At 41.6% G+C, this 72,089-nt stretch overlaps 1 protein-coding gene across 1 annotated transcript; it reads right to left on the reverse strand.

Annotated features, from left to right (window-relative positions):
* Positions 1-8,085: 8,085 nt before the first annotated feature.
* On the reverse strand, positions 8,086-35,798 carry LOC138371086 (uro-adherence factor A-like). Its single transcript, XM_069335748.1, has 7 exons — positions 35,598-35,798; positions 24,889-25,028; positions 13,309-13,408; positions 11,133-11,311; positions 10,252-10,665; positions 9,254-9,409; positions 8,086-8,791 (listed from the first exon to the last, which is right to left on the reverse strand). The coding sequence occupies exons 1-7, from the start codon at positions 35,796-35,798 to the stop codon at positions 8,086-8,088; spliced, it is 1,896 nt and encodes a 631-aa protein (XP_069191849.1).
* Positions 35,799-72,089: the final 36,291 nt, after the last annotated feature.

Below are 72,089 nucleotides of genomic sequence, written 5' to 3' on the forward strand. Positions count from 1 at the left end.
GTATTTCACTGTACCAACAAACACTAGTGTACTGAATCTACATACAATAATATATTTGTATGAACCTACATACAAATATTCTAGATCTGGCCTTTACGAACAATGAACACATTATCAGAGACATTACGATAACAGATACCACATACTCAGATCACAAGCTCATTGAAGTGCAAACGACCATCAATACTCAGCATAGACCTAAAACGTTGATAAAGCGAGAAGGGCTATTCAGTAAATTCAATTTTAATAATAAAAGGATAGACTGGGAGATAATAAACAGGGAACTTACAAACATTCCATGGGGAACTGTTCTAAGTAATACAAGTCCTACAGAAGGAATAGAAAAACTGACTTCAGAAGCGTATCAAGTCTGTCTGAAACATGTTCCTTTGAGGAAAGTCAGAAAGAGATCTAACGTAGAAAGAGAACGCAGACGACACTATAAACGCAGGAAAAAAATAACGGAACTGCTTATGCAGACACGAATTTCCCGTCAAAGAAGGAATAATTTAAATAGGGAGATTGAAGAAATCGAGCGGAAATTGAAACACTCATATGAAACTGAAGAAAGGCAGTTAGAACAGAAAGCAATTCAGGAAATAAAGAAAAATTCAAAATATTTCTTCTCATATGCGAAATCAAAAGCAAAAACCACTGCCAGTATTGGACCTATTCGTACAAGTGAAGGTTCATACACGGAGGATGACAAAGAAATTAGTGAAATCCTAAAAAAGCAGTATGAGGACATGTTTAGCACTCCAATAAACAACATGAAGGTGGAAGATCCAGACAATTTCTTTATGCAGGGTATTCAAACCCCTGTAAATATAACTGATATAAACACGAGCGCACTAAATTTTGAAAGAGAAATTGAAAACATGCCCATGCACTCGGCCCCAGGTCCAGACTCATGGAATTCAATATTTATAAAGAAATGCAAAGTGCCGGTAGCACAGGCACTCAGTATAGTGTGGAGGAAGAGCTTGGACACGGGGGAGATACCAGATGCGCATAAAGTAGCAGACATAGCCCCTCTACACAAGGGAGGGAGCAAAGCATTGGCAAAAAATTATAGACCAGTTGCACTAACATCGCACATCATAAAAGTATTTGAGAGAGTGATTAGGAGTCAGGTCACTAATTTCATGGAGACCAATGACCTTCACAACCCAGGCCAACATGGATTTCGAGCGGGAAGATCGTGCCTCTCACAGCTACTTGAGCACTGCGACAAAGTCACTGAGGCATTAGAAGAAAAACAGAATGCTGATGTGATATACACGGACTTCGCAAAGGCTTTCGATAAATGTGACCATGGCGTGATAGCACACAAAATGAAGTCAATGGGAATAACCGGTAAAGTAGGACGCTGGATACTCAGTTTTCTGTCAAACAGGACTCAGCGAGTAACGGTCAACCATATAAAATCTAGTCCAAGTGCAGTTAAAAGCTTTGTACCTCAGGGTACAGTCCTTGCACCGCTGCTTTTCCTTATTCTCATATCAGATATAGACAAAAATACAAGTCACAGCTTCGTATCATCCTTTGCAGATGACACAAAAATCAATATGAAAATTACCTCGGCTGAGGATATTAAAAAACTTCAAGCTGATATTAATAAAGTTTTCGACTGGGCATCAGAAAATAACATGATGTTTAACAGTGATAAATTCCAGGTACTCAGGTACGGTAAAAATGAGGACCTTAAACATAATACAGAGTACAAAACACAATCAAATGTACCCATAGTAGGAAAACAGCATGTAAAGGATTTGGGAATAATAATGTCTGACGACCTAACGTTTAAGGAGCATAACCAAGCAAATATTGCGACAGCCAGAAAAATGATAGGATGGATTACGAGAACTTTCAAATCCAGGGATCCCATCACAATGGTTGTACTCTTCAAGTCACTTGTGTTGTCCCGTCTTGAGTACTGCTCAGTACTCACATCCCCCTTCAGAGCAGGAGAGATTGCTGAAATAGAGGGAATACAGAGAACATATACGGCACGCATAGACGCAATACAGCACCTAAATTATTGGGATCGTCTCAAAGCCCTCCAAATGTACTCACTAGAAAGAAGACGAGAGAGATATCAAATAATATACACCTGGAGGATACTGGAGGGACAAGTACCAAATCTACACAGTAAAATAACAACGTACTGGAGTGAACGATATGGAAGAAAATGTAGAATAGAACCAGTGAAGAGCAGAGGTGCCATAGGCACAATCAGAGAACACTGTATAAACATCAGAGGTCCGCGGTTGTTCAACGTCCTCCCAGCAAGCATAAGAAATATTGCCGGAACAACCGTGGACATTTTCAAGAGGAAACTATATTTATTCCTCCAAGGAGTGCCGGACCAACCGGGCTGTGGTGGGTATGTGGGCCTGCGAGCCGCTCCAAGCAACAGCCTGGTGGACCAAACTCTCACAAGTCAAGCCTGGCCTCGGGCCGGGCTTGGGGAGTAGAAGAACTCCCAGAACCCCATCAACCAGGTATCAACCAGGTTAAGGGGAGAACGTGAAGTAGCTGGTCGAGTCTGGAAAACAGGATTTTTATGAGCATAATGATTAGTTTTAGCATTAATATGATTAATTGGTTCTCTAAAAGCACTGTAGTAAGTAATTCATGCTCATCAGCTAGCTTGGCTAGTTTTATAAGATCAGTGGTTTGTTTATTTTCAGCCATAAACAAAGCTAATTTCTCTGGTAGACATCCCAATACTTCCTCAGTTACTATGAGGTCTCTCAAAGTCTAAAACTCTGTAATATTAAGTGCTTTAATCCATCTGTCAAAGTGATTTAATTTTACCCTTACAAAGTCAGAAATAGTCTGGTCATGTGCTCTTTTTAAGCTTCTGAATTTTATTCTATGTGCCACTGGGATCTGCTCGTAGGCATTTAAAATACTTTGTTGAACAAATTTAAAATCGAAAGAATTCTCAGCAGGCAAAGATGCAAATACCTCTTGAGCTTTACCCTTAAATTGTCCTTGTAAAATGCTAACCCATTGATCCACAGGCCAGTTCATGCTGACTGCTAATTTCTTAAAATGCAAGAAAAATATTTCTGAATCTTCTTCATTAAACTTAGGTAATTCTGCATGTTTACTGTACTTGGAAGAACTATTTGTACTCTCTGGATTATTACTAGTGTTACCTAGCCCTGCTGTAATTCTCTGCTGTTCCAACCTGTTATTATTTTTAGCCAGACTCTGCTGAATTTCTAATTGTTTAGTTTGTTGCTCTGCTAGTTGTAACTGAGCCTCCAACGTCTGTTGCTTTTGCTCCAACTCAAGTTGTTTTTGCTGGTTCTGCAACTCCAACCTTTGCTTGTCTGCTTCCAGCCTAGCCATTTCTAACTTAGTCTCCAACTCCAACTTTAAGATTGCCACCTTGTCACTTGACTCTTCTTCTAACTCACCTAAACACTCTTCGTCAAGTCTCTCCGCCTCCACCAAGTGTGTGACAATAACTCTTAACACTTGAGCTTTCAACATTTTACTGGAAACTGCTAGGTTCAATTCATCAGTGTTGGGGTTTCACCTCTCTATTCTTCTCTACCCTACTCTGGGGTGAGCAATAGTTATGCTCTAGGTCACTCACCGTAGCCCTGCGGGTCTTCACTCGATCCTCACGGCGCCACTGCAGGCCAGGAGAGTCTCCCAGTCAATCTCAACGGCCTCTTATTGAGAAGGAGTGGGAACACGACTCGTTCACTAGACTGTCATGTGCCCTCCCCAACAATCGGGCTCTACGGTAAATCACAAGGTCGCCAACTGGTGTTTTAGGTGGCCAGTAACACCATCAGTGGACTGGTGGAATTAGTGGTAGCCTTGGCAAGGTCACACTCAATAGATCAGGAATTAGGCAGGTACTTATTGTTATCACTCTATGCTTTCAGTATAATATAGCCACAAGATCAATGGAGGAGATGATAAAAACACAAAGATAGTTTTGTATTTTACTTAAAAATGTATGAAAGATGTCACAAGGCCGAACAATAACAAATATATCAACTGATCCTGACGCGGCCGGTAATTCCCACGGTTAGTATGCGACCACTAAGTGGCAACACCTGCCCTCCTTGTCATATGTCAAGAACAGCTGATCGCCTGGCCCCCGCGCGCGAAAGCTTTTGCTTGTTTCCTAGATTCACGCGCGCTGTTTCTTTAAATTCTCCAATATTACTATAAACTGGCACACTCGTTATTGGCACAATAGCTCATATCACTTAGTTACACTATACTCAGGCTCAAACAGTCGTTTCTACAATCAATGCTATAATGATTCACTGTAATGGATTTCACTGCCCTTCATTCAATAACATATTATAAAGTATTAACACTGGAGTTTTCAGTACTTTCTCTCGTGGGCGATAACGCAATAATTCACTGTACTCACAAATGACTAATCACTGCATGAACATAGCATATATAATGTAGATACATCAAATATCAATACATGGAAAATAAACAGTTTCTGGGCACACAGCCTAACTTCCAAATACTGGCATAATATTATATATAATTTACCACTATATGTTCATATCAAAATCTATAGAAAGATATACACAACACAGTAAATTTATCACTTGTTCCTGGTGCCTGTACACACCAATAATCAACATGAATATTACAAGTACTCTTGATAGTACTGTCTAGCACACTGGTGCTTTACCGTGACGTGGGTGAGACTTGCTCACGACATATAAAATCCTCAGGCTAGATAATATAGCTAACTAAAGGGGAATGGGGAGGGAACTAGAACCACCTACTTCACCCTATCCTCCGATGAGAGTCGAGATGTAGCTCCTGGTCCTCGTGTCGGGAACGCCCCCACACACACGTCGTCGTGTCCTACCAGAGCCTCTCGTCGTCCCACCGTTTAGCGCGTCGTCTCCGTGCCCTCTTCACTGTAGGTCCGTCCTCCTTTTTGACTTCTTGAAGGGTTGGAGTCGGTCTCCTGGCCGTCGTCTTCTCCCAGCAACGGCTGCCGCCTACGTCTCAGCTACAGCCGTCCGGATTCCCCAAATAGTCCTCTATTCCTCAGCTACCCAGTGGCTCTGTCAGCCACTACGCTGTCACGAACTGGTGAACTGCCACAGACGTCACATACGTCACTGCACGGCTTCACGGCTTCTTGCACAGTACCTGACTGGAGCACTTGTTGCTCAAATAACCGTCAATTCCCTCTTCTGATTCAACACATGAACTAGGGCTCAGAGTACTGGCGGACTTCAAGTGACGCGTAAATCCACGGGAGCGGGAAACAACTGTCCAACTGACAGGACCAACCGTCGCACGTCCGACCTCTATGACGTGTCGTGTCTGACTGCTGGCGCCAGAGTGGTGCGCGGCCTGGACCCCCTTCCTTCGTGACATCACTTTCGCCACGGGAGGTTTTCATTGGTTCCCGGTGCCACATTGCTGTCGGTGACCAATCCGGTGCCACTGACGTCACACGGTTTTAGCGGGAAATCAGGGAGGCAAGCGCCATCTTGGCTCCCTAAAGGGCCTATACCACAGGCCAAAATATTACTATTTTACAAATTTCTCGGCTCTCCGAGAACACTTCACTCTCTCCCATATATCAAATTGTAGCCTGCAACGTAGAGAACGCTTGGGAAAAGTAGACATGACTCTTACTGCAGGCGTGGGAGAATTATAAAGGGGGGGGGGGGAACACCGTCACATCAGCCAGAACCAACAAACCAGACTTCTTTAAGTCTTTAATTTTTCTAAAATTTAGCTGTTCCACCAGCACAGCAACCTGATCCTCCATGGTTGGCTCAATTATCACAACTTAACACTTGAAACAACACTGAAAATTATGTTTGGCCCCTGGCACAAGCTGAACACTTACCTCAAATCGTGAAGCGTTGAGAAGTTTTCACAGCAGCTCAGATCGACATTGAAATGCACACAGGCTTAATTAGGTGTCACTAGATAATCACAGAGTACCTAGGAAGGCAATTGTTATTAATAATTAGCACTGTCAATTGTACATACATTACAGGGAATTAATCTTTCATCTCCCGGACAGTGGCCCTCATTTGTTACAACCCTTGAGATTTAGTACGGTTCTTTTCCCGCAGTGATTAATATATATTATATCGGCCTTGCCAACATGTGTCTATGGGTAGAGAAACAACACTGCATAAATTGAGAAAACAATGTATGTACGCTAAGGGTGACAAACATAACAATTAAATGATAAATATAATAGCCAGAAATATTCTTTAAGCATGCAATAATATAAATAAAAATTCTTATTGAGCAATGAGCAATATCACCAGCACATGAATTACTAAAAGGAATAATACACAATCATCTACCCATAGAATTAATCGAGTATTTAGATAAAATAATAGTAACCACTGACTAAACTTAAAACATGTCTCCTCTCGACCAAAGCTGCCACGCCTCTGACCAAGCGTTGGTTCCCAGGGCAGGCGTCCTACCACAATATCAACGAAATATCCACATAAACTATTATGGAAATTCTACTAACAAAATGTAGTACTAATATTCAAATAATTATTAATCTTAATAGTATATAATAATATTACATTACTCAATATAATTTACTGGCAAACAATAATAAGAATTAATCAAGGTTGAACTATAACCACTCGCTTGACATCAAGTTCCCACACTGGCCACATCTAAATATGGTTCTTCCCCCACACGGAAGAAACCAACATGAAAATACTTGCACAAAAAAGCCTCATACAATATAATGCAACTCAGGCACACTACAGCATGCTACACTAATTAACATACCATATTCTATCATCATACAACTGGATACTATATTAATTATAGAACAAGACAATAAAGTATATAAGCATCAAGAGTAATGTTAGAATCCTAGTAAGATTCGTAACAGGGGGGTAGAAAAAAGAATAGCCACGGAAGCGACCAAGACGAGCACTAAGCATCAGCTCCTGGAGACAGACACAAAGGGGCGAAAACTGTGAAATTAGAAGTTGGAGGTCAAGGAAATTGGCGTAATATCCACGGATATTCCATTGAAGAATAGACATCGGCAAAAAGAGAAAGGATAGCAATAGAGAGCAAAGAAGAAACAAAGGTGAAAAAGAAACAGAGCACGTTAAAGAAGCACAGGGTCAGCGAAATCAGGGTTAGGGGCATGGGTAAACTGAGTAAATAAGGAGGGAAAGGAGCGGGAGGACAGACCAGAGGTGGACGAGCAGGGTCTGGAGGAGAAGGGGCAGAAAGAGGAGAGCGCACCTCAGCAAGGGGGCTCCACCACCGAAGCGGGAGGGGAAGGAACGATTGAATCAGAGATAGAGGGCAAAGAAGAAAGCAAAGCCTTCTTACCTACCGGGGAGGAGGAAGGAGAGGAACCAGGTTTCCGCTTCTGACTCAAAGAGACAGGTGTCCCAGCAGCAATGTACTGGGCAACAGACTCCAGCGTCTCAATTGGAGAAGAAGAGAGAGAGCAAATAACATGACCACCAGGAGAGCGATGGACATCGGCCCGCACAGTCAGGCGGCGTGGAGAGCCATGAGACGGAGGAGAATTTCAACAGGGAAGTCCTACTACATCGTCCATTCTCCCACACTGGTGCTAAGACCCCATTCCCCTTATCACCCTATCTTGGACACCCAACCATCCACTTAGGGCGACCCCTCCAGCAGGTTGTCCGATTGCTCACAAGGCCCCTACATGGTGCCCTTCAGCATGTACACCACTCAAAGAGGGGGCAGGAGAGGGGGCAAAGGCAACCCACACCGGTCCCAGGGAGGTGTATGTGAGCCCTCACAACGGCAAGGAGGCACCACGGAGGGGGAATTTCACTGGTAGCGATTCTTGCATTGGCTGCGTCTCTTGCACTGGCTGTGAGTCTTGCACTGGCTGCGAGTCTTATACTGGTTGAGAGTGTTGCACTGGATGTGAGTCACAGACTTGTTGCGAAAATTTCACTGGCTGTGGATCTTGCACTAGCTGCAAGTCTTGCACTGTCTTGAAATTTTCCACTAACTGTGAGTCTTGCTCTAGCTGCAAGGCTTGCACTAGTTATGAGTCTTCCACTGGCTGTGAGTTTTCCACTAGCTGCAATTCTTGCAATGACTGCGAGTCCGGCACGTGCAGTGAGTCTTGCACTGGCTGCGAGTCTTGAACTTGCTTTGAGTCATGCACTGGCTGCGAGTCTTAGACTGGCTGGGAGTCTTGCACTGGCTGCGAATCTTGCACTGGCTGTGAGTGTTGTACTGGCTGCGAGTCAGGCACTGGCTGTGAGTGTTGTACTGGCTGCGAGTCATGCACTGGCTGCGAGTCTTACACTGCCTGTGAGTCTTGCACTGGCTGTGAGTGTTGTACTGGCTGCGAGTCAGGCACTGGCTGCAAGTCTTACACTGACTGCGAGTCTTGCACTGGCTGTGAGTGTTGTACTGGCTGCGAGTCATGCACTGGCTGCGAGTCTTACACTGCCTGTGAGTCTTGCACTGGCTGTGAGTGTTGTACTGGCTGTGAGTGTTGTACTGGCTGCGAGTCATGCACTGGCTGCGAGTCTTACACTGCCTGTGAGTCTTGCACTGGCTGTGAGTGTTGTACTGGCTGTGAGTGTTGTACTGGCTGCGAATCATGCACTGGCTGCGAGTCTTACACTGCCTGTGAGTCTTGCACTGGCTGTGAGTGTTGTACTGGCTGTGAGTGTTGTACTGGCTGCGAGTCATGCACTGGCTGCGAGTCTTACACTGCCTGTGAGTCTTGCACTGGCTGTGAGTGTTGTACTGGCTGCGAGTCAAGCACTGGCTGCGAGTTTTGCACAGGATGAAAGTTTTGTGTTAGCTATGAGTCTCCTACTTGCTACGAGTGTTTCATTGGCTGGAAGACTTGTATTGGACGTGAGTTTTGCTCTTGCTTCGATTATTGCACGTGCTGGGAATCTTACACTGGCTACGAGTCTTGCACTGGCTGCGAATCTTGGGCTGGATGTGGGTGTTTCACTGGCAGTAAATGTTTCACTGGCTGTGAATGTTTCACTGGCTGTGAGTTTCACTGTCTGTGAGTGTTTCACTGTTTGTGAATGTTTCACTGGCTGTGAGTGTTTCACTGACTGTGAGTGTTTCAGTGTCTGTGAATATTTCACTGGCTGTGAGGGTTTCACTGTCTGTGAGTGTTTCACTTGTTGCGAGTGTTTCACTGGCTTCAAGACTTTCACTGGTATCGAATATTGCACCGCCTGCATGTGTTAAATTGACTGCACATATTCACTGACTGCATGTGCTGGAGTCTTGCATTGGCTGTGAGTTTTGTTCTTGCAGTGAATCTTGCACTGGCTGTAAGTCTTTGATTGGCTGCATGTGTTGCACTGGTTCTAAGTCTTCAACTTGCTGAAAGTGTTTCACTGGATGCAAGTCTGTACACTGGCTAGAAGTAGTGCACTATCTGTGAGTCTTAAACTGGCAGTGAGTCTTGGATTTGCAGTGAATCTTTCACTAGCTGCGAGTGTTGTACTAACTGCACGTTTTGCACTGCCTGCGAGTCTTGCACTGTTTGCGAGTCTGGCACTAACTGTGAGTCTTTCATTGGCTGCGTGTCTTGTACTGGCTGTGAGTCTTACACTGTCTGAGTCTTTAACTGGGTGTAGGTCTTGCCATATCTGCAAGTTTTCCACTAACTGTGAGTTTTGCATTAGTTGCGAATCATGGACTGCCTGCAAGACTTGCACTGGCCGTGAGTCTTGCACTGGCTGCGAGTCTTGCACTTAATGTGAGTTTTGCACTATGTGTATGTGTGTTGCACTGGCAGTGAATATTGCACTGGCTGAGAGTTTTCCACTTGCCGCTAATCTTGCAATCGGTGCGAGTCTAACACTGACTTCGAGCTTTGCACTACCTCAGAATCTTTCACTATCTCTGAGTCTTTCTTTAGCAGCGATTCATATAATAACTTCAAGTCTTACACTAACTGCAAGTATTTCACTGGCAGTGAGTCTTACGCTGGTTGTGTGTCTTGTTGTGGCTGCAGCTCTTACACTGGTTTTGTGTCTCGCACTGGCTCCAGTCTTGCACTGGTTGTGTATCTTGTACTGCTTGGGTGTCATGCAGTGGCTACGAGTCTTGCACTGGTTGTGTCTTGCACTGGTCGTGTGTCTTGCACTGTCTACGAGTCTTGCACTGGCTGCAAGTCTTGCACTGGTTGTGTGTCTTTCACTGGTTGTGTCGTGTTGTGGCTGCATGTCTTGCACTTGCTGCGAGTCTTACACTTACTGCATTTCTTTCACTGGTATCGTATCTTGCACTGGCTGTGTGTGTTGCACTGGCTGTGAGTGTTGCATTGGCTGCGAGTCTTGCACTGGCTGCGTGTGTTGCACTGGCTGTGAGTGTTGCATTGACTGCGAGTCTTGCACTGGCTGTGAGACTTTCACTTTCTGCGAGTCTTCCATCAGATGCTGGTGTTTTACTGGCTCTGAGTCTTCTACTTGCTGCAAGTGCTTCACTGGTTTCCGAATCTTGCACTGGCTGCATGTGTTGCACTGATATCGTGTAATGAACTGTCTGCGAGTGTTGCATTGGCTGTGAGTGTTACAGTGGCTGAGAGTCTTGGACTGGCTGTGAGTCTTGGACTGGCTGCGAGTCTTGGACTGGCTGCGAGTCTTGCACTGGCTACGGATCTTCCACTTGCTACGAGTAATTCACTGGCTGCAAGTCGTGCACTGGCTGAAGGTTTTGCCCTATCTGCGAGTCTTCCATTGGCGGTGAGCTTTGCACCGGCTGCGAGTCTTGCAAGGGCTGTGAGTCTTGCACTGGCTGTGAGTCTTTCACTGTCTGCGACTCTTGCATTGGTTGACAGTGTTGCACTGGATATGTCTTTCACTTGCTACGAGAGTTTCATTATCTGAGAGTCTTCCACTGGCTGTGAATCTTGCACTTGTTGCAAGTCTTGGACTAGCTGCGAGTCTTGCTCTGGTTGTGTGTCTTGCAATTGCTGCGAGTCTTGCACCGGCTGCATGTCTTGCACAGGCTTTGTGTCTTGCACTGGCAGTGAGTCTGGCACTGGCTGAGACTGTTACACTTGATGTGAGTCTTTTACTTGCGGCGAGAGTTTCACTGGCTGCAAGGCTTGTACTATCTGCTAGTTTTCCACTAACTGTGAATCTTGCACTCGTTGCGAGTTTTGCACTGGCTGCAAGACGTGCACTAGCTGTGTGTCTTGCACTGGCTGTGAGTCTTGCTCTAGCTGCGAGTCTTGCATTGGCCTCGAATCCACTACTTGCAGTGAGTCTTGCACTGGTTGAAAGTCTTGAACTAGCTTTGAGTCTTGCACTGGCTGTGAATTTTAGACTGAATAATTAGTCTTGTAATAGCCTAAACTGCTGCAAAGCAACACCAGGAGAGAAATAACAGTGATGGAACAGGAAATGAAATTGAGGACATACATATTCATTACAAACGACAAGGAAGTGTGTGAGGAACTCAATAAGAAATAAAATCTTCAGAGTAGAGCAACGAGAAATCCCAGAGATAGGAGAAGGAATATATAACCAGACACCACTAGAGGAGTTTATGATTACTAGTTGGAAGGTGAAGAAGCATCTGCTTGATATGTGACAAAAGTTCAAATTCAAATTCAAAATTCAAATGTTTATTCAGTTAAAATATAGGTCCGGATGGAATCTCACCATGGATACTAAAGGAAGGAGCAGAAGCTCTGTGCCTTCCACTCTCCATGGTGTACAACAAATCACTGGCAACAAGTGAACTATCACAATTTGGAAAACGGCCAATGTAGTCCCAATATACAAGAAGGGTGATAGACACAAGACACTGAATTACAGGCCAGTGTCCCTAACTTGCATTCCATGCAAGATGATGGAGAAAATTGTGCGAAAAAACAAGTGGAACACCTGGAGCAAATGAACTTTGTAACACTACACCAGCATGGGTTCAGGGATGGCAAATTATGCCTCACAGGATTAATTGAATTCTATGACCAGGCAACACAAATCAGGCAAGATAGAGAGGGCTTGGCAGACTGCATATTTGTGGATTCCTTGAAAGCCTTTGACACTACCTCATAAAACACTAGTGCACAAGCTGGAGATGCAGACGGCAGTGAAAGGGAAGGTACTCCACTGGTAAGGGAGTACCTAAGCAACAAAAGACAGCAAGTCACTGTGAGAGGGGGGGGGGAAGGTCTCAGAGTAGCGAGGCGTCACCAGTGGAGTCCCACAAGGATCAGTCCTTGGACCTATACTGTTTATGATATATGTAAATGATCTCCCAGGGGAAATAGACTCGTTCCTTTCAATGTTTGCTGATGATGCAAAAAAATGAGGAGGATTAAGACAGAAGACAGTATAAGGCTAGAAATGGCTGCTAAATGGCTGCATCACCTTGCATTTACTCATGTAAATGTAAGGTGATGAAACTCAGCGGAGGAAATAAAGGGCCAGACACTGGATACCGAATGGGAGAGGACGTCCTTCACGAAACAGACAGAGAGAAAGATTTAGGAGTTTATATAAAGCAAAAATCTGTTTCCTGAAGTGACCATCAAAAGAATAACATCGACGGCGTATGCGAGGCTGGCTAACATCAGAACTGACTTCAGAAACATGTGTAAGGAATTCTTCAGAGCCTTTATACCACATATGAAAGACCAATCTGGAGTATATGGCCCCACCATCGAGCCAATACCTTGTCAACCACATGACGGAGCTGGAAAAAGTTCAGAGGTATGCCACTAGGCTGGTCCCAGAACTAAGAGGCATGAATTACGAGGAAAGGCTGCATGAAATGCACCTCACGACATTGGACGACAGAAAAGTAAGGGGAGACATGTTTAATACCTACACAATTTTCAAAGGAATTGACAAGGTAGATAAAGATAAACTATTTAACACGGGAGATACGCGAACAAGGGGACACTGGTGGACACTGAGTACTCAAATGAGCCACAGGGACGTTAGAAAATTTTTTTCCCTCTGTCCCTTTGTCCTTTTGTCCCTCTGTCTCCAGAGTGACAAAGAGCCAAAGCTCAACCCCTCTCAAGCACAACTAGGTGAGTACACACACACAGGTCAAGCAGGATGGTAAGACAACAGAACAAAGTTGGAGGAGAGGAACAAGACGAGCCATACATGGAGATGATTGCTCATGCATGGAAGGAAATCCGGGGGAAATTGACAGACATGAGGGAAAGTATAAGTAAGCTGCAGATAGAACTAAGTGCAGTGCAAGAGAAGATAAAAAAAAAACTAAAAACAGGCCCTCCTGAGACTCTGGCCCAGGTAAACAATCTCCAGGTAACAGGGGATGTAGCACCTTTGCTGAAAAGCTGAAGAGCCTCGATGCCATGTCCACAGTCAAGGAAGTTGTAATGAAAGCAGTAACTTCACAGGAGGCAGCTAGATGCACGAGACAGCTAATGGAAAGGAAAAAAGCTGTAGTAATTGTAGGTATTAAAAAGGTTCCAAGCAGGAAGAATGGAGGACTAAGGACAAAGCTGCTGTGTCAGGGATACTAAAGGAGATAGGAATGGAAGGGGGGCTGAACGAGACACAGAACAGTTTTTTCCAGATTGGCCAGGTACAACAGAGACAAAAAGCGATTGATCAAAGTAGTATTAAGGAACGAGGCCATCAAAGAGGATATCCTAGTAAAGATGAGCAAACTGAAAAATGCAAGGAATTACAGAGAGGTATACCTTCATAGGAACATGACCAGGGATGAGATAATTAGGCCAGCAGATGCAAGGAAAAGGCGCAGAGAGGGGGAAGAGAGCCAGTGATCAGCCTCCATCCCAGCACTCTCAGAAGGGAGTGGGGAACCCCAATCTAGGAACCCCAAAGGGGACTGCAACACCCTAACCCCCCCAAGCCCCCCCCCCATCCCACCTCCAGCACATATCCTTCCTTGCCCTACACAATGCCCACTATATTGCCCAAATCCTTCCTCCCGCCTTATTGCGAGTATCCCCTGCCTTCCCATCCCCTGGTTTTCTTCCTACCCCAAGCAGGCCCAGGCAAGACCTAAACCCTCCATTCTCCTACTCTTACCCCTCCAAACTCCTGTCAACATCACCACAGGAGGGCGTGCCCTCACCCCAAGCAATCACTGCCCCCCAACCCCAAGCACTCCCTGCCCCTCTATCCCAAGAAGATATAAATCTTGTCCATGTCTGCTTGGGGCAGGAAGCAAACATGGACAAGACCAAAAGCCTCCATCCCTCACCCCACCTTCCCCTGAATCCCTGGCAACTACCTCACAGGAGGATGAGCCTACCTAAGTAGCAATGCCCATTGAACAACTTCCTACACTTGTGGGGAGGGAGGGTGAAAATGGATATTTAGGAAAGTAACTTAAAGGTAATGTACTCAAACATCGATGGGATTACCAATAAAGCAAGTAAACAGGCAGAAAGGGCGCAAGAAGAAGAAAGCCCAGATGTAATAGGACTCGGAAACAAAATTGTCAGGAGTCATAACAGATGCAGTGTTTCCAAAGGACACACATATATAATAAGAAAAGAGAGGGAAGGGAGAGTAGGTGGAAGAGTGGCCCTGCTGATAAGGATGGACTGGAGATGTAATGAGATGGAAATTTCGGGCTGTGATGGGTTCAAAGATTACATAACAGGAACTATGCCAATGGGTGGACCTAAGATAATAGTTGCTGTCATTTACAACCCTCTCCTAAATGACAGAAGATCCAGACAGAAGTTTGATAGGAACAACAACGCAACCAATAATATAATAGGGAGAGCAGCTTCAGTTGCCTGCAGGAATGGCTCCAGACTCTTAATCATGATGATTTCATCCATGGAAAGATAGACTGGGAAAATGGGGACTCACATGGAGGTGCAGATACATGGAGAGCTAAACTCTTGGAAGTGGCAACGAGAAACTTTCTGAGCTAGCACGCCAGGGAACCCACAAGAATGAATGGTAATGACGAACGAGCTTAACTCGAACTGATATTCACCTTGAATGAATCAGATATAAGGGAAGTCACATTTGAGGTCCCCATACGAATGAGTGACCACAGCATTTGAGTATTTGGTGGAGGTAGGGATAGCCTATCCAAGGATGGGATCGGAAGGAAAATGACTAAATTACTAGAGAAGAAAATACGACGATATGAGGAACTTTCTAAGGAGAATACCATGAGAAACAGAACTCAGAGAGAAGTAAGTAAGTAATTATCAAAAGAAGGCACCCAAGAAGGCTATGTAGCACCATCAAATGTGTGGAATAATCAGATGGCGCTAAATATCATCGAGGATGCCAATACGAGAACAGAAACGCATAAGGCAAACGATATCAAAAGTATCTGATTCACCAAGAATTCTATCGAGAGAAAACAAGACACACGCTTGTCCTGGAAGTAAGGACATTCAACAGGGATATACACTACTGTAAGAGGGACAATGCAATTTGGACAATAAGGAGCAGGGCACCGCTCCATTAAGTGACCGTGAGTTAAGTGTGTATGGCCAATATGCAACCCGACAGAGCCGTTTCCCATCGCCAGTTACGGTGGTAGGAGGACGACCATGAGGACACACTACTCCTCAGAGTGCATGAGTTAGTTTTTTAAACTTTGTTCAATGTCAACAAATCTTTTTTGACTAGTTTTGATCTATTTATGCTATATGAAAAGGGCTGAAGTTGTTCCAAGCTTCAGTTCTGCAGCTTAAATAGAAAGGAGATTTTTTTTTTCAACGAATATTACATATTTTCAGTAAGCTACTATAACAACACGTTTCAGATATTATCATTCTATGACACTTTTCTGACACATTAGCATATAATAAAGCATCTGTTGCCGCGGATTTTCTAAAATACGTTTAGTTTTACTAATACATATATTCAAAATTCCCCACCAAAATATATGCAAATATATCATGTTTATTGCTATTATAAAATCAATACATGAACTTAGGAAAAAACGCTGACATCAGATTTTAGAGACATAAACCTTTACATATAAGGTGTAAGTTTCATGTAAATTGAATAAAAATGGCAGAGTAGCAACTCCGTTTATGTTACTTGAAAAATAAATCCTTAAAAATTAAAGTCTAAGGTGCTGACATCTGTGGCTGAGGTTGACATCACTAATTTCCTCCAAAATTGGCATCCTTACAGATAGGCTTACGTGCTGTCAGGTGAATAGGTTTCATGCAAATCGTCTGATAAACAAATAATTAAAAGAAAAAAATAACTTATTTTTTTGGATAAAACTAATTATTATTATTTTTTAATATGTGCTACTGTGAAAGCTGAGAGTCATAGACATGATTTCAGCTGACACTTTTGTTTGATGTAAATTTTTGAACATTTTGGAACATTTTTGGCACAAAATTCAATATTTTTTTCTCCCTTCCTATTTATTCTACGATGATGAGACTTGGACCAGATAAACCCTTTTATATACAACTCATCAAAAAAGTTTGATAAGTCCTTACACATTAGGGGGTTTATATTAAATTTATATATATGCAGCCAATCAAACTACAGTATTGAACTACATATATTAATATATAAAATTGGGGGTGCCTTATCTTATTGTACAGCTTAGTCCACCAAGTATAACTAGATGTAGACACCAAATTATCCTCATGAGAGGCTGGCTTCCATCACCCAAGTAACTGATGTACCAAGATTAATTCTTGCTTCCTCTTCTTGTTCCAGTCAAAGGGCACTAGCTGTAAAGCCGGAACCTCAATATATGACAGCTATATCAGATGAAACACTGTATATTTTATAAGATAAGGACCAAGACTTAATTACCTGTATTTAGAGGCTTTTTCTCGTGCTAACCGGTTCGCCCTTTATCTACCTAACATTAACTGGCCAGAAATGATTAGATAAACGGGTTTCGGTAAGACACTTCCCTTGTTTATGTTGGCAGCGTGTTGATGATGGAAGAACACTAATTTGACCTCCATAACACTTCGTCCAAGAGAATTACAGGAGCTGAATTTGCTCCCCAGCGTCTCTGGTCATAACAATGGCTGACCCCTCTCACTACTGCTCTGACGCTCCTGGCTCACTTTGTCCAGATGTCAGTAAGTGAAATTAGGGGTCACATTTACTCTATTTTGATTCTGATAATTAAGTTAACTCAAATGAGATGTTTTTATGATGGAAAAACTCCAAAGACTAATGTATTTAAGAATAATTCACAACAGAATAGTTTGGTGAATTTATAGTACTATGTGGCAATGACATCCCGTTTTCTATTGACGGAAAATTCCACTTCAAGCTACATTTTCTATGGGTTAACTTGTGTATACAACAGCAGCAATATTATCTGCCAATTGTATGTAATATTAATAATTGGTGTCGGGTTTTCCGACATAATTCCCCCGGGGGCTGCTCACGGGTTGCAGTCCTATTTAGAACAGACAAATACCGACACTCCTCCTTCGAATTATTAGATTAATTTGATGTTAGTAGTTAGTAATCACACATTTGTGTGTCTGTTCATACAGGACGGATGTCCCATACTCGAGTTGTAGGGATTAGAAGTCTAATGCGATTTCATTTCCCCTGTTAACTCTTGAAAGGCTAAAATTATAGCCTAAATACATATTATTTAACCCAGAAGACTGAATGTGATCAAGTACTACAGTCATGTATGATTCAGGGACTGCAGTGACATTAGATATAACTTGAAGCTTGTTCAGGTAACTTGTCATTGATATAAAAACACTGAGGCCCATGGAATTCATCTTGATTAAATAATAAATGTATCAAAATCAGTCGTCAGATTTATTGGGGTTTAATTTAGTAAATTCATTCAGAGGATTGAATAGTCCATCATAAAAGTTAAGTATGGTTCTGAGACTGCAGTGGGTTCAGTGACATTGGTCGCAGTGACTTGTAGCTGTTTAGGCTACTGTTGACTGATTTGCCTCCGAGGCCTCATGAACTCAGGTCTTCAGCTTTTAAATGATGATATTAACATCAACCTCTGTTGCTAAAGTCGACTGTAATCTCCTTAGTATAATGCTACTGGAGAAATATAATCAGCGGACAAATTTAGATTTCTACTGGTATTGTTTATCTGCAGGCATAGGCCTCCTCAGGCTTAATACTGGGCCTGAGAGTAATTTGCCTCCTGCAGAATTTAACATGGTTATGCCCTGATATTTAGCAGGGCTACCAATGAATCGATGGTAGTAGGTACCTACAAGGATACCGAAGTCGGTGAGGTGATCAGACTTAATATTATCTGACAATTTTATTCCTCTATTTCTCAGGAATTTGGCTGTTGCTCTCAGACCTTGTACTTGTAGGTCTGCTGGTATTTTATCCACCACAATGGCTTGTACTTGACAGACGTACCTGCCTAAACATACTGATGGTTGTACCACCGGGTAGACTTGAGGTTCTGTATCTGATAGAAACCCTGAGATGTTGATTGTCGTCTGGGCTACAGGCTTTAATTGTAGTTCATCTGCCAACCTTTTAGTGATATATGTTCTCTGCGATCCTTGGTCAAACAACCCACGGGTATGAACCTTGGCCCTCTTATTCTGGATGGTAATTTGGGCAGTAGGCAAAGTCGTATTACCATTGGACTTTGCCGATTTGACACTAATTGTTTGTTGCACCTTGCAGTACTGTACTGTGGTGGGAATGCTATCTTCCACTTTGGGGTTTGGAGACGTTGTTTTCGTATCTCCACACAATGCTGCATGGTGCTGACCCTTGTTACACCTATTACAGGTGTGTAATTGGGTATCACAGTCGTTAATGTTATGTTTTCTGAGGCACCTCGTGCAATGTTGCAAATCTTTAAGTCGCTCAACACGGACATCATTATTAGGAAAATTAGAGCAGTGGTACACTGAATGTTTCTCATGGCAGAACAAACATGTTCCATAGCTTCCAGTACCCCTTTGCTGTCACGGTCTTGGGTGACACAGTAACTATAGGCTTGGAGGGTCCCACTGCATATATGCTGTGGGATATCTGGGGCTTGACTCAATTATTTAATTACTTACTTATTTTATATAATAACGAAGGACCACCCACTTTTGAGAAAAAAGGGAAACTAATAAAAAGTGATCATTAGAAACACAAGGAAGAACCAGTGTCTATGGATAAATATTAGAAAGAATAATCACTTAAATAAATAATGGACTGTATGATTAATTAACTAAAGTCAGAGCCTCAAACACCTACATTGGGGGGGGGGGGTATTGCTAGAACTTCATATACGTCTAGGAACTAGTGTGGTTCGTCACCAGTTCATTGTTGAGTAAAGAATATTATGACCAAAAATATTATAGAATCAATAGGTAAATTCAAATAGAGAATATTAATGATTGTTAGAATTAAAGAGCAATCATCTAAGTAAACACATCAATTTCCAGAACTCATATGGTAAATATTCGATATGATAATATTATGGATATGTATAATAAAATGGAATAATTAAATGTGTACAAAAAGTCTTAGCTTTAAGACGATTTCTATGACATCGTTCGTGCTGCGTCCTCGTGATCTCAGGATCTCCACATAGAAGCCATTAGAGGTGAATAACACGAATGTAGTTAACGACTCGTTGACTCCTCACATACGAGCTGTAATTTAAAGGATATTACGTAGCATTGAACTAGGCTACTTAAATCTCAAAATTTATGAAAAGAGAGAATGAATATTAATGCGGTGCTAACGTTGGATTTGTTGTCGTCCCACTATGTAACGACAGTCTACCCACGAAATATACAATCTCTAATGATGCATCAAGAAAGAAAATATACTTAGCATGAGCGCAGTAAATGCTGAAGTCTGCCGATATCGTGTCTCAGTCTCAAACTTCCACAATGTTGTACACGTGATTGAGAGTTTGGCTTGATTCTCGACGCGTTATTGTTTGACCGAGCACGTGGAAGAATAATTATTCGTTATTAGTTGGGTATCAGTGTAATTCTTGCTGATAACTCTCCAACGCCACGTGTCTCAGACTCTGACGCCACGACTTTCCTCTGTCCAAGTACGCACGCTGGCTGCTCAATCCACAACACAATGGCGTCTCCTCCTTCCTTCCAACCCGCGTCTCGCATTCACCACAGAAATTATTAATCACGAATACTACTATTTCGCGCAATGGTGGTTGAAATACTTTAAAAAGGATTGGGTTGTGATTCTAGGGATTTAAATATTATCGCATTCTCATCTTAGGGTGTTAAACGAGAAATGGAGAAGATTTTAGTTTACTCCATGGCATTCACGCGTGACAGAAAAACTATTACTTGATAACAATTGCAACTAAAAACTCTCGATTTAGAATTATTTGGGAGTTATGTTATCCATAAATAATTATCATACGGAATACTGATGATTTTAGACAACCACATTCAATTCTCTAGCACATTGGTAATAAATGTGTTTAACTAGACATTATCTGACGCAATATTGCGGCTCTATTTCATAAGAATTCTACCATTAATACGCAGATATAATGGTTAGTTTATGTTAACATTACTGTTAGTAAATTTAGTGACTACTGTAATTAGTATATAATAATAATGATTTATTATAATACAATAGTAGTGTATTAGTGTTGGAAATTTTCAACATAACTCCGGGGGGAGATTTCTCGGGTCGCAGTGCAATGTTGAGTACTGACATACCTATCCTGAAGTTAGTATTAATGTTAGTATGTTAGTACACACGTAACGGATGTCCCGTAATTGTCAAGGACATACAAGAAATTAAAGTCTTGCAAAGGAAATCATGTTGAATGAAACATGGTATTGTGAATCATATAAAGTTAATGACTAATAAAGCCTACAATATACTCTGTGACTAGTGTCGCTATGACATGTAACGTTTATGTTATTAAGTCTTAAACTTTTGCAAACTCTTAGATACTCTAGATGAAATAATGTTATAGTTGATAGCCTATACAAACATATTAAGGATTAAACATTGAAATATTAAATGATTAAGTTATCGGTAATCAGGAACCCTCTAAAGCTTACAATAAACTCAACAACTAGGGTCACAGTGACATGTAATGGTGTATTACGTAGTAGTTGAATTATAGGCAAACTCAGAAAAAATTCCTAAGAACTGATAACATTATTGTATAAATTGTATTCTACATTATTATACAGTAAAGTATTATTGGTTCATTCAAGATCAAGGCGACTATGACACTACAGTAAGGTCACTGTCTTGGGTCGCTGTGACTTGTAACTATTGAGTTACTAGACAATAACATCACGCAGCATCATGATCACCCCAAAATCAAATGAGGAAATTTGATTTAATATGTACTGCCGTGCAGTAGTCATTCTGACTGATGATATAACTAATTTGCTAACTAGCTAAAATAGTGTAATAGAGAACTGAAAAGGTTTATTCATTAAAATCAAGGAAGGCTCTGAGTCGACAGTGAGATTAGTAGCCTAGTCATTCTGAATTATGAGCTAATTGAATGGCAGCTCATAGGCTTGACACTGTAAACTCATTAATACATCCTCAACTTTTAAATTAAAATTGAGTTTATTAAATCAGTCTCTATAAGTATAGTCAACTGTAATTAATTGTGAGTACAGACTAGGCTAGTACTCAGTTGACACTAACTAAAGTCCCTAAACCTACCTAAATAAATGGTTTAAATTTCTAACCTACCTAAGTAGAGGACTAAGCTAAATGTGATAACTCACTAATTCTTAATGGAGTTACTCTAGCTAAATTGTGAGCAATAATGTACTCGAATTAACATTGGGAGCTGTATGGAGCTCGTGAACAGGTTGAGCTATATTGAGCTCATTAACAGTTAACAGAGTGAGCTATATTGAGGTCGTTAACAGTTAACAGGGCGAGCTATATTGAGCTCGTTAACATGGTGAGCTATATTAAGCTCGTTAACAGAGTTAACAGGGTGAGCTATATTGAGCTCGTTAACATGGGGAGCTATATTGAGCTCATTAAGCATGTTAACAGGGTGAGTTATATTGAACTCGAATTAACGAGGTGGAGCACTGTATCGTTCAATTATCATGGCGAGCAATATTGAGCTCGTATTCACATGGGGAACAATAAAGCACTCAATTATTACGTTAATTCAAAGGTGAGCTATATTGAGCTCATTAAGCATGTTAATTAACAATGCTGATGTGTAATGATAATGCATTAAACAAAGGGAAACCTAAGGTTGCTGGAAATTAAATTACTGCTACGATTAATCCTATTCAAAGATAATTTATAACATTTTCCCAACCTAAACGTTTCACGGGTTATTAGTTCTCTGTAGACTCACTTACGTATTGGTAAGTTTGCAAGTTTGTTCATGCTGCGCTCCTACAATAATTAAGCAGAAACGAAAGAAAAACAACTCAAACAAAAATTGATGCAAGTAATTTCACTAACTCTTAGTGCAGAAAACATTGTATTAATAAGGTTTTCTTGGCAAACCTTAAGCGCAGGTATTTGGACCTTGGTCCCAGTGAATTTATAATTATAGAAGTTGCTTGATGACTTCATAGTATTGCTAAATTCAGGAAATGCTAGATGCATTGAGTGCTAGATTCTCTAGCCTAACATTATTGATTACCTAGGGAGTGCTAGATTCTCTAGCCTAACATTATAATTTACCTAGGGAGACTGAGTGTGGTCAATTATTACTTGTCGAGAATAATTCTAGGTCTGCAGTGGATTCAATGGCTTGGTCACTGTGACTTGTACTTGTTTAGGTACGGACCACTGGTTTTCCACTGAGAGCTATGAAACATCTCGGCGAATGCTAATTGTACTACATTCAATCTGGGTTTATTACTCAGCTGTGTTTCTCATTTTAGCTTGCTGCTGGAGAATTGATTTACTGCTGACTAATTTGTTATTGTTGGCAGGCTTAGGCTTGTTCACATTCAGAACTTTACCAGTAAGTAAGTAGCCACCTGCAGATTGGAGCATATTCATGCCCAATCGTTTAACATGTCCAGTTATGAACTGGTAATAGTAGTCTGCTCCTACTAGTACATATACATTGTTAAGGCGGTCAGACGTTAACTTGTTGTCAGCCAAATTAATTTCACGTTCCTGCAGGAAGTGGGCTGTGTACCCCAGACCCTTAATATTTAGGTCAAAAGGTATTTGATCTACAACAATGGCTTGGACAGCCTTGACATGACTACCTAGTCGTACAAGCGGTTGAACTACTGAGTATTTATGAGTTCCTCGGTTTATCATGAACCCTGACAAGTTTAATTTTACCTGTCTGATTGGTTGTAAATTGAGTGTCTCTGCCGCTTTCTGAGTTATGAAAGTTCTCTGGGAACCTTGATCAAATAGTCCACGAGTGGTGATCTTGGCTCCTCTGTTCTTTACTTGAAGTTGGGCAGTGGGCAAAGTAGCATCCACTTGAGATGCTTGTGAAATTACGCTGTACACATCTCGCACCTTACAGCACTGTACTGGTGTAGATTCTCTACCTCCTATTCTAGGATTGACATAATTTGTCCTAACTAATTTGCAGAGTGCAGCATGATGCTTGCCCCTTCTACACCTATTGCAGGTGTTCAGTGGGGTGTCACAGCTATTAACATTATGTGATTTGAGACACCTGGTACATTTGTGTAACTGTTTGAGTCGTCTGACTCTTGTGTCTCTATTAGGGTAATTAGTACATTTGTACAGAGAATGTTTTTGATTGCAAAACAAGCACATTCCCCATCCTACAGCTCGTTTAGGGGTTACCGGTTTAGGTAAAACAGTAACTGCAGGTTGAGATGGTTTTGCTGCTTGCATTTGCTTGTTATTTATTCTCTTGTGAGCACTTGGTGTACTCTGGGGAGCCATTACTGGGCTCTTGGGAGTGCTCTTTGGACTATTAGGTCTCTTAGGAGCACCTGTGGAGTTATTGGGAGTGCTCTTTGGACTATTAGGTCTCTTAGGAGCACCTGTGGGGCTCTTGGGCCTTACTGATGAATCAGTGTTTAACTTATTGTTATTACATCGATTATTAGTACCCTTATTACCTGGTGACAGTGTCACTTTAGGAGTTCCAGGTAAGGAAACTGATGTGGGTACAGTTTCGGTGCATTCAGAAGAGGCATTTAGTGCCTGATTTGCTGAATGATTGCTTATATTGCGCAAACCTGTAAATATATCTTGCATTGACAGGGCATTACCATTCTGGTATACATATAAGTTATTGAGTGTGTCACCAGACAATTTTCTTTGGATGATAATTTAAGTCATCCACTCAGCAGTTGGGTGATCCACCTCTTTACTGAAGGAATTTAACAGTGACTCAAGCTGAAAACTAAAGGCTTGTAAAGAGTCAACTGATTGTTCTGGTGGAGATAAATCTAGTAATTGATGTACAAGGTTTATAACAGTCTTCTCATTGTTAGCACTTACTTTAGAAGGCTGGTGTGAGTAATTGTGACCATTACTTGTGTGGCTTCAGGCTTCTTGCTTAGCCTCAGCTTTAATTACAGCTTCGGCTGCTGCTGCAGCTTTAGCTTTATCATTTTCTGGTTCAGATTCACTGATTATTGCAGCTTCACTAAGAGTTTCATCTACAGCTTCACTTGTTTCTTTGGGATCCTATGAGGAGCTAGTTAATTCAGTAGCCTCATGCATTGACTTTATAGAATCCAGAGAACATTGAGAAGAGCTGTCTGAAAATTGATCAGACTCTGTAAATAAATTATTACGTGAAGTAGTATTAGATGAGATGTTAGAAAATGAAGGTTGAACTTCAGTTGTTGATCCTGTGTAGTGATCAGTATCGATTAGAGGATTCTCCTCATCTTGAGGTAGCTCATGTATTTCATCTGAGCTGGGTGCTTGCTCGGGTGTAGGTCTACTACAAAAATGTTCTATCCACTCATGAACATTTTGTGTCGCAAGCACTTTGTTATATTGATCTAACTTGTCTTGAATGATATTTTCATAGTTGGCAAGATCAGATTCTATCAGACGCAATTCGTCTGGGTCAGTATTACTGCTAAGGAGTATGTTCCTATAAGACTCGATTATATCCTTCACCTGGACATATTTTTGGCTAGCCACCTATGTGGAAAGGTTTAGCTCGAAGAAGTCAACTGAGTTGGTTCCTAAGCAGTTGTCACATTTGTCAAGTAGTTTTGATAGGTGATTTTGAAGACCTCTCAGGCCAATACAGATTCTCGTTAACTGTGCAGGAGTAGCCATTCTGGCTGTAAGTTTGAGCCTTATAGGGCTTATATAGTTACTTGTACAGCTATGGCACTTCCTCCTTTATGTAGAGCAGGTATAATTATTGACAGCCTGATATTTTCTTGAGGCTGATTGTAATTTACCTCACTTAGAGGTTAGCTACTATTATAGATTGTGGGTTGGTTGGTGTTGTCGTGTTGATCCTTCTCTACGGACAACCCAACCCACAACTCGGTAGAGTGCTTATACCTCACTAGGAGATCACCCTTGGCGCTTCTGGCTCTTGGAGAGGGGCTCAACGTCACACGTTTAGGGGATGCGGCTCCAACACTTAGCCTCGTTGTCACATGCACACACCCACTCGAGCCGCTGTGACTCCCCACTCTCTCCTTAGGTAATATGATCTCCTCAATCCCCCTTTGACTTATTAGTATTACCTTCTACCCTGTCCACAGCAGTGGTTCTTGGTTCTTTCTCTCTCTCTCTCCTTCTGTACTATTTCATGTGAAGCCTCACTAGGACAAGGTCAAATACCAGCAAATTGGAATACATTTACTGGACAGAGCACATACACAATACATATACACATATAATAATAATGAATCCTATACTCTATACCATTACAATCAGGGTGCACTCCCACACCATCAGAACTCTATTATCAGTTTACCATGTGGTATCCTATCTTCTGATTCACCACCTGATACTATCAACCTCCTCAAGTAGGTCAAGTCTACATACACTGTTGCACTATCAGCAAGAGAATATATATATATAAATATATATATATATATATATATATTTATATATATATATATTATATATATATATATATATATATATATATATATATATATATATATATATATATATATATATATATATATAAACTTGTACAAGGAAAATCAGCATGTGAATGCAATAACATATATCAGTATAAATGTTCCTTGATACACAGCAATGATCAATCGATCACCCTATCAGTCCTAGAACACATACATCTGTAGGTAATCCAGCCTACGACTGTAACTCTAAACTTCAGTATAAAACATTCCTTGACATAAGGATACAAACAATCACTCACCTCTCACTGCGTCTTGCACGCTAATGACAACCAAACACTATCAACTCCTTACAAGTAATCCACCAGAACTTCCCTTCCACCTCTGGAAGTTCACTACAATGATATCTTTAGGTTGTTCCGGGCTTCACTACCAGGATCCTCTGCAGCTCCTCCAGGCTGCTACCATGAAGTTTCTTTGAGCAACTACGGTGCTTCACCCTTCTGCTAGGGTCCTCCACAGCTCTCCTGGCTGCTACACCATGAAGTTTCCTCGAGCAACTATGGTGCTTCACCACCTCTACAGAAGCACGTGACACTCCTCTTCACTGCTTCTCCTCACAGCTCGAGATCCTCTGTTCCACTACCTTGGAGTCTCATCAACTACTTCATCTGTGCTGGCTTTGAAGTTCTCAGCAACTTCTTCCCCAAAGACAAACCTGCAACCCATCGACACTCCAATAAAAATGTTTCCCCCTCAACACATAAACAAAAATAATCACACAATATGTTTGCCTCAAACCTCTATCTGTCCTCTGCATACAGTGAGAGTGGACTCCCCCGTTTTGGGCGGGTCCATACTCCACCTCGCCCGGCGGGCCTCCTCACTCAGGGAGGGTCCTTCACTGTCAGGAGCTGGCTTCCTCAGTTGCCTGCCAGCGCTCAGAGGGGACGGACGTCGCTCCGTGTTCCTCCCTCTCCACTCTCTTATTTTAGACCTTCTGCCTTATTAAAACATGTCTAACTTATCAATAAACATTGCTACTGTCGCTGGGCACACGACCAACTACAAGCAATCACTATGAACTGGCGTATATCGTGCTTACCACAGATTTTCTGGTCGAGGGCGCTCCTCCCTCTGACGAAGCTTGGTCAGGGCGCTTCCATGGACTCACAATAATGCCTCTGGGCGGTTTAATACTCTCCTCTTTGTCGACCAGGACTTGAGACCACAACGTTCCCAGCTCGATTCTACAGCTGGCACGTCTACACACTTCTCTTCTCTTCGATATATCACTAGGGGTTCCCTTCTGACGGGAGCTCAACGAAGCGCGGCTTTTGCCCTGCGATGTCTGGCCTCAAGTGAGGTCAAAGCCCCTCCAGAAGTGAGACTCACGCCTCCAGCAAAATGTCCACATCTCCTAACCAGTCATTTATCTGTTTTCTTCTTCACTGCCCATAATCTCGAATTGTTATATATATCCAAGCAATTATTTTACATATGTGTTATCACCTCTATATTTCTTAGACCTTCTGGTTAGGTCAGGCCAGGCTTGATGAATAACTCTCAAGGAGGGAGACTCGTTTCTCCTGCAGGCTGAGATCATAACACTACCTACCTAATAATAAGCAACTAAGATTTGAGTGGTACCTTGGTCTCACTACAGGTGTTCCTTAGCTTAGCTCTTCAAAATCAGCCTTGGATGGGTACTGATGATACTGAACTTACAGTAACACTCAAAGATGTACATGGAAATATGCAATAAAATATAATTACACAATAAATGGTTAATCCCACCCATTCGGGTCAGCACTACATAAATTAATAATGCACCAGCACTGTCTAACAGTACTAGTTAGGTAATAATCCTACCTATTAATGCAGCTAATGGTGTAGACTGAATTTGTACTAAATCTTAGTACCGTGTCAGTCTGAAATATCCTACCTCTGTTGGGTTGGCATAATAACTACAATAAATGTGGTGCAATAATGTGCAAATAGTGCTATGTTTTTGGCTTTTGTAATTTTATATAATATATACACTGGTAGAAATTATGTGTATAAGAAATTAAATGAACACAAGAGAATTCATTGTGTTTGGCAAGTATTCTACTGCCGTAAATAATATTTAACTCCTGAATGTACTTCCTAATTGTGGAATAAAATGTTATTTATTTATTTATTTATTTATTTATATATATACAAGAAGGTACATTGGGTTTGTGAGAATACATTGGATAGTACAGTATTTACATTCTTGTAAAGCCACTAGTACGCGCAACGTTTCGGGCAGGTCCTTAATCTAGCAGATAATTTTAAGTAGGTAATTTCAATCAGAATTGATAAATGATAAAGATACATTACAAGAGAAAAATGAGATGAGAGAGATAAGTAAGTATATTAAAGCACATTGTTATATTAAAGCTCTGATTGATTACATTGACAACTTGATTAGTAATTTAAACAAGATTAATAGACACCATACAGCAGATTGACAGCACATATAAGACAGCAATGATCACAATGGTAAAGATGTTCAGAATGTGTACATAAAGATTGGGAGACTGGGTAGCAAAAGATACAGATAAACAAGATTTATAAACACCATACAACAATTGGCAGCACATATAAGAAAACAGCAATGATCACAATGGTAAAGATGTTCAAATTGGGAACATAAAGGTTGGGAGAATGGGTAGCAATAGATACAGTGCAATTTTAAGGCAAAAAGTGAAAAACTATGAAGATGAAATTAGGTACTTTTTAGTATTGAATTTGAATGATGTAAAAGTTGGACAGCTTTTCAATTCAGTAGGGAGTGAGTTCCATAAACTGGGTCCCTTTATTTGCATAGAGTGTTTACACAGATTAAGTTTAACTCTGGGGATATTAAAGAGATATTTCTTTCTGGTGTGGTGATAATGGGTCCTATTACATCTGTCCAGGAAGAGTTTCAGACAAGGATTTGCATTTAAGAACAGGGTTTTGTAAATGTAGTTGACACAAGAGAATTTGTGGAGTGAGATTATGTTTAGCATGTTTAGGGAGTTAAACAAGGGGGCTGTGTGTTGTCTGAAAGCAGAATTTGATATTATTCAGATAGCAGATTTTTGCTGGGTGATGATGGACTTGAGGTGGTTTGCAGTGGTTGAACCCCATGCACAGATACCATAGTTGAGATAGGGATAGATTAGTGCATAATATAGAGAGATGAGAGCAGAGTTAAGAACATAATAATAACATAGTTATCAGGGTTAGTAATGATTATTTAGTATGGGATCAGCAATTTGTATTAGTATACTGGATCCTAAAAAGCTAATGAATCCACTGACTTGAGTGAATCAGTGATTATGGATTGAATTTAGGCTATAATGGACAGTCTGCTGACAGCCGTATATTGAAATATTTGTATAGCCCAAATAGTTAACACATAATTGGTGTTAGTGAGGAATTATTATAGAAGTTATGAGCTGTTGCTCCTGGTAACCTGAAGATTCTCACCTCAGTATGAGGCATAGGTCTAAGTGTTGTGGGTAATTGACTGTGTCCCACGAGTACTACTTTATACATGAGGTATAAGTAGCAAATGAATTGGTGTGAATTAGGCTAACCTATGTGGTACACTGCTGGTAGACACAATTAATAAATATGGTTAGTCTAGACTACTTCACACGGTGATTAGTTATTACTAATTAGTATGTATATATCTATATCCGGTTCGATAAGGACCTTAATGTGGGATATCTGGTACTTGACTCAATTATTTAATTACTTACTTATTTTATATAATAACGAAGGACCACCTACTTTTGAGAAAACAGGGAAACTAATAAAAAGTGATCATTAGAAACACAAGGAAGAACCAGTGTCTATGGATAAATATTAGAAAGAATAATCACTTAAATAAATAATGCACTGTATGATTAAATAACTAAAGTCAGAGCCTCAAACACCTACATTGGGGGGGGGGGGGTATTGCTAGAACTTCATATACGTCTAGGAACTAGTGTGGTTCGTCACCAGTTCATTGTTGAGTAAAGAATATTATGACCAAAAATATTATAGAATCAATAGGTAAATTCAAATAGAGAATATTAATGATTGTTAGAATTAAAGAGCAATCATCTCAGTAAACACATCAATTTCCAAAACTCATATGGTAAATATTCGATATGATAATACTATGGATATGTATAATAAAATGGAATAATTAAATGTGTACAAAAAGTCTTAGCTTTAAGACGATTTCTATGACATCGTTCGTGCTGCGTCCTTGTGATCTCAGGATCTCCACATAGAAGCCATTAGAGGTGAATAACACGAATGTAGTTAACGACTCGTTGACTCCTCACATACGAGCTGTAATTTAAAGGATATTACGTAGCATTGAACTAGGCTACTTAAATCTCAAAATTTATGAAAAGAGAGAATGAATATTAATGCGGTGCTAACTTTGGATTTGTTGTCGTCCTGAGGTCGGACGTTCCTGAGGTCTCTCCGCTCCTGGCTGGTGTTTACGTTGGGTGATTGCTAGTTTACCCTGCTGGTGGTGGTTTGCCACTGACAGGGTGACGTTCGACTTAGCCATGGGAACGTCTCGCCCTCCAATGAAGAGAACGTTGTCGGCTGGTCTCGCGTTTACGGTGCCGGTGGACCATCCGTTGCTTGGTGTCGCCCTGGTGGACGTGCTACATGTACAGCTGTCTGACCTGGTGGGCATCCAGCTGCTTCAGGGCCACCGTGCTGTGGTCAAGTTCTTCCTCCAGGCTGCCTTTCAGGCGTTTCTCGAGCGGTGTGAGGGGCGTGTTTACCCTCTCCCTGATAATGCTGGCTCCGTTAAGGTGGTAAATCTTAGTGTCACCTTGACGTCTGTGGCAGTGCATGGTGGCTTCTTCGAATTTCAGGACGACTTTTTAACCTCCTGTTTTGAACGATTTGGGACAGTGTTAAGTGTTCGTTGGAACAAGGTCGTTGCCGGGCACTGTGTTGGTATGCTTGACGGCTCCCGCACCCTGACGATGTCGCTGAAGTGTAGTGTACCGTCGTCGATGTCCGTGTTGAGTTACACGCTCCGCTGCTTGTACCGGGGTCAACCGCGCACCTGTTATCGGTGTGGTCACGAGGGTCATCTGGCTGCGACGTGGGAGCAACTGGTCGGGTGCATGTTCTTCGTACGGAGAATTTTCCGCCCCTGTTGCGTTCGGACGTTTCTGAGGACGGAGTGGGTGCTGTGCCTGTGGCGCCTAATTGCCTGTCTGCTGCTCCGCCTGTTGAGGCGAGTTTTATGGCGACACGTCAGGTGACTGATGTGGCCCCTAGGGTTGTTGAGCCGGTGTGTGTGGGTGTCGGGCCGTCGCCTGCGCTGCGTGTAGTGAAGAGTGTCCCGGTAGAGGTCCATGTCCCGCCCCCGCCTGTGGATGTGATACCGGCTCCCGGGAACGCGGGTTCTGCTGTTTTGGAGGGGGTGCTTCGGCATGGTGAGGTGCCAGCCGTGCCTGTGTGTGTTGACGACTGTAGTTCTGCTCTTTCCATCCCTTTGCAGAAGCGTGCGCATCGGTGCTCTGAGGCTGTTTCCCTGGATGATGTAGACAGTGTGGGTGATGTGGCCTCTGTGGACTCTTCAGGACGGTGCGGGTGTGGCCTGTGTGGATATGACGATGGTGGATGTGCCTGCGGCGGGGCCTGCTGGGCGTGGTGTGGTGCGGCCTGTCTCGAAGCGTTCGCGGCGGGCTCGGAGTGTGTCTCCCTTTCGTTGTGTGCCTTGGGAGGAGGTGGGGGAGTATGATACTCTGGCGTCCACTGCCGTGGATGATGGTGCTGTGAGGGGCTCCGAAGTTGCTACCTGTGCCTCTCCTGCGTCTCCTGCTGTTGGATCTCCGCAGTGGGGGGTGGTCCCTGATGATCGGGACCTTGTCGGAATGTTGCGGAAAGATGTGCGCCGGGGGGTCTCGGCTCCTGTGCCCTGTGGTGGGGTCGATGCCGCGCCAGCATCCCCTTCGGTTCCCCCTCCTTCATTGCCCCGGTCTGGGGGAAGCCTAGTCCCGGTTGCTGTGGTTGTGCCCTGTGGGGGTCCGGTGTTGGGCCCTTATCGGGATGCCTGGGTGCTTCCGGTCCCGTGGTGCTCGTCCACTGTCTGGGTGTCGCGGGTGAAGGAGTTTGTGTATAGGGTGCCGAATAAGATGTTTCAGCCGAGGCCACCGCCTGGTGGCCAGGTGCCCGATGACACGTGGGTGATTTGGGAGGCGTACTGCTTGCGCTTTCCGATATACAAGTTCCCAGAAAAGTATTAGTTCACGTCTGATTAGCTGCTGCCGTGACTTCATCGCCCCGCCCAACAGTGTGGGGAGTCTCCCTCTAACGTCCCCCTCTGTTTTCGTCGCCACTCCTCTCTCTACGACCCGTCACATCTAACACTTTTGACTTGCTTCTCCTCCTTAACGTCGACGCATCTCCCTACATTTTCCCTGGTGCATTCATCGGGAGGGTAAACCCTTCATGCAAACTGCACCTCTTCTCAAGAAGAAGAGAAGTTGTCGTCCCACTATGTAACGACAGACTACCCACAAAATATACAATCTCTAATGATGCATCAAAAAAGAAAATATACTCAGTATGAGTGCAGTAAATGCTGAAGTCTGCCGATATCGCGTCTCAGTCTCAAACTTCCACGATGTTGTACACGTGATTGAGAGTTTGGCTTGATTCTCGACGCGTTATTGATTGACCGAGCACTATGGAGCACGTGGAAGAATAATTATTCGTTATTAGTTGGGTATCAGTGTAATTCTTGCTGATAACTCCCCAACGCCACGTGTCTCAGACTCTGACGCCACGACTTTCCTCTGTCCAAGTATGCACGCTGGCTGCTCAATCCACAACACAATGGCGTCTCCTCCTTCATTCCAACCCGCGTCTTGCATTCACTACATAAATTATTAGTCACGAATACTACTATTTCGTGCAATGGTGGTTGAAATACTTTAATAAGGATTGGGTTGTGATTCTAGGGATTTAAATATTATCGCATTCTCGTCTTAGGGTGTTAAATGAGAAATGGAGAAGATTTTAGTTTACTCCATGGCATTCACGCGTGCCAGAAAAACTATTACTTGATAACAATTGTAACTAAAAACTCTCGATTTAGAATTATTTGGGAGTTATGTTATCCGTAAATAATTATCATACGGAATACTGATGATTTTAGAGAACCACATTCAATTCTCTAGCACATTGGTAATAAATGTGTTTAACTAGACATTATCTGACGCAATATTGCGGCTCTATTTCGTAAGAATTCTAGCATTAATACGCAGATATAATGGTTAGTTTATGTTAACATTACTGTTAGTAAATTTAGTGACTACTGTATATTATTATTAGTATATAATAATAATGATTTATTATAATACAATAATAGTGTATTAGTGTTGGAAATTTCCAACATATGCCCACACTGCCACTGTTCCACTTTGGTGTGGAATTATATTGTTTAGATTGATTTGGAGTCCCTTTGGTACTCTGTGGTTTACTATTATTGATTTCTGAAGGTTTACTTGGTGGTTTTAATTTGTCATGTGTTCGTAATTGATGAACTACTGAACGTAAACCCTCAGATATTTCATTCATGGATAAGATACTTTTATTGTAATGAGCACTTATTTGTCTCAATATGTCCCTAGGTATTTTCTCCTGGACAATTATTTTCAAGACCCACTCAGCCCCGGTTGTATCTGCTGTCAGGCTGAGGGCCTTGATCAATGATTCTACCTCCAGCTTGAAGACTTGGAGTGAATCAGCTGAAGCCTCCGGTGGGGGTAAATGCAACAGCTCATGAACTAAATATGATGTTCCTACTTCTGGATCAGCATAATTATCCTTGAGGAGTTGTACTGCCAGATCATAGTCATCATTAATTAATCTCAGATGAGATACTACTGTTTTAGCCTCACCTGATAATTGACCTTGAAGATAAGAGAATGTACTACTCTTAGATAAAGATTGTTTTGAGTCCACAAGGTCAACGAATTTTTCCAAAATTCGTCCCAATCTTCCTCGTCTTTTCCTAAGAAAGTTGGGAAATTAATTGGAGAGGGCGAGCCACTGCTTGACTTGTATTAGATGAAACTGTTGATGTTGTTGCCTTGTTCTGGGCAATTAATTTGACGTAAGGCTGTAGCGTGGCCTGAGTGTGATCTTCATAACTCGCTAGATCAACCATAATGTCGTCTATTTCTGTTTCTGATAAATTGGTGTTGGCAAGTTCAGCCACATATGTTGCTATTTGGCATTTGATTTGCTCAAATTTACCTGCAGCTGCTTGATAATAGCTTTCCAGGTCAGCATAATCAACTGGAGATTGTTGTGACAAATCTTCACATTTCTTGATCTGTCTTGTTAAGTGGCCTTTAAGACCTGCAAGGGTTCTTTTCTTTCTCCCTGCATTATCCATATTGGCTAGTTGGTGAAGCCTTGTGGGGCTTGTACTTGGGTTGCTCATAATGCTGAACAAGTACTAATGGTAGCCTAGGATAAAATTCTGCAATCACTAGGCTTTAATCCTACCTCTTCTAGAGGTTAACACTTAAAATTAATACACATTATATATATACACTCATACACACTAATGAATTGAGTGATAAACCAGTGTCACTGGAGGTACCCTTAGGTTAGCTCCTCAATTATCACCCTAGGATGGTATAGACACTAATTAATCACTCAAAGGTGTAATGATCATAAGTAAATTTATATATATACACAACTCAACTCGAGTTGATAAAAATTACACCCAAAATAGGGTTTGCACCATTTATTAATGGTGCTAGGTTGTTTAATGTAGTACAACTAGACTATGGTAATAAATGGGACTAGGATGAACAATAAATAGTTCAACTAGTCAATGGTAATAGGGGACTAGGTTATCTATACACACTAGTCAATGTATATCATACCCTGTTGTGGGTTGGCAATTGGTAAATATTGTATTGTGAACACTAGTGCAATATATATTAAATAATTCTCTATTTAAGAGAAATAATATACACAATTCTTGATGATAGCCTCTAGAAACTTCTATTAATATCTAGAAGTATTAAATATTATTAGTGACCTCGCGAAATTAACTCCAGAAAATTTGTGGATAATCTCTCGCGAAATTAACACCACAAAATATGTGAATAATCTTGCGAGGGCACAGCAACTAATTTGGCTGGCGTTTAACATAAGCGCTATCACTTCACGGAATAACACGCCACCAACTGGTGGTTGACACCCATGAAACCGCTGAGTGAGGCTGGGCTGAGGGGCTCGTGAGCTCGCTCGAGGCTACGCTGCCGGTCTTTCACTGGCGATGTATTGTTCACAAGTTTATTACACTAGTTTATATTAAATTTATATATATACAGCCAATCAAACTACAGTATTAAACTACATATATTAATAAAATTGGAGGTGCCTTATCTTATTGTATGGTAGGCTTAGTCCACCAGGTATAACTGGGATGTAGACACCAATTTATCCTCGTGAGAGGCTAGCTTCCATCACCCAAGTAACTGTGTGCTTCTTGTTCCTGTCAAAGGGCACTAGCTGTAAAGCCGGAATCCTAATATGACAGCTATATCAGAGAAAACACTATATTATTAGGAAAGTACCAAGGCTTAATTACCTGTGTTGAGTCAATCGTGGCGACAATGGCGTACTCGATCGTGACCCATCCACTGTTTATACTCTCATGATACATAAGCTTGTTAAGCGGTTTGGGAACAGCAAAGTTCTGGATGTGGTTATGATGAAGTTTACTCAGGCTCATCAGGAGTCCGATGAGGAACTCGTTGATTAAGCTTACAGTGTCCACCATTTGGCTCATCGAGCCTACAAACATGTACCACAGTGAGAGGAGGAGTAGATGGCAATAATGCGATATGGCCAGGGGGTTACATAAGAGTTTTGTGGAATACATTTCCAATGCCTAGAATTCATCAATGGAGGAGGCTACTGATCGTCCCATAACTTTTCAACATTGCTATTTACGCGTCTTCAGGTCCCTCTAAATATGGCTCGCATCAGCGCATGTCCCAAGGTCAACAAGCTAGTTAATGCTGTGGGATGATTCTCTCGCTACAAACGACCCTCATGGAGTAAGGTTGCTTTTCGTTCCAGTCCACACACCCTCCTCTTGGAAATTTCTAACATTTATTTACAAACACTTAGTTCTTTAAGAAACTATACTTGTACTATATTATGTATTACTATATACATAAACAATACTATGTATTATAATCTGCTAACTCTACTAACCAATAGTTCAGTAATACTGAGTTCATTTTATTAAGGCGTAGTAACGTCTCATTTTCCCTAGAAATTGTAGTCAGGTGTTGCATCAGCCCAAACGACTAGAGGAAAAATATTTACATTTACGTGAATCGAGTTAAATTCACTTAATGTCAGCATTCCTTAATAAGAATTATTAGCTGATAATAGATTTATAGTCGTTTAACCTATATATTATTATTTGCTGGAAATATTTTATGCAGTTAAAAACAGCTGTTCCAGTGAATACATCGAGAGCTTATTTTCTACTCCTAATATTCTCGCCCATTTAAACGCCCATTCATTTGAATTATTAGCATAGCGAGAACTTATTTGTTGTCATGTAAGACAAATTAGTATTGTATAATTTATGAAAAATCTTGTCTCCATCATCTCGGAAAGTCGGACAAATTATAGAAATTATGTACTGAGTCCAACACCACGTGCTATTGTGCATGCGTGAGCGAGCCGAGAGAGACTTGGCAGAGAGATGTCATATTAACAGGTGTGTCCGGAAGCTCGTCATTTCATCGTCTCATAATTACGCCATCCATGCTTCAACGGACGCCAGGAACACATGATAGCTTCATCATTTACGGGCACCACGTCCGGCGAAGCAGTATAGTTCCTATAATTATTTTTGTAGCCACAATTAATATTTTAGACAGGACGCTTTGTCGTCAGGACGTAAAAACGTCGAAATAACCATGCGAGTCTCATTCTCATTGCATCCCTACACTAAATTCTGTAATATGTGTGGAATTATACATATTTAGATAGTATTTGCATGCTACTCGCCTTTCAGCTCGGGTATTACTGTCAAGAAGGACGATAAGCCAACACCTCTATCAAGTGTTCCCAGAGTAGCCTGCTTGGACAAGTTTACGGTGACGGGTTTACGGACACATGCTACTATCCCTTCAGACAACTAAGCTGTTCATGTTTTCTTTAGTAGATAGATCATTACATTAATCTAACTATTGAATATTATATGATTTATTATTTCATATATATATATATACATATATATATATATATATATATATATATATATATATATATATATATATATATATATATATATATATATATATATATATATATATATATATATATATATATATATATATATATATATATATATATATATATATATATATATATATATATATGTGTGTGTGTGTGTGTGTGCGTATTATTTCTATTACAAATTACACACACACCCCAAAGTTTGTGCAAGGATTTAGCTCTATATATCTTATTACATTACAGTTTACTTATTATGAGTTAATAAATTTCAGTTATCTTAATTATCTTAAAGTAAATGAGATCCATAGGTACTGGTTCTCTTTAATTTTCTTCTTAAAGAATGGTCCTTCGAATTTATTTTTAGTATTATTGTTATTCTGGAGCTAGATTTTCCTCACATCCCCACAAAGTCTCTGGGCTCATCACCGGCTAATAGCCCTTCTAATCGTGGAAACGGCGTTTGCCTGCAAAGAAGTGTGGAGTCACGTTCTCCATTTTCTACAGGTATGAATACTAAATTAAACAACTTGGCCTCGGGAATCTCAGGGATTCACGACAAATTGGACAATGTGTGCGAAGGTTTCAGGTGTCTCAAAGCAACTGTTTTGTCGCCTCGTAATCACCGTAGCTCGTCGCCTAGGCGGAATAATCAGTGTTACTCTTATGTGGAAGAGGGCCATTATGCTCAGGATTGTTCAGGATCCAAGAGCAGCTGGGAAGGAGTCCGCCAGCATAAAGAACTTCCTGACAACAAGCCACATGTTTCATTCATTGACAAAGAGCTGAATTTTTAAAACTCGGCCCGGTCAGCTCAACAAGCCTCGACCTGACCCAGTTCATAACAGGCCAGCAAGGTGTGGCCGAGCCATACGCGAGGATGGTGGAGCATCCACAAGGGTCTGAAGCTAGCAATTCCCAACTACCCTCAATGGACGACCACCTGGAATATAAGCAGGCCTACCAGGCAGTAGTCTGATGGTGAAAGATGTCTCGGCTTCTGCCGGCATAAGGGACATGGGTGTGTGCAAGATTTGTAAGTCTAAGAGAGAGTCCAAGAGAGCAAATATGGTACGAGGAAATGATTAACCAGGGAGGAGGATAGTTTTCCTCCTTGGAGAGCGAAGCAGTGGCAGGTCATACACCTTCAGACACAGACGAGCAAGATGCAGAGGAGCATGAACAAATAAATATCAGACAATTACGATCTGGTTCCAAGTTTTGGGTTCCGGTACAGGTAGTGGATGTAAGTGTCAAGGCAATAGTGGATATTGCTGCAGAAGTTACTATTATCTCTCATGAGGTTCACCAAAGCTAAAACTCCCACCATGGGTGATACGACAAATAACCCTAAACACAACTGGGAAACGTATGTGCATTCCTGGAATGCTGGTAGATCCCATTACATTACTCATTGCAGGACAAATATTTAGGGAAAGGTGTATGTGGCACCCATTGACGATGACATGTTATTAGGCCTTGATTTTATGAAAATCCAAGGAGTCAGTATAGTCCTGAACACATCCCAGATGATACTAAAGGGAAATGTGGGGACTTTCATCCCCATGCAGTTTGGGATGAAAGACTTACCTAACACTAGCCAGGGTCCTTGCATTGCTAAAATAGCAGTGTCCCAATATTGTGTTATTCTGCCAGATTCGGTTGCCAGGTTTAAGTGTGAACTGGACAGAGTTATGCTCGAGTGTGTAGTGGAACCCCTGGAAGATGAGAAATTGCCTTTGGTTTGCATGCTCCATTCAGAATGGGAGCACCTTGAAGGTATGTATACTCAATGTAACAGAGCGGAACATTACTCTAAAACGCAGATGCATGTGACCAATGCAGAGGTGGCATGGGAAATTCTACCCAGGTCTTACCTGAGTATATCCATAAGGTCAGTGGGGAGCTTACAAAGGGAAATCCTGGGCAACCTACCTCCCGTTATGAGTAATATGCTTCAGGGCGTTGAAGAAGCGCTGACAGAGAAACAGGCAAGTCAACTGACCCACTTGCAATGGACTTTTTGGGTCATCTTTGCCGCAAGTGAGTTTGACCTAGGATCTTTCAAAGCGGTATCTCATCACTTTGACACAGGTAATGTCAGACCTGTGAAACAGAAAATACGACGTACATCCGCATGTTTTGCGCATGAGAAAAAAGGACATCTTCGGCGCATGCTTGATTTAGGTATTATTCAACCATCCGTATCTGAGTGGACATCGGCACCAGTCTTAGTAAAGAAAAGTGATGCGTCTGTTCGGTGGTGTGTAGATTACTGTGAATTAAATGCCCACCCCATAAAGGATGTGTACCCACTTCCTCTAGATGATGAATGTCTAGAAACATTGTCTGGAAATGAGTGGTTCAGTAAATTAGATGCTAATTCAGCGTATTATCAGATCTATGTAGTCGAGGAAGATCGGAAGAAGACGGCATTCATTACTAAGTATGGACTGTTCGAGTTTAAAAAAATGACTGCTGGTATCTGTAATGCTCCAGCTTCCAATGCCCGAGTTAAGAATTTGGTGCTACGAGAGCTAAACTGGAAAACTCTGCTAACTTTTTTGGATGATCTCTTGGTGCTGGGTGATCCATTCCAAAATCACCCCTCTAATCTAGCACAGGTTTTTAGAACGATTCAGAACATATGGCTTATGCCTAAAGTCACAAAAATGTGCCTTTTTCAGGAAGCGTGTTGAGTTCCTGAGAAGGGTAGTTAGCAGGACGGGATTCGAACTGGGACCAGAGGCAATAGATGCAGTGGTGGGATAGCAAACTCAGAGGCGCTCGTAGACATGGAAAGAGTCTTAGAATTAGCCAACTACCACAGAGCTTTTATAAGGGGATTTGCAGAATTAGCCACCCCCCTATGTGTATGGATAGGTGCGAACCAAATTGAATGGGGAGACAAACACCATGCTGCTTTTGCTGCCATCAAAAAGACTAACAACAGTTCCCGTTTTGGCACTCCCTAATGGGCAGGATTCCTTTATCCTGGACACTGATGCCTCTGACTGTTCGATTGGTACGAAACTACTAGAGATTTAAGAAGGACGAGAAAAGGTAATTGCATATGCCAGTTTCGCCTTGACCACAGAACAGAGAAGGTACTACTAGTAAATAATTATTGGCAGTTGTTTGGTACACAAGGCTCTTTCGGCACTATCTCTTGGGGCGGTCTTTTACAATCCGCACAGACCACGGCAGTTTGGTCTAGCTCACTAGGTTTAACCCCCAAGGCCAGGTTCAAGCTGGCTGGAAGAACTGAGCAAATATGATTTAAAGATCCAACACCGAGCGGGGAAGAAACACAATAACGCAGTCTCATTATCCAGGGATGGATAAGTTCAGTATGTGTGTATCCACTTCCGACAGGGCATTCCAGTGCAAGACTTGCCATGTAAGGGATGTTCCTATTGTTGTAAGGCCCACCAGAACTAAACAAAGTATTCAAGGAAACGGTGGACGACGTAGTCCCATTGGCCACAGGTTCATTTGCATGTACATGTAGTGTTCGGTCTCGGGGGACGACCAGACGCCTAAGCACAAGGACTCCCATCAAAGACTGGTGGTAAGAATAGGCAAATCTGGTTGGTTTTCCTTGGGATCCAGGTGATGACTGCCGCACGAATCTAGCAGACACGTCTATGAGGAAACCAGTTGTAAAGGTTCCAGAAGCAGTGAGTGTTAACATTATAACTGAAACAACTGCAGGTAGATTAGGAATGAATATGCGAGAGTTGCAGGAGCAAACGGAAAGGGGCCCGGATATGAGCATGGTAAGGGCATGGGGTAGGAGGTCAGCAACTCGCAGAAGGTGATCTCTTTGGGGCTAGTCCTGCAATGAAATAATACTGGCTAAATAAAGAGGCCTTCTTCCTGGAAAATGACCTATGGTGGTGGCACAATTAAGGTACATCGGAATGGGGCAGCTCAGGAACTTTTATATATTTCCACCAATCTGAGACAGGAAGTGTTATGCTTGTGCCATGATATACCAGATGACATCGGAGCCAGAACAGCACGGTAGATTGGGTTAAGTCAAGGTACTTCTGGTATGGGTTATCAACCGAGGTTGCTAACTATGTGGCATCATGCCACCACTGTAATAAAAGCAAAAAAAAAAAATCTAAGATCCAGCAGGCATGAGCTGCTTAAGTACCATGCTGGTGCACCAATGGAAAGGGTGCACTTGGATATTTTGGGACCATTGCCCAAGACTCAAAGAGGATACGAGTATCTATTATGATGGCGGGCCAATTTACTAAATGGATTGAGTGTGTGTGCAATTGCCGTCCCAGACTGTTCAGGACACGGCGAGCGAAGTTCTCGATGGATTCTTCACCCATTTTGGGTATCCATTTGAAATCAATCTTCACGGACCAAGGTCGAAATTTTGAAAGTGACCTGTTTAATAAACTCAGTCAATTAATGCAAGTCCACAAGGCCCGTACCATGACCTATTAGACCCTCAGAAAATGGCCAGGTGGAAAGATATAATAGAACACTCATGGATGCCCTGCAGGTGCTAGGCTAGCTCTCAGCATGACAAATGGGATACCTTCTTCCAGCATATAGCAGACGCCATCAGATCAAGTGTGAATTACCAGACTGGATTCACTCCCAACAAATTAATATTCCATTGTGAAACTAACCAGCCTTTAGATTTAATATGTTCCCGTGAGATGGAGTTTCAGCCGAATGCAATACCATATTTAGCAACTTTGCAGAGGGAAATAGAGAAGGCGCATGGGTTGGCCCATAAATCCTTCTTTACAACCCAGGAACGGATAAAGAGAGACTATGACATGTGGGTACGGATACAGGCTTATGAAAAAGGTGACCTGGTGTCCCTGGTCTGATCCTGTACCTGTACCACAGGGGCCTGACAGTTGAGTGGACAGCACTCGGGATTCGTAGTCCTAAGTGTTACGGACCCGAGCCTAGCGTCCGAGCACGGAGCAGTGACGACCGCGCCATCTGTGGGTCAGGCTCCCGAAACCCCCTCCAAATGCACGACGCCATCTAGCGAGGGCGGGATATACCGGCCACAGGGGCTGATTTCCCGTCTTAATCCGCTCGTGACATAGCCGCTGCTGACTTCTGGTGAGGTGACGCTTAGACAGCAACGCCATCTATGGAGTGGATAGGTGGGCGTTTGTGTCTAAGCCTGTAAGTGAGGTGCCCTAGGGGTGTCCCTAGTACTGATGACGTGTCTGATTACAGAGTCGACCTGGAACTGCTGAATCGAACTGTGGATCAGTCTACCCAAGGCAGCCGAAGTCTCTCCACGTGTTTGCTGTAGAAGCTGTGAGTCACCCCCCGGATGAACACTGTTGTGTTAGCCTGCCTGTGAGGTGGCAGAACCAGGGATTGCCGTACCCGGGGCTGACTGGTGGAGAAGACTAGCCACTGGGGTGTTGTGGTGAGGAGAGTGATCTGTGGAATCACACGAGGCTCCTGCCTAGGGCTCGCAACCCTAGTATCGGTCGTCGAGTGGCCTACGCAGCGTAGCTGATTGGAACCTGCCAGCTACAGGCTGGATTTGTGGTTGAAGGCCTCCACGACGGTGCACCCAGTGGGACTGTGATTTGGCTGGCCTGTGGCTGGGGTAGACTCGTCTAGAGAATCTGAGGATTCATCGTGAAGCCACGAGAAGAGGACCAGGGCTACTCATCGAGAGCACCGTGGAGCATCCCGTGTCTTCGGAGGAAGACGAGTTATTGTAAATAAGAAGTGTAGTAATAGCAACCCCGCGTGTGACTGTTTATATACTTATTTATGGTGGTGGAATATATATATATTTAAGTTTAGTGAATTTGTATCCCTTCCCCTTTAATTTACTTGCGTTACGGAACACACCCCTTGAAAGCCACTACTAACTTAGGGCCTGATACCCAAACTCTAATAACATCAGAGAAAGAACCCATTTGCGACCCAATAGGGCCGTAATACTAAGGTTCTGGGTTCGATCCCTGGTGGAGGCGGAAGCAAATGGGCAGAGTTTCTTTCACCCTGTTCACCAATCAGTAAATAGGTACCTGAGAGTTAGACAGCTGCTACGGGTTGCTTCCTGAGGGTGTATAACAAAAAGAAGGCCGGGTCGAGGACCGGGTCGCAGGACGCTAAGCCCCGAAATCATCTCAAGATATCCTGCTAGATACTGCGCAGGTGAAAGAGCAGTGGGAGGGCCCAGGAATCATTATTCACAAGTTTTCATCATGCCTGTTCAGGGGTCAAACTCCAGCATGACCTTACCACAGTGAACCACGATCGACTGAAGAAATGCAAGGACCGTAAGTGTCCAGACTGGATTAATAGGTTTAAGTAGCAAATGTCACAGTGTCAGGAACAAGCGTCATTACCGTATAAGGACGTTTACTATGTGTGCAGGAAAACATATGATGGAAAATTTATGGTACAGAGTGATGCGTGTGCAGAGTGGTTCCACGGGGTCTGTGTGGGAGCCACTTTTATGAATGTACGCTCTAAGCCAGATTATGTATGTCCACATTGGAGGGAAACGAATCGGGAATAGTTAAATGCATGTTCTCATTGCTGTAATGAAACTGCTCCTTACAGAATCCTACTTCAGCCACAAGATGACTACTGGGGAGACATCACAGGACTTCACGGACTTTGAGTCTACTAGGACTTTGAGTCTACTAACCGCAGGGGAGGCTGCAGAGGTTCCCACAGGAACTGTGTGGACGGTCGCTCTGACAGACTCCAGTTTGGAAACGGACCACCCAGCGGACATGTTAGGTGTTGGGCACCCTAGGGCTTCCACAAGTTCCCTTCGGGAGCTTTCACCAGGGAAGATCGCGTTCTTTGATAGCCACTTCAGGGTAAATGATACCCTGGTTCAAGGTGGACTAGTGTCCGGGTAGGACACTCCTGCCATGTTATACAAACAAGAAAATCCTGCAGCAGATTAAAGACCTTCACCCTATACCTGGCCACCATCTTCTGGGTGGAGTCATGGCTTACTTCGATCCCCGAGAATACCCGCAGAGTTTCATACTCAGCCGGATGGGCAGTGCCCCCGGGAATCCACCCGAGTGATAGTGGATCCACTCTTAAACCAGCTTAAGAGAAAAACTAAGCACTGTACTACCTAATAAACTGCATGTCACCTACCTTAACTCCTAAATGCCATTCTATGTCTTGCTATTTTAAAAAATTATTGATTATTGACTAACTTTTTTAGCTGCTGATATCTGTCATGTATAATCTTAAAGAAAATTGTAATCTTTTGTTTATTTAGTTAAAATTCCTTCTGCTGTTCTGTTGCATTTTCTGTTGTTCTATCCATCATGTAATTATAATCATAATCTTTTTCTTGTTTTTTTTAATTCAATTTATGCTCTTGATCTAAATTAGTATTAAGTTTTAGTCTAAGTTTCTTTTCCCACACCTTGCCTGAATAGCTGAGCGTATTAGTGGCTTCAGGCATTGTATGTACTAGCTGTATCTATTAATCTTCTTACAATGTACCTGTTAATATTTAAACAATTTTGCTAGAAATTTCCTTCTTAAAATTATCTGTTAGATTAAGGATCTGCCCGATACGCTATGTGTACTAGTGGCTTTACAAGAATGTAAAAACATCTATCTTAATGTTATGTACTCTCATAAACCCAATGCACCTTCTTGTATATAAATAAATAAATAAATAAATAAATAAATAAATAAATAAATAAATAAATAAATAAATAAATAAATAAATAAATAAATAAATCGACATTATATTTGTAACTCATTTTCAATGTATGTATGTGCCTCTACATGAATAAATATCTTGTCTTACCTTATCTTATCGTACATGTCCTGAAGTTATTTTTATTTTTAGGTTGTTACTTGGACCAAGACCCCTCACTACCATTGGGCCCGATTGGATTAGATTGTGGGACAGCCAGTCCAATGGGCAAGGATAAGCGACGGAGCACGTTCAGGAAGACGCTTCTGCATGCGTCTCTGCGTCGGCCTTTAATCATTTCCCTCCTACCAGCAGTGGGTGAAGACCCAGATGTAATATATTTCGCTGCTCTAAAAGACCTCTTAAAAGAGCATTGCGGCTCGGTGCAACCAATACAATTTCTGTAGTAGCTGCATGGTCCATAATTGGCTTCGTTTCTTGCCAAACACCTATTTTAGTGTGGTGTTGGGGGACATGTCCCCAGCCCAACAAGTGGAGATCTTACAAGAGGTCCCAAGAGAGCGGCTAGTATTGGAGTCTGCTGCGCCGGCAACCTTTAGTGCAGAGGAACTTGCACTTTCTTCTTCAGCTTACATTGGAGAAGTGGGAGCACAAGGTGCGCATTGGATAAAGACGGACATTGCGCTTTTAGCAACAATCATCACACAAAACTGCCAGAGGTTGTTCAATTTAGTATGCACAATCAGAAAAAAATTGTAGTGTAGTGAAGTGTAGTGCATGTAGTGTTAAAAAGAATAGTGTATGTAGTGCTAAAAGGAATATTCAGTTCTAAATGTACAAAATATATATAATGTGTAGAGAGAGATTTAATTAAAAATGTACAAAGATAATATTATCTCAACAAATGTCCATGTGTAATTATTAAAGTGCTAAGAGATAATTGCACGACATATGGGTGTCAATTGTAATTTTATAATGTACTAATATTATAATCATTTCTCCTTTTCTATTAAAAGAAATAGATAAACCATTACACACAGAAATCACAATAGAGCGATATATCAAATGAATAAATCCAAAAGGGCCGCAATGAGGGTTCGAACTTACGTCCAGGATGATCCCAGACGAGCCTTAATCGGCTGAGCAACTATATGATCAAAATAGTTGCAACCAGGAGTGCTACTGTTCTCACACGGATCCCACAGTGCATAGGGGAATTGTGTAAAACCCCGGTTTGTATCTCGGAGAGACTGCGGGATCCGTGTGAGAGCAGTAGCAATCCCAGTTGCCATTCTTTTGACCATGTTGTGGCTCAGTCGATTAAGGTGCATCTGGGATCATCCTGGACGTAAGTTCAACCACTCATCACGGTCCTTGTAGATTTATTCAGAAAAAAACTATTGATATATTAGTGTAGAAACATAACAATTTCACAAAAAAGAGGCATATATTTACATTATCTTTTCTTTAGTTAAACCAGGAATGTTTTCTCATGTTGTACTTATATGCCATTCCACCCCTCAATGTGGAGCCGGTGGAGGGTCTTTTCCTAAGGTACACGTTAAGTTTGAGTTGACCTTAATCCTTATAATGCACCCATTGCTTTATAGAGACGGGGAGAGTGTGGAGGGAATCACATTCAAAGTGACCGCCAGCGAGAGTATTTTATATCTCAGGCAGAGCTTGGCTCTGATTAGTGGACGGTGGCCGCGCACAGCGTCTCTGTGCACCTCCCACGTGCACGCCTGGAGGGGACAGTGGCAGAGAGAAGAGAACCGCATCTGACCACATGTAGACCTGCTACCTACCCTTCTAGGAATTGGGATATCCTAATATCATATCCCGGTCTTAGGGATATCCTTATGACCGTTCTTATGTTGGCCAGCTTGGAATATGCCGCTAATATCATTCTCTTGATATGGACTTCAGGGGACAGGTCTGGACGTGATATCAACCCCCAAGTCTTTCTCTCTCTCTCTCTCTCTGATTCTTGAAGAATTTCATTTCCAAAATGATACCTTGTATCTGGCCTTCTGCTCCCTACACCTATTTTCATTACAGTACATTTGTTTGGGTTAAACTCTAAAAACCATTTGTTCGACTATTCCTTCAGTTTGTCCAGGTCTTCTTGAAGCCTCATGCAGTCCTCCTCTGTCCTAATCCTTCTCATAATTTTGGCATCGTCAGCAAACATTGTGAGAAATGAGTCTATACCCTCTGGGAGATCATTTACATATATCAGAAACAGGATAGTGAGAGATTTTTCCTACGCTTACCTCCCTTAGGAGGAGGACCTCAAACAGAAAGGACTGCGCAAGCAGCTTATACTTGAGGCTAGAGACCACAGGAACGCGGGAGCAACCGCTGGGATTCACTGAGAGGGAAATCCCTATCCACTAGGCCGTCGGGCTCCTTGTATGCCGTAGCACAAGTAAGGGTAACTCACGGGATCTCACATTGAAATTTAATTTGATGTGTGTCGCTATGAATTGGGTTTCCAATTCCCAGGAGCAGCCTTCATTAAAAAGATCACATTACTAGACAATCGTACAAAGCAGAACATGGGTGGAACCAGAATGGTTGAAGGGTTGGCATCAAAGACCGTTTTCTATAGCAATAACAAGTTTATTAACAAAGACTCTAAACTACTACAACATATAGTTTATGTTAAGTTAATGTCCCTCCCGTGGCACTTTAACAACAGCTACTTAACAACCATGTAGCAACGACTCCTGTCAATTGCCGCGAGGCTGAATACTGAACCTGAACAATGCTGTGCCCACTGATGACAAAAGATTGCAATAAAGAAACCCTTGCAACAGTATGCAATATAGTAACTATTTAATCAACATCGAGGCAGGTTATAGGACAAATCACCTTTCCTTCTTTTCAGTCACGTCAACACTCCTTTGCAACTCCTTGCAATGAAGTTACAAATGTAAGCAAAGCTTGGCAAGGTGGTGTCCAGAGACACTTCTCTGGTAATCCCCAAGTTACTTTAACTCACTTCTCCAGAGACGATAATCAAACAAATTACCTTTATCAATTACTAAATTAATTATGTGATTAATTACATTAATTGATTGTCAACAGCAGTCAGCAACAAAGTACTCTACGTTAATCATAAACACTTGTCTCCTACAAACAAGTCAAACTGCTAAACAATAACTCATTATCTCTTAATTATATCACACTTGGCCTCACCAAACATTCAGTAAGTAATTCCTAATTACTGTCAGACAACTAATTCAGTCCCAATCGAGTTACGTTAACTAAGCTTACCACTCTTAGCAGCTTCTCCACAGTCTATGTCAAATTTCCTTTAATGAGCGTTAATTACCCAAATTAACCTAAAGCAATTAAATGTCACCTGGCCCTATAATTAATTATACACAAATACGTCTCACTTCACACTGCCTGAGCAGGTCTCATCAAACCCTCTCAATTCATGGACGAGGTGTTAATGCCCTAATTAACATAAGTGCTTCTTAATCAACTGTTCCCCAGACAGATACAATTAATCCCACGAGTTATGGTAGCACAATGATTTCACCCTACGACAGTCAATCTCTCTAACATTAATTTCTCCACAAATTAACATGAACCATTAATTGCCGTCCCACAGACAGGTAATTAGCCAGGAGCAAATTACGTTAACACAAATACTGTCAACCCTTGACAGTCCCTCACCACTATGTGAATTCATGATGAAAATGATAATTACACAATTAGCTAGAGTGAGCAATTGTCACACGGACAATACATTGCACCTGAAACATATCTCGATAAGATCAACACTGTCTACTTAACAGCTCCCTTATTATGTAATGTGCAACCCCTTATAAAGTTAATTACCCCCTAACTAACTCTCATTGAATCCTTAATCGTCAACACAACTAAAGAAAACACAAAGTAACCTCAGGTTACATAGGTCACACTCTCAGTGACATAACAAAGAAATGTCACGGTCCCATACGCATGCAACTCACTGCAACACTTTAATTACTGTGAACACCCACAGTACTGACACACACGGCTGGGCAACAATACAAATGTATACACCTACATCACTGCCCCACACTTCTGCAACAACCTGCAAAGAATTACTGTGTGGAATCACTTTTTTTTTTTTTATTTTGATAAAAGAAATATACAAAGTATAGCACAATATTTACATGACATGACCCTAAGAACAGAACATAACAACAAAAACATAATCATAAACAGGCATAGAAGAGAACATTGCATAATAAGACCCCAGAAACTCCAGGGACACAAGTCCGAATACAAATAAACATAGAAACGGACACACAACAAACGGACGCATACGGACATGGAAAGACACAACTAACATATAAAGAATAAACCAGACACACACATATAAATACACAATGCACACAAGTACAGAAATAACACAAAGCATAAGCACATCGCACACAAATCATATAAGTAACATAAAACAAACCATGGCCAAGGCCCAGGCACTACTATATGACAACCCCAAGAAAGAATCCGGGGCGAACAATGAAACGCAGAGATACATGTACCCTATACAAACACACTTCCAGGAAGAACAGCAATCAAACCAACAAAATGAGTAACAAAACAGCCGCATGCAACTCACTCAAGGTACAAGCAACGGCCCACGCAGGAGCCAACATAGAAGCAAACCCACACTCACACAACCCCACACACCAAACCGAACACACAACCACAGGAGCAACCACACACACACCCAGCACAACTCCCCCGAGGAGGCCCACCGGAGGGCCGGGGATCTCGGATGAAAACAGCAGACCACTCACCCAAAAGCAACCCCACGCACATACCCACCCGTGAACCAACCACGGAACTCGCTCGGAAACGCACGCTGCACCCACCACCACGTGAACCACAAACGACCCCTCAAAAACCCCAAAAGCCTAGCAACCCCATAACCCTCCCTCCGACCCACCCACACACAATACACAAAGTCAGCAACAAGAAGACAAAGCGTATTACGAACACGGCGCGACCTCCGCGGAAAGGACAAAAACAAAAATCTCAAAAGGTCACCCCGACACTCAGGTCCACAAACTCCAACCAACACGTCCCGAAACCAATCAAGCAAACCCCGCAACCGCCCGCAAAAATAAAAGACATGCAACTGCGTCTCAGGGAGCCCACAGTGCACACACGCATCAGAGGCACGCAAACCCAGCATGCACAACCGTGCATTAGTCGCCAACGACAAATGCAAGAGCCGAAACAACAATTCCCGCTGTTGCGGAGCCAGAAACCGAGCCCCCAGCGCCGCCCACACATCCCCCCAATCCCAACACGGGAACAAACCCTCCACCCGCGGTGGAACACGACGAAACAAAACCCGATACACCGCCTTGACCGACAAGGACAGGAACCCCGGACAACGGCATACCTCCCGAGGAATCGCCACCGCCCAAGAGTAAACCGGGGGGGGGGGGGTACAGACCGCCGCCTCCCGACAAACACCAAAATCCACCAAATAGCTAAACCTAACAGAGCAAAAATAAACACACAAACCATTGAGCCCCCCCCCCCCCCACAAAGTAACCTCAGGTTACATAGGTCACACTCTCAGTGATATAACAAAGAAATGTCACGGTCCCATACGCATGCAACTCACTGCAACACTTTAATTACTGTGAACACCCACAGTACTGACACACACGGCTGGGCAACAATACAAATGTATACACCTACATCACTGCCCCACACTTCTGCAACAACCTGCAAAGAATTACTGTGTGGAATCACTTTAAATGCTATTTATCCTAATAAGCCTGAATAAGAAATAAACTGTCCCAGGGACAGATAATTACTCCAGCAATGAAAATACGTTAACTCAAAACACCGTCGCTCCACCGACAGTTGGCATTAATTATCCTAATTAGCCTGAGTAACCAATCAATTGCTTGCTCCTTCATTAAACACTGTGAATCCCTTGATTAGTTAAACACCCCTTAATTAACTCTAAAAACCCTAATTTCGCGATTAAGATTTCCACCAAGCACCTACAGCTCCCAGGGCAGTAATCTATATAAATAAAAGTTTAAATGTTCGATTGTTCAAAATCGCTAATCTCTGAAAGTTCTTCACCGATTGCTTTGAAATTTTCACACAACGTTCCATTCGCATCCTAGCGGGTTATTTTATTCAAACTATATAGATGTCACGTCTGTGACGGGAAATAAACATGTTTTTTGTTTAAAAACTCTGTTTTTCATGTGTTTTTCACGTGGGGAAATCTTCGAAACCTCTCTATCGATTGCTTTGAAATTTTGACACAATTTTGCATTCGAATAGGCGCATGTTTTTATATACATACAATATACATGTCTCACATGTGACAGGATTTTTTTTTTAAACAGCGCCATCTGTTGGATGTAAGAGCAACACACACTGCAATCTCCAAAAGTTCTTCACCGATTGTTTTGAAATTTTGACACAATGTTCCATTAGAATAAATGCGTGTTTTTATATGCCTACTCTATATATGCCACACCTGGGACAGGTAAAACAGCGCCATCTATTGCACGTAATAGCAACACATGCTATACTATATATGTTACGATTCCATTTCAATGTTTTCAATTGCATTGATAAATTGAATTTTCATAAGTTTCGATTTATTTTCATTTTAATTTCATATTTTGTGAGACATTGCATTGGAAGTGAGCTGTGTTGTTTACTTTTAATTTCGAGAGTATAGCTTATTTTTGTATTTTTCATTATTTTTCATTTCGTTTTTTAACTGTGTTTCATATATTTCAGTGATAGGAACATCAGATCATTTGATGTTCCCAATTTTCTCATGGGAGCATCAGACTATTTGGGAATGCATCAGATAAGGGAATGGGGAATGGTGAGGAGGACAAGGGGACAAAAGTGGGGGATGGAGGGGTGGACGAGGGGACACTGGAGTGGGGGAAGATGGGGGGTACAAAGGGACAGGGAAGCAAAGGGAATGGTGTGGAGGACGAGGGGAATGGTTGGGAGGACGAGGGGACGAAGGAGTGAGGAATCGTTGGGAGGACGAGGGGACGAGGGAGGGGGGAATGGTGGGAAGGACTAGGAGACAGGGGAAGGTTGCTGTGGCTCAGCAACGAGCATGCGTTGCTGAGCCACAGCAATGCGTGGCAGGGTACAGCTACTATAAATATATACATATACATTGAACACTTCCCAAACACACACAACATTGATGTAATTAACATACCTCATATGCTAATGACATCACAACACACTAAGTCCGTAATCCCAATCACTGACTCCCCACACGACACATGACACAGTAATTACAGACAACAGGGTGTCAACCGACCACCCTTGACCTTGGTCTGACAAATTACTGGACCTGCAACGATATACTCATGGACATGGTCCTAGCACAATATATATAAATCATACTCTATAACCCCTCACGAATATATCACTTATAACACTAGCGAAAATTACACAGTTATTACAGACCTCAGGGTATCACTTGACCAACCCTATGTTACCTTGGATATGCATCTGCTTTCCTCTGAAATGATATACATACATGGCAACATGAAATAATTCTGACTCTGAACGATATATATTGAATTGTTAGATCAAAATAAGATTTATATGGAAAATCTCCACACTGACTGGTTTACATAACCGAGCCAGTCAACACACAATTTGTATGACATGTACATTTAAATGTGTTACTATGTATAACATACACACTCACGTCCTTACAGTCTGCGCCCTCCCACAGCTGCTGATTGACATCAATACAGGTGCGCCTCTCCAACTGGCTTCCCTCACCTACCAAGGTGCTTGGGACAACCACAGCTGGTATCTGATGTAACATCAGCACTGAGACACTGAACCAATACATAAAATTGAGTACTCACGTTACTGGTCTCCTCATTCACACTCCCACCAAAGAGCCAGAGCTCAACCCCCGCAAGCACAACTAGGTAAGTACACTCCTGGCTGAAGCTGAAGATCCCCCAACTCCTCACACAGTGGTTCAGCCATAACCACGTGCATGGGCCCAGTGTAGCCACCGGGTGTGGCGACATGATGTCAGCACCCCGGCTATGGGGTAGCGCGGAGCAGGCTGGCTGTGCTGCCAGCTAGTGTGGATGAGTCGTTCACCCACATGCACACACCAAGAGCTGTGCTCGCTTGTACACCGGGTGTGATGGATGGCGGTTGACGAAAATGGATGACACGGCAACGTGGAATTTCAATGTCCAATATGGACCTGTAATCTCATTAAAATTACACACAAGGACTTCCCCCAAACACTGGGAAGCCTTACCCGTTTCCACCTCTTGCCAGTTATCTTGGTCAATACAACAGATGACCACAGATGTTAGCAATTACATCTGATCACAACGAGGCTGCCTCCTGCCTCGGCTGAGCACATGTTCACTCCTTAAGAGTCCTTCTCAATTCCTTACTATCTTTCCCACGATCGATCAAATCGGACCGAGGCACGATCCACGATAGCGAGGTCACTGTAGGGATAGGGAAATGAATGATATCTCGGCAATAACGGGGGTGGTGTCGACCTCGGCCAGGCCGCCACCACCAAGCACATATTGCTCAAACAACGCCGGTCCTAGACTGAATTTTGGCTGGCTACGGCATGCCAAGACGCTCGTCTCCCCCCCCCCCCTTTGTTCTGTTCTTTTGTCCAATCAGAACAAAGCCGGCAGGCCTATGAGATGCCGCTTCCAATCACAGGAGTTGGTGCCCAAGCGCCTACAAGATGCTGAGGTGTCTCGCCCAATCAGGGACGTTTTTGGAACTGCGGAGCCTCATGACGTCACAGGGCGGGGATACCTGGGATGACGACATCCCCCTAGAGTGGGGCAGGCGGCGAGTACCCCTCTTCCCCCCAAAACCGTTGGCCCCAGATCCAAATACCTCCTTGTACCTCCCTATCTCTACACACATTTCCTAAGAAAAATATGTTAAATGCTGTATTTCCTCTCACAGAGCAGTTCAGACTCCATCATAGTCTTAATGCATAGCCCTAAGCATGAGCTCTCTTTAGACACCTCACAAAGGCTTGTAGTGTAGTAACTTCTTTTCTCTAGAGTGCTAGAGTGCACCCTACACTCTAGCCTAGTCTAGAAAAAACTAGCTAGGAAATTCATTCCCTCACAGAGAGATCTGAGTACAGAGCCCGTGGAACTCCACTGGAGACTTCACGCCAATCTGAGGTCTCCCCCTCATTGTAACTCTATGCATGCTTCCTCTTGATTAGGTTCTCCATTATCCACTGGAGCACTTTACCAGTTATTCCTGCCTGTTTCTCCAGTTTATGTATCAACCTCTTATGGGGAACTGTGTCAAAGGCTTTCTGGCAGTCCAAGAAAATTCAGTCCGCCCATCCTTCTCCTTTTTGCCTAATCTTTGTCACCTGATCGTAGAATTTTATTAAGCCAGTGAGGATAGATTTACCCTCCCTGAACCCATGTTGGTGGTTGTTACGGCCTTCTTGGGTCGCAACTGGGTTCTTTCTCTGATGTTGTTTGAGGTAGGGTATCCGGCCCCAAGTTAGTAGTGGCTTTCAAGGGGCGTGTTCCGTAACACAAGTAAATTAAAGGGGAAGGGATACGATTACACAAAAGTAAATATATAATTATCACCATCACCATGAATAAATATACATTTTCACACGGGGGGAGGGGGGGGGGGTATAAACACTATAATATACAATATGGTCTTCCTCTGAAGACGCGGAGTGTTCCACGGTGTTCAACGATGCTTAGCCCTTGGTCCTCTTGTGGCCTCACGATGAATCCTTCGATTCTCACGAGTCTACCCTGGCCACAGGCCAGCCAAATCACAGTTCCACTGGGGGCACCGTCGTGGAGGCCGTCAACCACAAATCCAGCCTATAGCTGGCAGGTTCCAATCAGTTCCGCTGGTTAGGCCACTCCACGACCGATACTAGGGTTGTGAGCCCTAGGCAGGAGCCTCGAGTGCACACCCCAGTGGCTAGTCTTCTCCACTAGTCAGCCCCGGGTACGACAATCCCTGGTTCTGCCACCTCACAGGCAGGCTAACACAACAGTGTTCATCCGGGGGGTGACTTACAGCTTCAGCGGCAAATGCGTAGAGGTTCTACGGCTGCCTTGGGTAGACTGATCTAACGTTCATTACAGCAGTCCCAGGTCGACTCTGTAATCAGACACGTCATCAATACCGGTTACACTCTAGGGCATTTCACTTACCGGCTTAGACACAAACGCCCACCTATCCACTCCATAGATGGCGTTGCTGTCTAAGCGTCACCTCACCAGAGGTCAGCAGCGGCTATGTCACAAGCTGATTACGACAGGAAACTAGCCCTTGTGGCCAGTATATCTCGTCCTCACTAGATGGCGCCGTCCATTTGGAGGGGGTTTCGGGAGCTGACCCACAGATGGCGCGGTCATCACTGCTCCGTGCTCGGACGCTGGGCTCGGGTCCGTAACAGTGGTTTGTCACGAAGTTTCTTCTCTCCAGATATGTTACTAGTTTTTTTTTCTCACGATCTTTTCCATCATCTTGCATGGTATACAAGTTAAGGGCACTGGCCTGTAGATCAGTGCTTCTTCCCTGTCACGCTTTTTGTATATTGGGACTACATTAGCTGTGTTCCATATTTCTGGTAGGTCTCCTGTCTCCAGTGACCTACTATACACTACGAAGAGTGGCAAGGAAAGTGCTTCTGCACACTCTTTCAGTACCCATGGTGAGATTCCATCTCGACCAACAGTCTAGCTTACTCACGTCAAAATCCAACAGGTGTCTCTTGACCTCATCTCATGTAATTTCGAAACCTTCCAAGGCTGCCTGGTTTACTGCTACCTCTCCTATTACAGTGTCCTCACCTCGTTCAGTTGTGAAAACCTCCTGGAACCTCTTGTTGAGTTCTTTACACACCTCTTTGTCATTCTCTGTGTACCTGTAATCACCCGTTCTAAGTTTCATCTCCTGTTCTTTCACTTTTGTTTTTCTCCTGATGTGACTCTAGAAGTAACTTTGGTTCGTTCTTGGCTTTATTTGCATTATCATTTTCATACTTTTTCTCTGTTTCTTTTCTCACATTAACATACTCATTCCTGGTTCTCTGGTATCTCTCTCTGTTTTCTGATGTTCTGGTATTTAGGAAGTTCCTCCACGCCCTTTGTTCAGTTCCTTTGCTTCCATACATGCCCTATTAAACCATGGATTCTTCTTTTGCTTCTCGGACTTTTCCTTTAGGGCCGGGATAAGCATGTTTACTGCTGACATTTTTGGGTGACACAGTTCATCATGTCTTGTACGGACATAGCTCTGAGTTCTGTGTCCCATGGTATATCCCTTAGGAAACTTCTCATCTCCTCAAATTTTCCCTTTCGGTATGCCAGCTCTTTGTTTCCTAATTCTTTTTGGGGGAGATAAATCCTAGCTCTACCAGGTACTCAAAGATCTATACACTGTGATCATTCATTCCCAAAGGTGCTTCCAACTTAACTTCCTTTATATCCCACTCATTTAGGGTAAATATCAGATCAAGCATAACTGGTTCATCTTCTCCTCTCATTCTTGTCGGTCCCATGATATGTTGGCATAGAAAGATTCTTGTCGCCACGTCCCTGAGCTTAGCTGTCCATGTGTCTGGTCCTCCATGTGGGTCTCTGTTCTCCCAGACAACAGAGACCCACATGGGTCTCTGTTCTCTTCCTGTGGTTGAAGTCTCCCATGATTAGTTGTCCAGATCCGTTCCTGCTAGCAGCAGAAGCTGCTCTCTCTATTATATTAATGGTGGCCATGTTATTTCTATCATCTTCCTGTCTGGGCCTTCTGTCAGTTGGTGGGGGGGGGGGGGTTATATGACTACTTCTATAAGTTTTAGTCCTCCAATTGCTAAGGTAGCTGTTATGTATTCACTGAAACCTTCAAAGCCCTGAAAACTAACGCCTCAAAGTTCCAACATTTCTTACCACCAGAGCTACACCGCCATCACCACCTCTTCCTTCTTTCTCCTTCCTCACAAAACTGAAGTCCTATGGAAACACTGCATTTGTTATGGTTTTCTTTAGCTTTGTTTCTGTGAGTGCTATTATGTCAGGGGTTTCTTCTAGTACCCATTCTCCAAGCTCGTTTGTTCAAGGTGAGCTTCTGTCTTTGAAATTATATCATATATTGTCACACCATGTGGTTAGTCGTACTAACCCTTAGACGACCGCCACTACATAATGTTCATAGTTTCTCTGTAGTAGTTATAGTTAATAACTATCACCAGGCACGAACCCTTCCTCTCGTATCATAGTACGTCCCATAATACCCGTCCCATCGCCATACACAGCAGAATAGTATGTTTGTTCATATTTTAATGATAATTGTATTTTCCCAGTCCCTCTTCTGGTGTGAAATTTACGTACTATTTTCCTCCCTATTCGAATATCATGGATCAGGTACATCAAATTCAAAGCTCGTGTTTTAGTTTTGAGTAATCTTGGTAGTTCTCGGTAGAACTTGATAAAAATCTTGATAGATACTAAATTATTATCTTTTAATATTTCACGTCGCGCCAAATTATAATATATACAATAGATCATGCTCTATACAAATTGAAGAAAACGAATCGAACATTATGAGTTATAAAAAACGACTATTTTAGGGTACACTACACTACCAACCAAAGTATAGCTATGGGGACCAATACCGTTCACAGGATGTGTATGGGGTCCTTATCCCCCCACTGTATAGGAATAGAGACCATTACACCCATAGGATGGGTATTTGGACCAATACTACCAGCACATATACTCTGTACCTCCCACATGTACTCTGTAGCACAACGTGCACATTGAGCTTCCATCTGTGCCCTATATCACCACATATAACATTATTAATAATAATATTTTATTTACAAGAAGATACAATAGGTTAGTGAGATTACATTAGATGATATTTTTACATTTTTGCAAAGCCACTAACACGCATAGCGTTAAGTCCTTATCTAACATATCGGGTAAGGTGAAAAAGTTAAAAAGAAAAAGTTTCCTGCCCGAAACGCTTTGCGTAATAGTGGCTTTAGGCATTGTATGTACTAGCTCTATCTATAAAGCCAACAAACTTTGTAAAATCTCTTTATGTATGTACCTTACCTAAATAAAATTATTATTATTATTATTATTATTAAGTACAATGTAGTAAGGTTTTATATCAACAATATAAATTAACAGAGGTGATTACTCTGGTAAAGATGAAGTACTTATTTAGTCTTAAGTACTAATATTCTGGAAGTGGGTAGTACATGAATAGTGTGAGTTTGAAGCACAAGGTAGGAAACTAATTAGGTAATTTTAGGATGTAATTAGGTACTTTTTGGTTTTGCTTTTGAACGCGGCATAGGTTGGAGCATTTTTTAATTCATCAGGGGAATGAGTTCCAAAGACTGGGCTCTTTTATTTTCATGGAGTGTTTGTACAGATTTAGCCTGAATATATACTCTACACCACCACATGTACTCTGGACCACTACATGTACTCTGGACCACCACATGTACCCTAGACCACCACATGTACTCTGGACCACTACATGTACCCTGGACCACCACATGCACTCTGGACCACCACATGCACTCTGGATCACCACATGTACTCTGGACCACCACATGTACTCTGCACCATATATACTCTGGACCACTACATGTACTCTGCACCATATGTACTCTGGACCACTACATGTGCCCAGGACCACCACATGCACTCTGGACCACCACATGCACTTTGGATCACCACATGTACATTGGACCACTACATGTACCCTGGATCACTACATGTACTCTGGACCACTACATGTACTCTGGACCACTACATGTTCTCTGGACCACCATATGTACTCTGGACCACTACATGTTCTCTGGACCACCATATGTACTCTGGACCACTACATGTACCCGGGACCACCACATGTACTCTGGACAACCACATGTACTCTGGACGACTACATGTACTCTGGACCACCACATGTACTCTGGACCACTACATGTACCCTGGACCACTACATGTACTCTGGACCACCACATGTACTCTATACCAGCACATGTACTCTGGACCACCACATGTACTCTGGACCACTCTAATTACTCAACACAAAGCTGCTATTAGAACAATATCAAACTATGGCCCCAGACAGCACTCGATACCATTACTTAAATCTTTGAATATGTTGGAAATTAGGTCACTGCAATTCCTCTCATGTGTACTCTATATATTTAAAACTCTGAACTGTAAGGTCACTCCTGACCTTAAACGCTTCCTAGAATGTTGTAACAGAACCCTTGGGCACCACACCAGAAATAAATACCTACTTGATATTCCAAAATTCTCTCTCATTTCGTATTTATAATGTATCTCCTCGTGTTGTCCCTTCCTTGTCCCCGTGGAGAGTCCCCCTTCCGAAGTTTTGTACTTCCTTAACCATCATCACTAAAGCTTTTACGCCTCCTATGGTTCTGAAACGCCTTTTCCTTGAAAACTTTTCTTCGCACTCCCATTCCTTTTCCGGAGTTGGATACACTAAACGAGGTTACAACACCAAGAACCCAGTTACTTACCCATAGTGGCCGTAACACAAACTCACCCTTAACATTGACAAAAACTTCTATATTTTGTTGGTAATAAATCCTCAGATCAAATTTATCGAAGAATTAACAATATCCAACTTAGTAACAGCAGATGGTAAATTCTTTGGTGTTCTCATCGATAACAAGCTTAATTTCCAGGGCCACAATCAACATCTAGGAAAAAAATTATTAAACTGTTGGCATTCTTTCTAAGATCAGATATTATGTACCCCGTCCAGCCCTTGTAACGCTTTTATAATGCGTTACAAGGGCAGGAATGGGGTTCTATTGCTCTCTCATCTATCCTTACCTCACTTATGGTATCTGTGCTTGGTGGTTCTACTACCCAAAATCATCTACGTCCTCTAATTACCCAACACAAATCTGCTATTAGAACAATAACTGATTTTGGCTCCAGACAGCACCTGGAGACGGCATATATATATATATATATATATATATATATATATATATATATATATATATATATATATATATATATGTCGTACCTAATAGCCAGAACGCACTTCTCAGCCTACTATTCAAGGCCCGATTTGCCTAATAAGCCAAGTTTTCATGAATTAATGTTTTTTCGTCTACCTAACCTACCTAACCTAACCTAACCTAGCTTTTTTTGGCTACCTAACCTAACCTTACCTATAAATATAGGTTAGGTTAGGTTAGGTAGGGTTGGTTAGGTTCGGTCATATACCTACGTTAATTTTAACTCCAATAAAAAAAAATTGACCTCATACATAGAGAAAAGGGTTGCTTTATCATTTCATAAGAAAAAAATTATAGTAAATATATTAATTCAGGAAAACTTGGCTTATTAGGCAAATCGGGCGTTGAATAGTAGGCTGAGAAGTGAGTTCTGGCTACTAGGTACGACATATATATATATATATATATATATATATATATATATATATATATATATATATATATATATATATATATATATATATATATGTATATATATTTATAGGTAAGGTTAGGTTAGGTAGCCAAAAAAAGCTAGGTTAGGTTAGGTTAGGTAGGTTAGGTAGACGAAAAAACATTAATTCATGAAAACTTGGCTTATTAGGCAAATCGGGCCTTGAATAGTAGGCTGAGAAGTGCGTTCTGGCTATTAGGTACGACATATATATATATATATATATATATATATATATATATATATATATATATATATATATATGTCGTACCTAGTAGCCAGAACTCACTTCTCAGCCTACTATGCAAGGCCAGATTTGCCTAATAAGCCAAGTTTTCATGAATTAATTGTTTTTCGACTACCTAACCTACCTAACCTAACCTAACCTAACTTTTTATGCTACCTAACCAAACCTAACCTATAAAGATAGGTTAGGTTAGGTTAGGTAGGGTTGGTTAGGTTCGGTCATATATCTACGTTAATTTTAACTCCAATAAAAAAAAAGTGACCTCATACATAATGAAATGGGTAGCTTTATCATTTCATAAGAAAAAAATTAGAAAAAATATATTAATTCAGGAAAACTTGGCTTATTAGGCAAATCGGGCCTTGAATAGTAGGCCAAAAAGTGAGTTCTGGCTACTAGGTACGACATATATATATATATATATATATATATATATATATATATATATATATATATATATATATGTTGTACCTAGTAGCCAGAACGCACTTCTCAGCCTACTATACAAGGCCCGATTTGCCTAATAAGCCAAGTTTTCATGAATTATTTGTTTTTCGACTACCTAACCTACCTAATCTTACCTAACCTAACTTTTTCGGCTACCTAACTTAACCTAACCTATAAAGATAGGTTAGGTTAGGTTAGGTAGGGTTAGTTAGGTTCGGTCATATATCTACGTTAATTTTAACTCCAATAAAAAAAATTGACCTCATACATAGTGAAATGAGTAGCTTTATCATTTCATAAGAAAAAAATTAGAGAAAATATATTAATTCAGGAAAACTTGGCTTATTAGGCAAATCGGGCCTTGCATAGTAGGCCGAGAAGTGCATTCTGGCTACTAGGTACGACATATATATATATATATATATATATATATATATATATATATATATATATATATATATATATATATATATATATATATATATATATATATATTTTTTTTAAAACCTAGAAAAGGGGTACCACCTCTGGTGCAAGTGTAGGGACCCAAAGCCTCGGAGAAGAAAATAAAGAGTACTCAGAGAAGACCTTGTGGATCCTCACTGAACACTTTGATATTTTCTTCTCCTACCACCCCTATTCTTTTGGTATGTGTGTATATTTATCTAACTTTATTTGAAAATGTGATTACATAAAAAAAATTACAATATTGATTTCATGCAGGGTGCAAGGCTGCTTGCAGTGATTAGCAGCTCCTCCTGCTTGTGTAGCACTGAAGTCAACATAGGTATTGGCTAAAGTTGAAACACAAGTGTAGTCCCACACCAACTGTCTACCATTCTTTCAGGGGTTCGCCGGGATTCCGTCTGGGCGACCGACAGGCTCATCAGAGTTGCGGGACATTAGGTAACGGGGCTCTCTCTCTGCTGGACAACCAGCTGTGGTAAGGCTTCTCCTAATAATGTTATTTGTGAGACATTTGGGGCTTGACTCTATTTATTTAATTATTAAAGTAATGAAATCAATTACGAAGGACCACCCGCTTTTATAGTAAAGAGGGAAACTAATAAAATGTGATCATTTGAAATTCCTAGAGGAACCAGTAACTATGGATAAATACTAGAAATATAATCACTTGAATAATTAATAGGCTGTATAAATAATTTAATTGAATCAAAGCCTCAAACACCTACATTGGGGGGGTATTGCTAGAACTTCATATATGTCTAGGAACTAGTGTGGTTCGTACACCAGTTCATTGTGTATTAACCTAATCTTATGACCAATTAGAGAATCAATAGTAAATTTGTCACCAATAAGAATATAGATCATAAATATCAGAAATTAATAATTATAATAAAATGTGTTACTTCCAGTGCACAGTACTCTATAATGATAATTAAGTACAGATAATTTGAATAATAAAGAAATACGAAAAGGTCTTAGCTTGAAGACGTTTTCGAAGACATCAGTCACGAATCATCCACGGAATGTCCAGAATTCTTTGTGGAACACTGGGAGATGAATAACACGGGTAAAGTAACAGCTCAGGGAATTCTTCACACGCAAGCTGTAAATTAAGATATATTTCGTAGCAACATATTAGGCTGCTAAATATCTATATTCAAGAAATTGGGAATGGAGAGTAATAAAATATACTAACATGTGTTTTATTTATGTCGCTCGGCGTGACGACAAGCTACCCTGCTATATACAATCTCTAATGATGCATCAAAAGGGAATTATATGTGTACTTAGCTAATAGGGCACTGTATTATAAGTTGAAGCTTGCCGAAACTCGCGTCCCAGGCTCTAGCGTCACAATGGCGAACACGTTGTGGCTAGCTTGGCCTAGATGTCGACGCGCTTCTCTGGCCGGTCACGATGGATTACGCAGAACAAATTGACAAGTTCTGGGCTGAATGTCAGGTTAATTCTTGCTGATGATTCACCACAATGTATCCTATGACACTGACACCAAACGAGTTGCTCAATTCCGCAACAAGTCTTCACACCGCACTCTGGCGCCTTTCCTCTCACCGACGCCTCCACACGTTCTCTGATTAATGGCGTCTTTCCCTGCCCGCGTCCCGCATTCGCCATACAAATTATTCACCACGAATAATATTATTTCTCGCAGTTGTGGCTAAAATGCTTTGATAAAGACTGGGTTATAATTCTGGGGAGTTAAATATTATTACTTTCTCGTTTTACGATGGTAAACGAGAGATGGAGATGATTTTAATTCTCTCCATGGCATTCACGCGTGACGTTAAATTTATTACCAGATAACAGTTGTAACTAGAAACGCTCGATTTGGCATTATTTGGGAGTCAGGTTATCGGTAAATAATTATCACACAGAATACTGTTGTTTTTAGAGAATCAAACTCAATTCTCTAACACACTGGATATAAATGTGTTTATTTTGGTAGAATCTGACGCAATACTGGTGGCTGGTTACGTAAGAATTCCAGCATTATTGTACAGATACAATTATTAGTTCATGTGAACCCTACTGTTGGTTAATTTTAGTTACTACAGTAATTAGTAGATTTTAGTAATAATTAATAATAATACAACTGTATTGTATTAGTGTTGGAAATTTCCAACATAACTCCGGGGTGAGATTTATCGGGTCGCAGTGTAATGTTGAGTACTGACATACCCATCCCGAAGTTAATATTAATGTTAGTACACACATAACGGACGTCCTGTATTTGTCAAGGACATAAAAGAAACTTAAGTCTTGCAGATTTCATGTTAAATGGAACATGTTATTATGGATTATCTAAAGTTAATAACTAAGAAGGCTTACAATAAACTCTGTGACTGGTGTCGCTATGACATGTAATGTTTATGTTACTAAGTCTAAAAGTCCGTAAACTATCAGATACTCTAGACAAATAATGTTATTTATAGCCTATACAACAATTAAGAATTTAAATCACACAATTTAAATAACTGAGAATCTACTGCGAAGAGAATGTCTTGGGTCATAGTGACTTGTAATGATTTGTTACTTGACATCACACCACAGTATCATCATGATTACTTAAATTGGATGGGAAGGTATTTGCTCTTGGGTAGAGCTGTAATAGGCTTGCAGTTTCCGCTTGCATTGTTGAGCAGCAGCTCTAGTGGGGCGGTTGCTCGGTGGATCAGAATCACTGTCCTCGGAAACTACTGGTGAAGCTGGTTCTGGCAAACACTCTCGTTCTGCTAATTCGAGAGGTTCCAACTTCTCTAAAGTTTTTAAGGTAGTGTTGCCTCGGCATAAAACTTTCACTACTCTCAGGATACCTTGATGATCTGGATGGATGGTAACAATTTTGCCTATGGGCCACTCTGACCTTGGTCCATCACTGTCGACCAATACTAGGTCCCCTGGTTTAAGTTGTACTTTATTATAAGGACTCGAAGCTCCGTAGTGGTACTCTCGTAGAGCTGTGAGGTACTCTCGAGTCCACACCTCATTCCACCTTTCATTGACTCTTGAGAGATGTTGGTAACTTTCTACCAAGTCACTCCTGGTTACATGTGAAGGGTCGACGGGGTCCTCTTCGGCTAAAGGTATGAGAGGGCTCAGCAGGCCTCCATGTATCAAGTGTGAGGGACTCAGTGGTTCTCTCTGTGAGAAATCATCGGACAGGTATGTTAATGGGCGGTTATTGACTCGCGCCTCGATTTCCACAACAATTGTTTGGAGTTCGGAGTAACTAATTTTCTGTCGATGTAAGGTTTTTCTTAAACACTTCTTGACAGTGCCTATCATTCGTTCGTAGAACCCACCTTGCCAAGGGGCTCTTGGAGCTATAAATTAGCTATAGATTTCCAGTGACATTGTCGTCTCTGCAGGTCTGACTGTACTTCTGGATGATTCCATACTTCTCGCAGACAAGCTTCTCCTGCCACAAAATTGGAACCATTGTCCGATATCATTAGTTTGGGACAAGATCTGCGAGCTGCAAATCTGTGGAAGGCTTGGATGAAGGCTTCAGCACTCATATCTGAAGTCACTTCTAAATGTACGCCTCTGGTAGTAGCACACGTAAAGAGGTAAATGTAAGCTTTCACTGGTATCTTATCTGGGTTGCCAGTGAGAAGCAAGGCTCCTGTGTAATCTACGCCAGTGGTTTCAAAAGGACGAAGATGAACCACTCTTTCTTCAGGGAGTGGTGGAGGTCCTGGGTAAGGACATACTCTAGCATCGTATCTTTTGCAGATTACACAGAATTTAATAATTGACTTGACTGTCTGACGACCTTGAGGAAGCCAGTATTTCTGTCTAAGGTCGGTGAGAGTATCTAACACTCCACCATGTAAAGTACCATATTGATGGTGATGTAAAACTAGAAGTTTGGTAATGATGTGGTGACGTGGTAGAAGAATTGGATTCTTTGTGTCCAGATCAATTTTTGCATGAAGCAAACGTCCTCCACACCTTAGTATATTATGGGTGTTGGCATCATACCAGATACCTAGATACTTAGTTAATTTATCTGGAAGATTTTCATATTCACTTCCATATGTCTCTTGTTGTGCACGTTTGATCCAGTAGAGGATAGGATAGGGAAACTTATGTCGGATTCCTATCTTAGCAAGAAAGTCAAACACGTGCTGTCACTTAATAATTTACTTAAGTTGGAATAATTGTGAGGATCAGTGGCTAAGATTCGTTGAGGTTCTGGTTCTTTCATGGGAGTGGTGATATTGGTCACTATGACTTGTGACTTTTGTTTGGGCCACTGACCACCAACAAGCCATGAAGGTCCATTGAACCACAGCGAAGACTTGATAAGTTGTTTTAGTGTTAATCCTCGAGATAAATAATCTGCAGGATTGTTCTTAGTAGGAACATGTCTGAATTTATATCCAGCAGATAATTCATGAATTTCCCTAACACGATTACTGACGTAGGGAGTTTTATTATTGTTGTTTCTTACCCATTGCAAGACTGCCTCATTGTTTGACCACACGACAATCTCACCAAAGTGGATATTATTGAGTGTCTTGGTCAGGCAATGAGCCAATCTTACTCCCACCAGCAATGCAGTCAACTCCATTTGAGGTAAAGATCTCTTCTTAATGGGAGCAACTCTTGCTTTAGATGTGAGCAAAATTGATTGTGCACTATTAACTAAGTAGGCTACAGCGCCATACGCTTTGCCAGCGGCATCGCAGAAAACGTGCAAATTTGTGGGCAAGTTTGGTCCTGAAGCATTACGAGGAAATTTCAAAAACCTAACTGATTAAAATCCGTTGAGAGTATCTGCCATTTAGCTTGTAACTCACTTGGTAACGGATCATCCCATCCCATATGTTTCTGCCAGCACTCCTGCATTAGGAGTTTGCTCCTTATTAATATAGGACTAAGTAAGCCTAAAGGGTCAAATGGTTGACTGACAAACGAGAGCAATGTTCTCATGGTAAGGGATGAGTTATCGGTTTGTACTGACTTGACATTCATCTCGTCAGTACTTGTGTTCCATTCCACACCTAGAACCTTTAATTGATCAGGTACCTGATAACCTGGAAATTCTTTCTCGATTATCTGGTTTAATGGTTCATTATTTGAGGCCCATGACTGTAGTGGCATATTGGCTCCTAATAACTCACGGTTAGCCTCATGGTAGATTTCTACCAAATTGGTTTGATCATTTGTAGTTCCCTGGAAATTGTCGACATACAAGTTGTCACTAATGTCTGCCTTATAAGGGCTATTTGACTTCCTCAAATGTGTGTCTAATGTTGCTTGCAATAGAAACGGGGAGGACGTCGCTCCGAATAATACTGAGGCAAAACGATATGTGATAATATCACTGTTAGGATCCAGTGGGTCCTTAATCCAGAGAAACTTAGTGTAATTACGATCCTCCTCCTGTAAACCTACTCGGAGGAAAGCTTTACTGATATCAGCAGTATAAGCAAAAATACCAGTATGGAATCGTAATAGTATATCATGTAACCTTTGAGTTAGGCTAGGTCCTGTTTGGAGACATTCATTCAAAGACACACTGCTTGGCTTCACTTTAGCACTACAGTTGAAGACAACACGGATAGGTGTTGTCAATGAAATCTTTCACCACAGCGTGATGGGGTAAATAATGACCTATTTTCCGGTCATCATTATCAACAACCTCGATGAATTTACTGTTGAGTTGTTGTTGGATTAGTTGATGATACATGTTCAGTTTGTCTGGCTGCTTCTGTAGTCGTGTTAATTGAGACTGCAATTGTGAGGCTGCCATAAAATAATTAACTGGAAGTTGTGGATGATCCAACTTCCATGGGAGTCTTACCCAGTATTGTTTATCTTTATAGACAACTGTATCCAGATATTGCTGGTAAGTCCACATATCATCAGGGCTTGGTTGTTCAGGGATAATACCTAAAGTGTCTAAATCCCATAGACGATGTACAGGTGGATCAGACTCAATATCTTCAGATATTTCTCTGAAATGTAGGGGGTGACTGTTCCAAGCCTAGTCACGCCACTATTATGTTGTTAGATTGTTGGTTTGTTGACGCTGGATTTTGTTGGAAAAGCACCGGTCCAGTAAGCAACTTGCCTCCAGCAGATGACAACAAATTCATTCCGTGTTGTCTGGTGCATCCCGTTATAAATTTATAATAATGATCCGCGCCTATAAGTATTCCAACATCAGTTAGGCAGTCAGAATTTATTTTGTAATCTGCTAGCCTCATGCGGTTTCGTTTAAGATATTTCACAGTGCGAGAATTTATTTTGTAATCTGCTAGCCTCATGCGGTTTCGTTTAAGATATTTCACAGTGCGAGCTAATCCTGTGACCTGCAGGTCTGTAGGAAGTTTATCTACTACTACCGCTTGTATTGGACTAGTGGAAGATCCAAGTCTCACTAATACCTTAACTACTTGGTATTCACGAGGTCCACTATTAGTCAAGAACAGAAATATTTAACCTCACACTTTTGGCAGGTTTTAATTTTAACTGCTCTACTAACTGTTGTGTAATGAAGGTTTTCTGTGATCCTTGATGAAAAAGACCTCTAGTGTTAACTCTAGATTTCCTGTTGATTAATCTAAGTTGAGCTGTAGGGAGAGTGGTATTATTGCCTGACTCAGTAGCAAGTACATTTATTTCTTGATGCACTTTGCAATATTGTACTGTGGTAGAATTCGTGGAATTCTCCCCAGTGGTCATGGATTGGGTAGAAGTTTTTTCTACATAAGGCGTAGTGATGTACACCTTGGTTGCATCTACTGCATGAACGTAGTTGCACTACACATTTTTTGGGATCATGAGAGCCCATGCACTTGGTGCACCTGTGTATTTCTTGTAACCGTTTAATCCTAGTATTATAATTAGGATAAACAGAGCATTGGTAGGTGGCATGTCCTTGATTACAAAACAGACACCTTCTTTCTTTGGTTGACTTGGTCTCTTTAGCAGACAAGTCATTGGTTATCTCAGAAGGAGACACCGAATAAGTACCTACATTACCACTCCTCTTTCCAGTGGATGGAGCAGTCCTAGATTTATACTTACTAGACTTATTCAAAGTCTGTTTGGGTTTGATTGAAGTGTCAGTATTAGTTGGTTTAGACTCAGGTTTAATCTTATCATGGGTCTTCAACCTGTTAACCGTTATTCTCAGTCCCTCGAATATTTGGTCAAGAGTGAGAAACTCGGTTTTATAGTGTGAGCAGAGCTCTGTTAAGACATTTCGAGGTAATTTCCTCTGCAAAAGCAACTTGATTGACCATTCTGAGGCTGGTATATCAACTTTAGTACCTAAGGCTTTTACTAGAGACTCTACTTCTAGTCTGAAGCTTTGAAGTGACTCTGGTCTGCTATTTGGTGCATTCAGATCTAGCAATTGGTAATAAAGGTTAGCTATACTCAACTCTTTGTTGCAATAGTTCAACTTCAACAGTTTTATAGCTTCCTCATAATTACTCTCAGTGAGAGTTAGGTTATGTATGACCTTTTTAGCCTCTCCTTTGAGAAGACTAAGCAGGTATGAGAATTTAGAAATCTTGTCAAGAGACGATTTCTAATGTATATGAACTTCAAATGAAGTCCAAAAATTGTCCCAATTTTCTGTATCCAATCCTGTAAATGTAGGTAAGTCTAAAGTAGGTAAACGAACCTCTGGTAATTGGTTATTGAATGGAGACATAGCATTATTTGTATTGGATTTAGATTGTTTTGCTAGATTAGATAGCATGTAAAGTTTATCTTGAGTCTCATCTTCATACTGGGAGATATCCTCTACAATTTGACCTAATTCATCAGGATCAGTTTCTATGGTATTCAGTAGAGCAATATAAGACTGACTTGTAGACCTAACTTGATCAAATTTCAGCTCAGCTACTCTTACTGATGTCTCTAATTGATAAGAGTCAATGGGAGTTTCTTTAGATAAGCCCTCAGACTTGTTAATTAGTCTGGTTAAATGACCTTTAAGGCCAATATAGGTTCTCCTTAATTGTTCAGGAGTAGCCATGTTGGGCTTAGGTCCAAACTACATGGGATTAGAATAAGTATTACTAATGAAGCTTGGGTACTTGTTCATTAGTTGACAAGTAACATTAAATGTAGCCTAATTTAATGTGGCTAATTTATACTCTACCTCACTCGAGGTTAAATGTACCTACCTAACAACAAGTAGCTAGATATTTTGTGCATTGTCTGAACTTCACCACTAACTTTCGTCCGGTTAGCTCTTCTATATCACCATTAGATGTAATGGTGATCATCCAGCAATACACACAATAGATACACACAAAATAATGAGTACAAATGAAATATTATGGAGACACTCCAATCAGAGTTATCTCAAAGTTTAATCCCACCCTTGATAGGGTCAGCACAAATGGTATAATACATACACTACTGACTAGCTTAAGTCTAGTCGTGATAATTCCTACCTAAGAAACTATAACTTTATTTAGTCTGGGCTTGTGCCAAATTCAGCACAATCTCAGCCTAAATTCTACCTAATAAGATTGGTAAAGATTATTGTGGTGCAGTAATGTGAATATAATTGTGCTGTATTTTTTGTTTTGTTTTTTGGATTTTATAGTTTATAAGTGTGCACTTGCACACACAAGTGAAAACAATTATGAACAGTTAATTTTGGCTTGCTAGCCACAGCCGTTTGTGATAATTGATTGTGTTGATCAATTTGTCAACCACATGCAACCTAGACTCACCTGACAGGTGTACACCCTCTCTGGCCAGGTTTTGTCTATATGGTCTGGCTGTAAATTGGATATAAGTGGCATCCAATCTCACTCGTTTTTTCAGCCTGAAATTTATGTACTTAGCAGCTCTCTGGTAGTATTCTGGTGTTACTCCCCAACGATTATCTTGACTTGGTTGGCGAGGTTCCACTAACGTGAATACTACCGAATTACTGATGAGCTTGAAAGAAGAAATTATGGCTTTAAGGTGCTTGATCACCTCGGCTGGATGACGAGTAGGATGGATGTCATTACCACCTAAGTATATAATGGTTAGATGATGAGGCCACTCTAACGCAGATGTTAGTGTGGAATTGTTATAAAAGTTATGAGCTGTTGCTCCTGGTGACCTAAAGATTCTTACTTCAGTATGAGGTATAGGTCTAAGTGTTGTGGGTAATTGACTGTGTCCCACGAGTGCTACCTTATACATGAGATGTAAGTAGCAATGAATTGGTGTGACTTAGGCTAACCTATGTTACGCTGTTGGTAGACACAATTAATTAAAATGGTTAGTCTAGACTACATCACACAGTGATTAGTTATTACTAATTAGTATTTATAGTTATAATTTATGTTTATCCGGTTCGATAAGGACCATATTGTGGGACATTTGGGGCTTGACTCTATTTATTTAATTATTAAAGTAATGAAATCAATTACGAAGGACCACCCGCTTTTATAGTAAAGAGGGAAACTAATAAAATGTGATCATTTGAAATTCCTAGAGGAACCAGTAACTATGGATAAATACTAGAAATATAATCACTTGAATAATTAATGGGCTGTATAAATAATTTAATTGAATCAAAGCCTCAAACACCTACATTGGGGGGGTATTGCTAGAACTTCATATATGTCTAGGAACTAGTGTGGTTCGTACACCAGTTCATTGTGTATTAACCTAATCTTATGACCAATTAGAGAATCAATAGTAAATTGTCACCAATAAGAATATAGATCATAAATATCAGAAATTAATAATTATAATAAAATGTGTTACTTCCAGTGCACAGTACTCTATAATGATAATTAAGTACAGATAATTTGAATAATAAAGAAATACGAAAAGGTCTTAGCTTGAAGACGTTTTCGAAGACATCAGTCACGAATCATCCTCGGAATGTCCGGAATTCTTCGTGGAACACTGGGAGATGAATAACACGGGTAAAGTAACAGCTCGGGGAATTCTTCACACGCAAGCTGTAAATTAAAATATATTACGTAGCAACATATTAGGCTGCTAAATATCTATATTCAAGAAATTGGGAACGGAGAGTAATAAAATATACTAACATGTGTTTTATTTATGTCGCTCGGCGTGACGCCAAGCTACACTGCTATATACAATCTCTAATGATGCATCAAAAGGGAATATATGTGTACTTAGCTAATAGGGCACTGTATAAGTTGAAGCTTGCCGAAACTCGCGTTCCAGGCTCTAGCGTCACAATGGCGAACACGTGGTGGCTAGCTTGGCCTAGATGTCGACGCGCTTCTCTGGCCGGTCACGATGGATTACGCAGAACAAATTGACAAGTTCTGGGCTGAATGTCAGGTTAATTCTTGCTGACGATTCACCACAATGTATCCTATGACACTGACACCAAATGAGTTGCTCAATTCCGCAACAAGTCTTCACACCGCACTCTGGCGCCTTTCCTCTCACCGACGCCTCCACACGTTC

Source organism: Procambarus clarkii, chromosome 4 (assembly GCF_040958095.1).
Source record: "Procambarus clarkii isolate CNS0578487 chromosome 4, FALCON_Pclarkii_2.0, whole genome shotgun sequence".
Classification (NCBI taxonomy): Eukaryota; Metazoa; Arthropoda; class Malacostraca; order Decapoda; family Cambaridae; genus Procambarus; species Procambarus clarkii.

Coding starts and splice junctions, on each gene's coding strand:
- LOC138371086 (XM_069335748.1), bottom strand. CDS start 35,798: ATGAGCCAAATGGTGGACACTGTAAGCTTAATCAACGAGTTCCTCATC. Junction 25,029..35,597: donor CCACGATTGACTCAACACAG/GTAATTAAGCCT, acceptor CTTTCCACATAG/GTGGCTAGCCAAAAATATGT. Junction 10,666..11,132: donor CAACGAGTGCAAGATTCACA/GTTAGTGGAAAA, acceptor AATTACTCGTAG/CAAGTGGAAGATCCGTAGCC.